Genomic DNA, 52500 nt, shown 5'->3' with positions numbered 1-52500 from the left:
ACTGCGCACCCCAGGGAGCTGAATGACTTCAGACCAGTGGCCCTTACTTCACATCTAATGAAGACTCTGGAGCAGATTATACTCAACCACCTTCGACCGACCCTGCAGTTTGCCTACAAAACTGGCATTGGTGTAGAGGACGCAGTTACACAGATCCCTCTCACACCTCGACACCTCTGGGAACACTGTGAGGGTCATGTTCTTCGACTTCTCCAGTGCTTTCAACACGCTACAACCATCACTACTTGGAAAGAAGCTGGAGGTAGCTGGAATTGACCGTCACCTCACCGCGTGGACGATTGATTACCTCTCCAACAGACCACAGTACGTGAGGCTTCAGGACTGTGTGTCAAACAGTGATGGCATAGTTACCTTTAAAAAGTAACTAAGTTACTTTATTGATTACTTGATTTTAAAAGTGACTAAGTTAGATTACAAGTTACTTTATTAGTTACATTCAGCAGCTGCCGTAACGCAACTGGAGTTGCGTCGGCGATTGAAGCGGAATAAGAAACAAGAAAGACGCGGAAAACGGCGTCCTCTGTTCACAAGTGTAAGAAAGATAAATAAAATAACATTTTTAGAGACAAATAAATAACAAAAAGACGATAAATATCCTAAATGTTGGTGAGTGGGGTTTGTAATGAGTCTGTAACTATGGTGATATTATGTCATCACGTCCCCACGTGTAGTATGTAGCGGTGTTACGTGCATACTGCACACGTCTGTACTGGAAGTATGTACTTCTTTACCGGCCGAGTAGTGCACACTTCCTCCAATCTAGTGCTCACTCTGTAAGTACGCGATTCCGGACGCAGCTCGTGATTTAATTGTCACATAGGCCAGACGTCACTCCCCGAGTTGCAAGAATAATAACGCACAGTAACTTGGATAAGTAACTTTAATCTGATTACTGGATTGGAAATAGTAACTCGTTAGGTTACTTGTTACTGAAAAATGTGGTCAGATTAGAGTAACACGTTACTAAGTAACACGTTACTGACATCAGTGGTGTCCAACATAGTGGTTAGCAGTACAGGGGCACCACAAGGGACTGTCCTGTGTTCGATATAACACACAAGACTGTTTCCTGCTAAAGTTCTCGGACGACACAGCCATTGTTGGATGTTTATCTGACGGAAACGAACCGGAATACAGGAGGATCATCAAGGACTTTGTTACCTGGTGTGAACTGAATGTGCTTCATATTAACACCAGTAAAACTAAAGAACTGGTGATCGACTTCAGGAAAAAGTCGCATCACACCACACCTGTGAGCATCCAGGGTTTGGACATTGAGATGGTGAAGGAGTACAAATACCTGGGTGTTCACCTCAATAATAAACTGGACTGGTCTAGCAACTCGGACGCCCTATATAGAAAGGGCCAAAGTCGCCTCCACCTTCTGAGGAGACTGAGGTCTATTGGAGTGTGCCGACCACTGCTAAGATCCTTCTATGACACTGTGGTAGCATCAGCCATCTTCTATGGACTGGTGTGCTGGGGTGGTGCAGTATCAGAGAGAGACAGAACAAGACTGAACAAGCTGATCAAGAAAGCGAGCTCTGTCCTGAACTGTCCTCTCCAACCTGTAGAGGAGGTGGGAGAAAGGAGGATGATAGCCAAGCTGTCATCCATCCTGGACATCACCACACATCCACTACATGAGTCTGTAGGAGACCTAACAAGCTCCTTCAGTACCAGACTCCTCCACCCCCTGTGTAAGAAGGAGCTACCGCAGGTCCTTTATTCCAGCAGCCATCAGAGCTTACAACAATAATAATATATCCACAAAGTTGAATCAACACCAGCTCAGACTGAAGAAGTCATTCGGATTGAGTGACGAAACGTATCTCTACAACAAACTGGTGTCCAGATGAACTGATTCAACTTTGTGGATTTGTGTACCTGGATTATTGAGCATGCATCAACAAATAATAATATATAATAATAATATCACTCATTCCTAATCTTTCATGTTGGGTGTAATAACAAGTGCAATATGTCATTTATTTACAATAAGTGCAATAACCTAATATATTTTGCATATTTTTAATGTATATATAATTTTAAGTAAATAACTACACACTGTGTGTGCAATATTTTTTACTTTTTTTTCCTGTCTTCATACTGCTGTAACAAGTTAATTTCCCTAAGGGGATCAATAAATTCTTATCTTATCTCATCTTCTCATATTTTTTATCTTATCTCATCTTTATCTTATCTCATCTTATCTCATCTCATCTTTCTTATCTCATCTTTATCTTATCTTATCTCATCTTAACCCTCAATTGCTTAGACAATGAACTGTTACAGTACTGTAAGTACTCTGAGCTCGACATTGTTGGGATGAACTGGAATGCTGACTGTGAACCAGGCCTGGTTAAGACTGAGAGTCCAGCCTGAATCTCACTACTGCACGTGTGTGTGAGTGAGTGGGCACAAATCCCTGCAGTCATAGTTAAAACCTTTAGTCTCTGTAGTGAGTATAAGTTAGTGAACCTGTTCGAAGGGGACGCTGCGCGCCAGCAGCTTGATCAGGTCTCGCGCCCGCAGGATGGCGTAGGGGTCAAAGGTCTTCTTAGTGGTGCTGACCGTCACACTGCCCTCAATCAGGTCCAGGGTGGCATTGATGAACTACACACACACACACACACACACGATCAGGATTAACAGGCAGCAGCAGATTAAAGTACTGAACTAATAATCAGAAGGTTTCTGGTTAGCCTGTGTCGGGCCCCTGAGTAAGGCCCCTAACCCTGTACTCAGCGGTGCCTGTGCGAGGTACGTACGGTATCGGCGAGGGCTCTCTGGACCAGGGGCCAGCACTCCCGCAGGTACGCCTCTCTGTATTTAGGGAAGAGGGTGGCGAAGCTGCTCTCCTCCAGCAGACCCCGGGGGTTATCGTCTTTCATAAAGAGGGGCTCCTTCCACCCCTCAGGTACCGTCAGCAGGTCCTCCTCATCTGATCATACACACACACACACACACACACACACGTTACAGAAGAGTCAGGACGGGGCAGTGTGAGACTGAGACGCTGTGTGATTAAACAGGTAACAGCTGTGTCAACAGGGTATAAAAGAGTGTGTGTGTGTGTGTGTGTGTGTGTGTGAGTGTGTAGCACAGAGAGAGCTGAACACTAGCAGCACTCTATACACACACTTGCCACCAGGTGAGGGACAGTGGGTGACCATGTCTCATACACACACACACACACCTGCCACCAGGTGAGGGACAGTGGGTGACCATGTCTCATACACACACACACACACACACACACACACACACACACACACCTGCCACCAGGTGAGGGACAGTGGGTGATTAGGTCCCATACACACACACACACACACACACACACACACACAATAACACACACACAATAACACACACACAATCACACACACACAATCACACACACACACAATCTCACACACACACACAGATCGTTATTACTACCTCGTTAATGTAAATATTATAATTTTTATTGTTATTATTTTTTGCACATGTAACTGTTCTGTATATTTTTGTTCTTATTTTTATTGTTTATATTTCTCTGTAACTTGCTTTGGCAATACGAATATCATTATTTGTCATGCCAATAAAGCTTCTTTGAGTTTGAGTTGAGTGTGTGTGTGGTGTGTGTATGAGTGAGTATATAGCAAAAGTGTATTTTGTGTGTTTGTGTGTGTGTGTGTGTGTGTGTGTGTGTGTGTGTGTGTGTGTGTGTGTGTATATATACAGTGTATCACAGAAGTGAGTACACCCCTCACATTTCTGCAGATATTTAAGTATATCTTTTCATGGGACAACACTGACAAAATGACACTTTGACACAATGAAAAGTAGTCTGTGTGCAGCTTATATAACAGTGTAAATTTATTCTTCCCTCAAAATAACTCAATATACAGCCATTAATGTCTAAACCACCGGCAACAAAAGTGAGTACACCCCTTAGTGAAAGTTGCTGAAGTGTCAATATTTTGTGTGGCCACCATTATTTCCCAGAACTGCCTTAACTCTCCTGGGCATGGAGTTTACCAGAGCTTCACAGGTTGCCACTGGAATGCTTTTCCACTCCTCCATGATGACATCACGGAGCTGGCGGATATTCGAGACTTTGCGCTCCTCCACCTTCCGCTTGAGGATGCCCCAAAGATGTTCTATTGGGTTTAGGTCTGGAGACATGCTTGGCCAGTCCATCACCTTTACCCTCAGCCTCTTCAATAAAGCAGTGGTCGTCTTAGAGGTGTGTTTGGGGTCATTATCATGCTGGAACACTGCCCTGCGACCCAGATTCCGGAGGGAGGGGATCATGCTCTGCTTCAGTATTTCACAGTACATATTGGAGTTCATGTGTCCCTCAATGAAATGTAACTCCCCAACACCTGCTGCACTCATGCAGCCCCAGACCATGGCATTCCCACCACCATGCTTGACTGTAGGCATGACACACTTATCTTTGTACTCCTCACCTGATTGCCGCCACACATGCTTGAGACCATCTGAACCAAACAAATTAATCTTGGTCTCATCAGACCATAGGACATGGTTCCAGTAATCCATGTCCTTTGTTGACATGTCTTCAGCAAACTGTTTGAGGGCTTTCTTGTGTAGAGACTTCAGAAGAGGCTTCCTTCTGGGGTGACAGCCATGCAGACCAATTTGATGTAGTGTGCGGCGTATGGTCTGAGCACTGACAGGCTGACCCCCCACCTTTTCAATCTCTGCAGCAATGCTGACAGCACTCCTGCGCCTATCTTTCAAAGACAGCAGTTGGATGTGACGCTGAGCACGTGCACTCAGCTTCTTTGGACGACCAACGCGAGGTCTGTTCTGAGTGGACCCTGCTCTTTTAAAACGCTGGATGATCTTGGCCACTGTGCTGCAGCTCAGTTTCAGGGTGTTGGCAATCTTCTTGTAGCCTTGGCCATCTTCATGTAGCGCAACAATTCGTCTTTTAAGATCCTCAGAGAGTTCTTTGCCATGAGGTGCCATGTTGGAACTTTCAGTGACCAGTATGAGAGAGTGTGAGAGCTGTACTACTAAATTGAACACACCTGCTCCCTATGCACACCTGAGACCTAGTAACACTAACAAATCACATGACATTTTGGAGGGAAAATGACAAGCAGTGCTCAATTTGGACATTTAGGGGTGTAGTCTCTTAGGGGTGTACTCACTTTTGTTGCCGGTGGTTTAGACATTAATGGCTGTATATTGAGTTATTTTGAGGGAAGAATAAATTTACACTGTTATATAAGCTGCACACAGACTACTTTTCATTGTGTCAAAGTGTCATTTTGTCAGTGTTGTCCCATGAAAAGATATACTTAAATATCTGCAGAAATGTGAGGGGTGTACTCACTTCTGTGATACACTGTATATATATATATATATATATATATATATATATATATATATATATATATATATATACAGTGCTCAGCATAAATGAGTACACCCCAACAGATTGGTCAGAAAACCTTTAGTTTCCTTTCAGAATCTACATTTTCTACTGGATTCTATTCTACAAAATACTCCCACAAATGTGGGTCACTGATTGTTAAATTGCACAAACAAAAGTTATTTTCCTAAAAAATTCATTCAAGACCATGTTGCAAAAATGAGTACACCCCAATGAGTCTTAGGAGAAAAGCTAAAGTTTACACTTCAACATTCTAATTAACACGAATTTAACCACAGGTGAGTCTAATTATTCATTAAACAGGTGTCCAGCAGACAGTTCACTACAACAGGGCGTTACTTCACAAAGAAAACCCCGTCCCATTTCATACGGTCAGCAGTGGCACCACATGGCAGAGAAATGTCACACGACCTGAGATAGGAAATTATTTCTTTACACGAGAAAGCTGAAGGCTACAAGAAGATTAGCAAAGCTTTACTCATCAGTCAGAATACTGAATGCTGAAACAGATGAAGACTACTGGGACTCTATACTCTGGAGTGATGAGACCAAAATAAATGTTTTTGGAACTGATGGCTTCCAAACTGTATGGGGTCGCAAAGAAAAGTGCATGGTGCCTACAGTGAAACGTGGTGGTGGTAGTGTCCTTATGTGGGGCTGCATGAGTGCTGCTGGTGTCTGGTGGAGCTGCATTTCATCTATGGTATCATGAATTCACAGATCTACTGCTCTGTATTGAAAGAGAACATGCTACCATCACGCCGTGCCCTTGGTTGGCGTTCACTTTTCCAACATGACAATGATCCAGAACACACATGTAAGGCCACTGTTGCATTTCTGAAGAAGAACAGTGTGAAAGTGATTCAGTAGGTCTCCTGATCTGAACCCAGTCGTGTGTGTTATTGTGTGTGTGTGTGTGTGTGTGTTAGTGTGTGTGTTATTGTGTGTGTGTGTGTGTGTGTGTGTGTGTGTGTTAGTAGGTCTCCTGATCTGAACCCAGTTGAACACCTATAGGGAATTCTGCATTAGTGTGTGTATATTATTGTATATTATTGTGTGTGTGTATGTTATTGTGTGTGTGTGTGTGTGTGTGTGTGTGTGTTAGTAGGTCTCCTGATCTGAACCCAGTTAAACACCTATAGGGAATTCTGAAGAGACAGGTCGAGCATCACTCTCCATCCAGCATCCAGGATCTAAAAGAGGTCGTTCTTGAAGAATGGAAAAAGGTGGATGTTGCAATATGTCGCCAACTTGTTCATTTCATGCCTAGAAGACTTAATGCTGTCCTTAAAAATCACGGAGATCATACAGAATACTAGATGTAGTAGTTGTTGATGTGGGGTGGATTCATTTCTGCATCAGCTAATGTGAGTAAAACTGAATATTGTTTAATCTAAGTTCTATTATTAACCTTACTGTCATGTTCTGGGTTAAACACACACATGCTCTATAAAACTCTTATAAAAATGTGGAAATTGTTCCTGTGATATTGATTAAAATCTTATTTTTTAAAGGGGGTGTACTCATTCATGCTGAGCACTGTATATATAAATATATATAGTGTGTGTGTGTGTGTGTACAGTGTGTGTGTAGCTCGTGTGTATAGTGTGTGTGTGTATATATAGTGTAAGAGTGTGTATACAGTGTGACTATATACGAGTATATAGTATATAGCTTCAGTGTATAGTGTGTATACAGAGTGTGTGTGTGTGTGTGTGTGTGTGTGTGTGTGTGTGTGTGTGTGTGTGTGTGTGTGCACTCACCCTGTATGAGTAAATAATTGATTATATTAATGATTGATATAAAACTCTCACCTGTATTTTTATTCTTTTTATCTCTTTTATCCGAACCACGATCACTCACGCCTTCCATCATGGAGGCCGCCATGCTTACTGTCTACCGGACGTGACGTCAGCTGCCTCGGCAACAAAGACGACTTATTTTATTTAAAACTCTTTTAATAAAATGATTACCTTTATTGAAATGTTGTCAGTATTAACTCTGCTCCGTGAGATTAAAGAGGCTGTCATAGCGATTCAACTACTGTGATTAAACTACATTTCCCATAATGCACCTCGCCTCGTCATCTTACATTAGTACAACATATACAATAATAATAATAATAATACATTTTATTTATATAGCGCTTATCAAGATACTCAAAGACGCTTAAATATATATATATATAAAATTTTATTCATTAAAGACAGAATGCAGCTAAACTAACAGAGAGAATTACATTTTATACATTTAAATATTTATTTAGTTATTACTACTTTTATTCACTATTGGTATTATTTGTTTTATTATTATTGTTGCTTTTATTATAATTATTGTTAAAATGCAACAACAATAAAAAAATAAAAAAATTAAAAATTACATTAAAGTATAACAATAATAATAAATATATTATTAATAATAAATATAATAATAATTATTATTATTATAATTATAGTAGTAGTAGTAATAATAATAATTAATATAATAAATATAATAATAATAATAAATGTAATAATAATAATAAATGTAATAATAATAATACATGTAATAATAATAATAAATATAATAATAATATTAATAATAAATATAATAATAATAAATATAATAATAATAATAATTAATTTACTACTACTACTAATAATAATAATAATAAAAAATATAATAATTTTTATAAATATAATAATAATAAGCATAATAATAATAATAATAAAGATAATAATAATAATAATATTAATATTAATAATAAATAATATACTGTACTAATAATAATAATAAATATAATAATAATAATAAATATAATAATAATAATAATAATAATAATAAATTTAATAATAAGTAGTAGTAGTAGTAGTGCTTACCTTCATGTGAAATAAATTGAGGAGTTCTTACTTTTTTTAGTATTTTGTAATCATAATCATAATGACACCCACTGAACTGAAGCAGAAAACAGATAAATTATTTCAGTGTAATAATTATGAATTCTCACAGAATAAGGTTTTTGTGATGATGAATTAGCCTTTAGCATTAGCATTAGCGTTAGCTAACACACTGAGGCGCGGGTGTGATGGCTGTTTAAACCAGATCGTGAACGTTCATCTACATATTTGATTAAAAGTCAGATGTTTCAGCATTAACAGTTTTTATTTCATTATAAACGTCTGGAGTTATTTCTAATAGTTTTATATTCATGCAAATAAAAACAGTTGATTATCTCCTATAGAAACAATGTTAGTGAGCGCAGTGTTAGTGTATGTAAACGTTTGATCTGATATAATCACGTGTGTGGAGTGAATATAAAGAATAAATATTATTATATTTATAATGTTTTAGTATCAGGAGGTTTTATATGAGCTGATGATGAGAGAAACTAAACCAGGGCGGATCAGAACCAGAACTGACTGTAGATTTGATTCTCTCCCTCAGCTTCTGTCCTGTATTAGTTATTCATATAGATTATAATTAATATTCATTTATTAAGAGATTCAGTTAGTCAAGGACAAAACCCTCAAACCTCAAATCCCTCTTACACTGCTGCACTCAGAACTAACCAGCAATATTCAGTTATTATTATTATTATTATTATTATTATTATTATTATATTATTTATTATTATTTTTATTATTATTATATTATTATTATTATATTAATTATTATTATTATTATTATTATATTATTTATTATTATTTTTATTATTATTATATTATTATTATTATATTAATTATTATTTTTATTATTATTATTATTATTATTATATTATCATTATATTATTATTATTATTATATTCATTATTATAATTATAAATTATTATTATTATTATTATTATTATTATTATATTATTATTATTATTATTATTATATTATTGTTGTTTATTATTATTATAAATATGATTATTATATAATTATTATTCATATTATTATTATATTATTATTATCATTATTATTATCATTTTTATTATCATTATTATTATTAATTATTATTATATAAGAATTTATTATATAAAGTACATGTTGTCATATAATTAGTTAGTTGGGTTGGGTGATGTAGGAGCTGCTCTGGTATAAAAGATGCTTTGAGAAAAGATTCAGTTATTTATCAGGAGGGATGAGACTCATCATCAATCCAACAGTTTTAAAACTCTTAATGTGGAGCAGCCAATCCACCTTCTGCATGTTTCTGAGAGATGTAAGAAAAAATATAAACAGACACAGGAAGAACATGCCAAATTCCTTACAGACAGTGCAGCACTTTCATCAGCAGCTGCACCAACAACGACAACGACCTGCTTTCAGAGGAACCGGTCACCCTGCAGGGATACGGTCGTCATGGAAACCTCCAAATTCTACATCAAAGGGATGATTGAGGACACACACACACATTATTAAACCCAGCTCTGTCCATCTCTCTCTGTTTCCATAGAAACACTGCTGGACGAAACCATGGAGACGAGATGAAAGAAAGAGGAAATAATGTAAACACCTGAATCACCTGATTAAACGACCTGACCATTAGGAGGCGCCCTTCTGCACAGGGACTCAGTCCTGCTAGAACAGGAGAGGGCCTTCCCCAAACTCTTCCTGCCAAAACTATGTTTTGTACTTACAGACCTGAAGACGTTCCTGAGATCTGAGATCTGTACGGAGCTTCCGGGACTTTCTGTAATAATAATGAGTGTGGCTGGTGGGTGCAGTCAGACTAACCCTGTTTATACGGGCACAGAGAAGTCAGGAGTAAATCATCATCAGTGATGAGGAACCAGAGGATCACCATCATCATCACCTTCATCACCATCATCTCTCCTCATCCACCCTAATCCACCTCACGTCATGTGACCTGATCCAGCCACTCAGCAGGATTCGACACGGCGGTCCTGCTGTTTCTATGGTAACGGAGCATCACTGGAACGTTCACACGGCGCTTCGTTCTGACTCCGTTCAGAACGAGCTCAGTCTCCTCATCTGTGCAAAAGTTTGTGCCCCCCCCCAGGTTCTCCTGATCTTCATCATCCTGATCTTCATCCTCCTGATCTTCATCCTCCTGATCTATGTTGTATTTATAATGTATATTTATAACGTATATCTACATGTACAGTGTATCACAAAAGTGAGTACACCCCTCACATTTCTGCAAATATTTCATTATATCTTTTCATGGGACAACACTATAGACATGAAACTTGGATATAACTTAGAGTAGTCAGTGTACAGCTTGTATAGCAGTGTAGATTTACTGTCTTCTGAAAATAACTCAACACACAGCCATTAATGTCTAAATAGCTGCAACATAAGTGAGTACACCCCACAGTGAACATGTCCAAATTGTGCCCAAAGTGTCAATATTTTGTGTGACCACCATTATTATCCAGCACTGCCTTAACCCTCCTGGGCATGGAATTCACCAGAGCTGCACAGGTTGCTACTGGAATCCTCTTCCACTCCTTCATGATGACATCACGGAGCTGGTGGATGTTAGACACCTTGAACTCCTCCACCTTCCACTTGAGGATGCGCCACAGGTGCTCAATTGGGTTTAGTCCATCACCTTTACCTTCAGCTTCCTCAGCAAGGCAGTTGTCATCTTGGAGGTTGTGTTTGGGGTCGTTATCCTGTTGGAAAACTGCCATGAGGCCCAGTTTTCGAAGGGAGGGGATCATGCTCTGTTTCAGAATGTCACAGTACATGTTGGAATTCATGTTTCCCTCAATGAACTGCAGCTCCCCAGTGCCAGCAACACTCATGCAGCCCAAGACCATGATGCTACCACCACCATGCTTGACTGTAGGCAAGATACAGTTGTCTTGGTACTTCTCACCAGGGCACCGCCACACATGCTGGACACCATCTGAGCCAAACAAGTTTATCTTGGTCTCGTCAGACCACAGGGCATTCCAGTAATCCATGTTCTTGGACTGCTTGTCTTCAGCAAACTGTTTGCGGGCTTTCTTGTGCGTCAGCTTCCTTCTGGGATGACGACCATGCAGACCGAGTCGATGCAGTGTGCGGCGTATGGTCTGAGCACTGACAGGCTGACCTCCCACGTCTTCAACCTCTGCAGCAATGCTGGCAGCACTCATGTGTCTATTTTTTAAAGCCAACCTCTGGATATGACGCCGAACACGTGGACTCAACTTCTTTGGTCGACCCTGGCGAAGCCTGTTCCGAGTGGAACCTGTCCTGGAAAACCGCTATATGACCTTGGCCACCATGCTGTAGCTCAGTTTCAGGGTGTTAGCAATCTTCTTATAGCCCAGGCCATCTTTGTGGAGAGCAACAATTCTATTTCTCACATCCTCAGAGAGTTCTTTGCCATGAGGTGCCATGTTGAATATCCAGTGGCCAGTATGAGAGAATTGTACCCAAAACACCAAATTTAACAGCCCTGCTCCCCATTTACACCTGGGACCTTGACACATGACACCAGGGAGGGACAACGACACATTTGGGCACAATTTGGACATATTCACTGTGGGGTGTACTCACTTATGTTGCCAGCTATTTAGACATTAATGGCTGTGTGTTGAGTTATTTTCAGAAGACAGTAAATCTACACTGCTATACAAGCTGTACACTGACTACTCTAAGTTATATCCAAGTTTCATGTCTATAGTGTTGTCCCATAAAAAGATATAATTAAATATTTGCAGAAATGTGAGGGGTGTACTCACTTTTGTGATACACTGTATATTGTCCTCCTTTACCACAGACACGCCTCATAACACAATAGACGTACCGCTTTCTCTTCCCAGAGATGGGGACTTGAGTCTGAGTCGCACAAAAGTGGCACACACAGCGACGTCAGACTCGACTCAGACTCGTTTCAATTGACTCGGACTTGACTCGTGACTCGCAAAAAAATGACTCGTGAACAACAAGAGTCTCTAGCGTCAGCATGTGTTAACATTAGTTACGTGTGATAATTATATATGTATATAATTATTATTATTATAAATATTCTGCTCTCTAATAATAATAATTATAATAATAACGCTCCGGCCGTCTTAACCCACAACACACACAATGTGTAAATGTTCCAGCAGCTTCCGGTGTAGTGATGAAGCGTCGCTCCCTACTCCCTACACCGTCTGAAGTTCACTTCATTTGAACATTCTCGTTACCTTTGGATCAGAATCTCACTTAAAATGGTGGAATACCCTACGTAGTGCACTTCACAGGAACAACCGGGGTGAATGGAACGCTCCTACAGAATCGGTGCTGATGGTTGAAAGACGCTTTCTGAACCAATCAGAGCTTCTGATTGTAATTGTTAGTAAGAAATGCTGTTATCTGCATTTATTCGGTTTGCGTCACACAGATGACGTGGTAATGAAACGCTCGATCGGCTTTCTAACCACTTCCTGTTTTACTTCACCACCGGGAAAAGTTTGGAGGTTTTTAATTATAAGCACATTTACAAAATAACGGATTCTGTTCCTAATGGGACGCACGCTTATAAATGTAATAGCATCTGGAAGAACAGAAGCTAAGGTAAGCAGCGGTTATGATAGTTTTTGCTGTGTTTGGGATTTTGGCCGCTGTGCCGTGATTTATCGAGCGCTTTTGTTCTGTAATGAAAACAAAACGTATCAGTTGAAGCTTTTAACTGGAACCTTCTTGTTACAGAAATTACATTCATTTACACGATGAGGAGGAAAGTAAAGACACGAAGTAAAACGGCTAAATACACTCGCTAATCTGTTGTTGTTTTTATCTGAACTTACTGATTATTTCTTTATTTCTACACTACATTTATAATATATGTTTTGTGTAGATTATATTGACTCCTGACTCGACTCGGACTCGTATTTTGTGACTTGTGAACATCTCTGCTGTGATCTAAACAATAAAACGACGCTCTGATTCTTTGTGCTGGAACTTTATTTTATTTTCTCGACGTTTCAGGATGAAAAACTGAAATTAAACCAAAATAAACTGAATAACTTCACTTTCATCACCATGCACGTGTTACTTTCTCTCGTTACTCCTGGTTTGGATATACTCGATTCCCCTGTGCACTCGGGAGACCTCTGGTGGAGAAGGGCTCTGGGATTAGAACCTGCCTCCTCCCACACGCTGCAGCTTTACACTGATGAGCGACGGAGTCGTTCAGAGAGTCTCAGCACGTACGGCATGTGAAGTGGGCGTGGTCAGACTGACGTGTAAATTCAGTGAACATCAAGGTTTACACGCTGGAAGTGTCAGAGTCTCTGTTAGCATGCTAAGCTAACCTGGCCCTCGTGAACCATGATGGTGAGCGTACAGGAAGTGAATAAACAAACACAAATGAATATAAAGGAAGTCCATCGGACCGCCCACGCTGTTCCGGTATCCGTCTCCTCCTCCCTCCGTCACTCCTCAACCTGGAAACACAGAGAGAAGGGCGTGGGGTCACGATCAGGAACAATCAACAATCAAGCTAGCCCACCAGTGCAGGGCATGTCTGAGGGAGGGAGGGTGGTATGAGGTTTCTCATCATTGTTTGTGCAGCAGTGACTCCTGCTGTTGGGTTGTGGTACTGACAGGAGTGATGGTGGAGGAACCCACAGAGCGCAGCGTGATGTTCAGATTCAACAATAATCAAGTTTAAACTCACAGTTATGATTACAGTCGCTGTACTGGGTCGGGGGGGCAATTACTTTTTCACACTGAGTGAGAGAATTAAATGAAGCTTTTTAATTATAAATAAAACGATGATTTATGATCTGTGTATTTTTGTGGTTTAACACACACACACACACACACGTTTACATTAGCAACATTTATCAGACACGTTAAGCGACTTACAATCATGACTGAATTTAGTTTGAGCAATTAAAGGTTAAGGGCCTCATTCAGGGGCCCAACAGTGGCAACCTGGCAGTGATGGGGCATGAAATAGAAACCTTCTGATTACTAGTCCAGTACCTTAACCACTAAGCTACCACTGCCTTACACACACACATAAATACACACACATATACACACACACATGTACACACACACATGTACACACACACATATACACATACACAAACTTAAACACGCACACACACACTCATATGCACATACACACATACATGAATACACACACACATAAATACACGCACGCACATAAACACACACATGTACACATACACATAAATACACACATGCACATACACACAGACATACACACTCATACAAACACACACGTATATAAACACACACATAAACACACATACACAAACTTAAACACGCACACACACACTCATATGCACATACACACATACATGAATACACATACACATAAATACACACACACACGCACGCACATAAACACACACATGTACACATACACATAAATACACACACACACATGTACACACACACAGACATACACACTCATACAAACACACACGTATATAAACACGTACATAAACACACACATGTACACATACACATAAATACACACACACACATGTACACACACACAGACATACACACTCATACAAACACACACGTATATAAACACGTACATAAACACACACATATACACATACACAAACTTAAACACGCACACACACACTCATATGCACATACACACATACATGAATACACACACACATAAACACACACATGTACACATACACATAAATACACACATGCACATACACACAGACATACACACTCATACAAACACACACGTATATAAACACACACATAAACACACACACACACAGACATACACACTCATACAAACACACACGTATATAAACACACACATACACATAAACACACACACACAGACATACACACTCATACATACACACACATACATAAACACACACATAAACACACACGTACACACACAGACATACACACTCATACAAACACACACGTATATAAACACACACATACACATAAACACACACACACAGACATACACACTCATACATACACACACATACATACACACACACTAACAGACTTTATTCTAACACGGTTGATTTTATGATGAAACTCTAATGAAATTCTTTATGATTTTACTGATTATTATTATTAGAAATAATTTGATATGATTAGTTTAATTTGATTCTGTTGTAAATGATCCTCCAGGTCACACAGCAGGATGGAGGTTCCTGTTGGTTCTGGTTCCTCTCAGGGTTCCTTCCCTCTAATATTTGGGGGTTTTCCTGCCCTCGTACCTCATTGGGATTCATTTCTCCTCCACAGACATGAACGCAGGTGAGGCAGCGCTGTGATTGGTTAAATGCTGCGTTCGATCGCTCTGGAAAGTTTACTTTTCCTGGGAAACCCGGATGTTTCACTTCAAGCTTGAATTCGTATTTCTGAGATTTGAATCTGAGAGATCTGAATTTTTTTTATCTGAATTTTTAAAATCTGAAAATTGCAAGTTGTAATTTTGAAATGAAATTTTTTCAACAGCAAATTTCACCACCTCACAAGTTCAAATCACAAAAAAAGCATTGTTAAAATTCAAATTTATAAATTACGCCATTAAATATTTCAAATGTATAAAATTCTGATTGAAATATTTCAAATGTATAAAATTCAGATTGAAATATTTCAAATGTATAAAATTCAGATTGAAATATTTCAAATGTATAAAATTCAGATTCAAATACTTATGGCAGCGTTTGAGCTCCATATTTTTACAACACACGTCGTCTCAAAGCATCTTTACAGAATCCAGGACCGACAGACCAAAAACTCTGTTGAGGAGCAGAGGGCGACAGTGGCAGGAAAACCCCCCTTAAAATTACAGGAAGAACCCTGAGAGGAACCAGACTCAGCAGGAACTCCGTCCTCCTCGGGTGATGCCAATGAGAAAACACAATTTTCTTTACCATAGTACATGAAGTAATTTAGGAAGCTTTAAAACTAGAGAACATCCAGAACATCCAGAACATCCAGAACATCCACTAGTTGTGTATTGTTAGTTAAACGACTCAAATATTAATTCAAAGTTTTTAAACTCGTGTGTGATTGATGATCCTCATCATGACCAAATCCACCTCCTGCACTTCTACCTTTATACTGTATACTGCAGTAGCACATTTATACCAGAGAGGGCGACATTTCTACAGGTTCCACACTGCAGCTTTAATGAGGAGACCCCTGACTGATGATGGATGATGAAGGATGATGATGCTCCTCACCGCTGTGCTGATGCTGATGCTGGTGCTGCTCTCTCTCGGTGCAGGATGGTGATGGATGGATGATAAATGATGGATGCTGATGTTCCTCACTGCTGTGCTGGTGCTGATGCTGGTGCTGCTCTCTCTCAGTGAAGGATGGTGAAGGATGAATGCTGGATGATGATGGATGAAGGATGCTGATGTTCCTCACCGCTGTGCTGATGCTGGTGCTGGTGCTGCTCTCTCTCGGTGCAGGACGAAGGTACCAGCGTGGCGGTGGTGGTGCCCGGCTGCAGGGCTGCAGGTTTGGCTCTGTGGGCGCTGAGCAGCTGCTGCTTGTGGCGGGTGGACCGGACCGCCAGCACCGCCTGTCGGTTCTTGTACTGAACCATCTGCAGCGTGATCTCCGCGCTCCAGCACTCATCCGCTCCACACCGGAAGTCGATCTCCCGACCGTCCGCCATCACCACGGTGAAGTAGGCGTGCTTGCCCTTGCGCTCCACGCAGTCCACGGTCCGCACGCGCGAGAAGTGCAGCTCCGTGGGCCTGCGCGTGCCGGGGCGCGCGTGTTTGTGCACGAGCAGCGCGTCCTCGGTGAGCGCGCAGTGTCTGCGAGCCCAGAGCTGCAGGATTCCGTTACTGCGCTTCTCCATCCCGCCCTGCTTCAGCACCCGCACGCCCTCACCCGCCGCCTGGTCCTGACGCGGTTCCTCACGCTGCTGCTGCTGCTGATGCTGCTGCTGATGCTGATGCTGAGGCTGCATGGTGCGGGATGCAGGAGGATGCATGCGCGCTCACGCGTACACACATGCACACAGAGACACGCGGGCGCGCGCACAGACGCCTAACAAACGCACCGCTAATTAGTAAACGCGCGCTTAATTAATCAGCGACGGGAGCGCGCGCACACACACACACACACACCCGCAGCACCGGAGCCACCGCGATCCTGCAACACCGACACTCACATCAAACATCCACAAACCTCCAGCATGAGAGAGAGAGAGTGTGAGAGAGAGAGTGTGTGTGAGAGTGTGTGTGAGAGAGAGAGAGAGAGAGAGAGAGTGATGGGTGGGTGGGCTGGTGGGTGGTCCTGATTCTGAGTCTGCGCGCCTCCGCACATCAAGCAGAAATAAATAAATAAATAAAGCAGATGTTCATACTGAGGAAACATCTGTACTGCACACGCTCAGACTGTAAATAATAATAAATAAATAATAATATAATAATAATAAATAAAATAAATAATAATAATAATATAATAATAATAACAATAATAATATAATAATAATAACAATAATAATAATAATAGTAACAATAATAATAATAATACTAATAATAATACTAATATTAATAATAAATATTATAACAACAACAATAGTAATATATTATTATTATTGTAATATTTATTATTATTATAATTGGTAACCTCGCAGCGGTGAGGTTTGAGCCTGGATATTCAGCTTACTAGTCCAGTACCTTCAACACTGAGCTACCAATACCCTTATTATAGTAATATTAAAATATAATAAATCAATAATAATAATAATAATAAAAATAAAACACAGCCACTTCATCAGTCACTTTAATTATTAACATTAACATTATTAACATTAACTTTTTTAACATGACATTATTAATCACATTCCAAATGATTATTCAATCCTTTTATAAGTGCAAAACCAATTACTTTTTTTCCCCATTTTCCCCCAATTTAGTTATATTCGATTTCCCTCTACTGCTGCAGACCTCCACTCCTGACCGAGGAGGGTCATGACTAACACACGTGTGCAGCACAGACCGCTTCTTTTCACCTGCACCAGGCAGGTTCATACAGAGATCCGTATCATGCACGGAGAGTCACGCACTGATCTCCATTATCCCGTCTGTGTGCAGCACCATCGATCAGCCAGTAACCTGGGTTTAAACCACACATCTGGTTACACTTCAGCATTACATTCTCATTTATTAACAAACTTGGACCAACAGGAAGTGCTCATCCCTAAAAACACAACAAACATCACAAAGCATCAGAAATGATTAAAAGTGTGTGTGACTGAGGGAGGGATGGTCTGATAGGAATTCTCATCAGTGTAACTGAAACAGCACCCCCTGCTGCCTGGCTGGGGCTCTCTAGTGGTGGAGGAATACAGAGGGTGTAGCATGATACCCTGCTCCTGCTGAATCTTTTATGGTCTCACCAGCTCAGCCGTTGTCCTCGTCATGAGATCCGCACTAGATGTTGAGGTGAACGCTTTAGAAATACTTACCATTTGCTTCAGTTCTCTCTGAGCTGTTTGGCTACACTGTTGGATGTCCGGATATTTCTGCTAATGCTGCAGTACAGTCACTCTTTCAGTCCTAAGCGATCCCGTTTATTTTTACTGTATTGTTCGGACTGTGAGGAACTGCGTCACCCTTCACTCACTTCTCATCAGATCTCATGAGGTCTTTCACAGTTTATTAAGGACTTCCAGGCTAGTGGGGAACTGAACCATTCGTGTGTGTGATTTGGGATGCAGCAGCTGTTTAAACTTTGAAAGAATTCAGACTGATTTTTGTTTTTCCCTCATGAGACTTTAATGTGGTGACTACACTGAGCTCAATCAGACGAGGGTTTGATAAATAAATAAACATTTTATTACTCTGAACCAAACCCAAACGTTTCCAGCAGAAACCCAAGAAGTATGAGGACACAGGTGGGTAATTCGGCTTCAGGTTCTTTTAATGATAATCATGAGTGCAGGAGCAACTTGGGACTTTATATCCAGATCATTTAACCCAGTGGTTCTCAAACTGTGGTACGCGTACCACTGGTGGTACGTGAAGCAGCACGAGGTGGTACGCCAGATAATCTCGGAAAAGTAATTACATGCACCGAAAAAATAAATAATTTAATAATTATGAATTAAAAAAAATCATATGAAACAAATTGTGTAAATTACTAATAAAATCTGTTTCAAAGTTCTTATAATTCTGTTTTAATAAAATCAGTTTAATGAAAACAAATTGTATTAAAACTAATGTGTTTTTAAAAAATATTCTGGGCTACGCAGCCACCGTACTTCATTACGTCTATACTTCACGTTCGCGGTTTCAGTCTCGGAATTTCCGAAACGTTATCAGTAAAGTTATCAGTAGCTCTCTCACTTTTATCAGAGACAGATCTGCATTTGAAGCTCACTGATCTCGTTCCTGACATCACAAGGCTACTCCGCTAAACAGGCGCACTCACTGAAATGGTCAGTGGTAACTGCATATATACTAGTGATGAGTCGTTCGCGAACGATCCGATTCTATTGAACGGATCTTTGAAATGAACGAAAGGAACCGAGTCTTTTATTTCTGAGCAGTTCTTATCGGCTGTAATCCACCCATTCTGCTTCGCATCAGTAGAGGGAATTAATCATAACTCGTAATAAGAGCTGTTTATTGTCGAAATTCAAATCCGTAATCACTTTCAGTATCGCGGAGAGCAAGCGAGACACACACACACACACACACAGAGAGCTAGTAGTATAATGACAAATAATTGAGAAATAAACTATAAACTTGTTTAATTGTGTTAAATACAAGAGAGGATTTTTCTGAAACTTAATGCAATGTAACCACAGTCTGTCTCTTCTCTGTAGTTTTATTCCTTTTAAAATAAATCTTTTTTTCTCATGTAAGTGTTGTTTGAATGAGGAATACATTTAAGGCAAAGTAGCAAAATTTGATATTAATATCGGGGGTGTCTTATAGTTTACCCAGTAGCGCCTCCCGAAGAACGAAGAGCCATTTTTTTGAACGGCTCTTTAAAAGGAACCGAGCCAAAAGATCCGACTCCCTTCAAGAAGCCATAATTCCCATCACTAATATATACACACACACCTAATTAATGTGTGCCATATGTGGTTCTGAGATGAGAAACATAGGTGGTACTTGGAAGTTTTGGTTTGATAATGGGTGGTACTTGGTCTAAAAAGTTTGAGAACCCCTGATTTAACCCATAGAATAACATCCCAAAACTTTATACAGTTTTACTGCCTCATAAAAATCTTATAAAGTCCCTGCATGTATCTCAGACTGCTCACATGATGCTCCAGCACCAAAATTAGGTTGATCGAGCTATATTTATTTATTTATTAGGATTGTAACGTGATGTTTTACACTTCGGTTCCATCATGACAGGACAGGAAGTTACTGCTTACCCAAGATTCATCAGTTTAGGTTTAATATCAAACAGTCATGAACTATTTAGTGTCTCCAGTTCACCTCACTTACACGCCTCTGTACTGTGGGAGGAAACCCACACAGACACGGGGAGAACATGCAAAACTCCACACAGAAAGGGACCCGATCCTTCCACCTGTGAGGTGACCGTGCTACCCACCGGGCCATTCTTTGTTCTAGCTAAAAATATAAAAAACAAATCAGAGCATCAGAACATCTGAAGGTCTGTGGTATCTGGTACCAAAGCTCCTTTATCTTGTGTACGTCAGACCTCTCGACCTTCTGCTGTAGCTCAGTGGTTCAGGTACTGGTCCAGTAATCAGAACCACTTGAAGGGTGGCCACCGTTGGGCCCTTGAGTGAGGCCCTTAACCCGCAATTGATTAGACTGTATACTGTCACAGTACTGTAAGTTGCTTTGGATAAAGGTGTCCGCTAAATGCTGAACATTGTAGATTGTAGAGGGAAAAACATACAGAGAAGTGCAGCAGATTATCGGCTGCTCAGCTAAAATGATCGAAAGATGCAGAAGGAAGCGTGGAACTACTGTTCGAATGGATCGAAGAATAGCCAAAATGGCAAATACTCAGCCAATGATCACCTCCAGAAAGAATTAGGAAGATCTGAAGTTACCAGTAAGTACAGAAGATGATTAAGTGAAGCCGATTTACCAGCAAGAACTTCTTACAAAGTCCCGTTATTAAGATAAAGACGTTTCCTGAATGGATTAACATTGACGGTCCAAAGAGAAATGGCTCAACATTTTGTGGACTGGTGAAAGCAAAATTGTTCTTTTTGGGTCTAGTGGCCGTAGACAGTATGTCAGACGACCATCGAGCACTGAATTCAAGCCACAGTACACTGTGCAGACAGTAAAGCACGGTGGTACAAAATGATGATTATGGGATGTTTCTCATACCGTGGTGTTACACCTATTTATCACATACGAGGGATCATGGATCAGATTAAATATATCAGAATACTTGAGATCATGTTGCCCTATGTCAAAGAAGAAATGTCCTTAAAATGGGTGTTTCAACATGACAATGACCCAAAACATCTTGGTTACAGACAAACAAGACTGAGGTAATAGTGGCCAGCTCAATCCCCTGACCTCAATCCCATAGAGAACTTGTGTTCTGACGTCTGAAACATGTTTTTTTTTTAGGCAAAACCCAAAATTGCAGAAGAACTGTGGAATGTCGTCTAATCATCCTGGACTGGAATACCTGATCAGAGGTGCCAGAAGTTGGTCGACTCCATGCAACACAGATCTCAGAAACAATCGTTCTGCCACTAAATATTAGTTCAGTCATTTAAAGTAAAGTGAAACCTCAAACATTTTCAGTTTATAGATCATTTGAGTTGTTAAAGAAAAATGCTGCACTGCTGTTATTTTGAACAGCCTAATATTCATTTTTCTTAACTTTCTGTAAAGGATGAACACAAACTGGCTAAATGTTGTTAATGTTTTGATTTAGAATTGAAAGTGGAGCATTTTCAGGGCATTTGCATTTATGGAAATAAAAGTTATTATAATGATTTTGTGCTTTATTCACTTTTTTTAAATCACTGCTATTCTTTTGAACACCACGGTAAGTGTTGGACGCTCTGTGTGTTGTGCTACATTCACCTTATTACCAGGTTTCGTGTATATTGTGGTTATAAGCGGTGAGGGGGGAGGAGGAATCGCTCGAGTCTGAGAGACGCTTATATTCCTGATTTAGCTCCGTCTGATTTACACCTTTGTGGAGGCTGAAAGAAGCTTTAAGGGGAAGAAGTGACGAGTGATTTTCATGTGATGTGAAAGCACCGGCGCATCAGTGGATACGAGCTCGACCAAAAACATTTATTACTGACGGCATTAAGAAGTCGGTACGATGCTGGAGAAATGCATCAGAAGGCGACGATGTAGAAGAGTTCATGAACTTTCTCCTTTTCAGTGCGTCCGATTGCGTCACGCTTCCTCTCCACCAATGCCGATCCCCGCTCTGATCGAGGAGAACGAAGCTGACCCACGCCCCCTCCGACACGTGGGCAGCAGCCGTATGCATCTCATCACCTACACTTTGACGAGTGCAGTGCAGCTCAGCGTTGTGTACGGAGAGACACACCCTAGGAGCACCCTCTCCCCGTCTCTGTGCAGGCGCCATCAATCAGACAGCAGAGGTCGTAGTTGCACCAGTCATGAGAGAGTCCCAGGTTAATCAGCCCATGTATTCGAGATGCCAGCTCTGGTGTTCTAACCAGCGGGCCGTGGACCGGTACTGGTCCGTGGGTCATTTATTCCCGGGCCGCACATAAAGGATAAATGATCAGAGACGCTACAAAAGCAATGAAAACACTGCGCTTTTTTTAATGGGTGTTATTGCCTCCAATCACCACTAGGTGGTAGCAGCATAGTTGCAGCAAAAAAGGCTCATTTGTGAGCAGTAGTTATTCTATATTAAATCCTCCCGTCCCCGCCGGTCTGTGAAATTATATCTTATATGAAACCACCTGAGCGAAAGTTTTTTTTACATTCTTAAAGAGTAAAAAAAAAAAAGTGTAAAAACTTTTTGAAGATCCTCGGAGTTGTTCTAGATTATTTTACTAAATCTAAATGTCACCGGCACCAGGAGAAACTCCTTCTAGATCTGGTACTTGGTGAATAAATAAAGATTCTGATTAAAATCATCCACAGTTTAATCCACAGTGAATCTTCTGTTAATCAGTACCAGTCACCACACCCACCACCACTTCATAACGACCTGGTCCTGATCAAAGTTCCTCGGATGAGCAGGTGAAGGAGTAGAAACAGAGACGAACACACTGGGGAAGGTTTCATCTCTTTATTATTATTATTATTATACTGAACACACCGAGTCTGATACATTAGTGATGAGTGGAAGATTAATTCACCCTCATTCATTCATTCAGTCAGGAGGAACACACCCATACACTCACTGTGGGGGGTCTGCTACTGTAAGGGGGGGGGGGGGGGGTCCGTCAGGATTCAGCCAATCACAGAGCAGAAAGCGTCCTCAACTAGATCACTGAACAGTCTTGTTTAACAGGATTCAGCCAATCAGAGAGCAGAACCGTTCCCGTCAGTACAAGTGCTACACAACAGGAAGTTCTTAAACCGTACAGAACTCCTTCATGACGAGTATGTGGGCGGAGCCTAAATCACAGACCCATACTCAGCCAATCAGAGAAGTTTCAGTACTACAATCCTAAACTCTGCTAAGCTATCAAAAGTGCTATTCAAACTCGTCAATCAGAAATCAACCAATCACAAAACAGCAGGACTGACCACTCGGAACGTGCAGCCAATCAGGAAACGGAAACAACCAAACGCATCTCTGGAACCGTTTAGAACCTTTAACCCAAGAACACACAACCAATCAGATTAGAGAACAGGTGAGGGCGGAGTCTAAACCACCCAGCTACGAGAACGACAGGTCGTGAATTCAGCCAATCGGAGAGCGGCGTTAGTTCTGTACACAATAAGGCTACAGTTGGGGCGGAGCCAATGGTCATGAACGAACCAATTCAAGGACTAGAAGTGAGCTAGAATCGTTTCAGAGCTGCAACCTGATTGGCTGAAGTGCTACTGTAGAAAACCATGAACTGCATCGAAAGGCTAGTGTGTGGGCGGAGCCTAAAACAGCCAATCAGAGTGCTGGGTTCCATTCTGTGATCGGCTCAATCCTCAGATGTACTGTAAGCTCCGCCCCTCGGCTCTCGGATCGGTCTATGGTCGCTCTAACAGCCAATCAGGGAGCAGGAATGTTTGATGTGTGATGTTTGATCCTGACTGAAGCTGTAGAAGAGTGGAGGTGATGATGAGTCTGGAATGTTCCATCACTGAGTGGGTGAGTCTGTGGGTGGGTGAGTGAGTGAGTATTTATTTATGATGAATGAATGAACGAGTGTAAGAAAGTCAGTAAGTGTAATAACTCTACCAACAGAGAGAGAGAATAGAAAACATAAGGCTGTAAGAGCGGGAGTCTGGAGGAGGGGGGGGGGGTATACAGGTACGTCCCAGCATCCATCACTGCTGCTTACACTCTGCAGGAGGGTTCGCGTCCTTCTGTAACACACACACACACACACACACACACAGAAACGTCAGTCTGATTCAGTTCTACACACAAGACACAAACCAAAGAGAACGTCACCATCTACAGCCCCGACATCATAAACCAGATGGAAGAGAACGTCACCATCTACAGCCCCGATATCATAAACCAGATGGAAGAGAACGTCACCATCTACAGTCCTGATATCATCATCTACACCACGTCACTGCTGTTAAAGGGGGTGAATAGTTTCTCTCATCACTGTGTGGTGGAGGTTTCACTCATGACTGAGAGAACTGAAGGTTCTACTTACTATAAATAATCCTATAGGATCAGATCACATGATCAGACCCAGTACACCACAGGAGTAGATGTTCAGTGTAAGGGCGCATCCACATTAGAAGAGGCAAAACCGCTACATCAATCACCGCTATGTTCAGCGCTCCACTTCAGCAGTTTGTTTGTTTGTGTGTTTATTATAATTATAACGTGATGTTTTACACACTTTAGTTCCATTAATGACAGGACAGGTAGTTACTGCTTACCCATAATTCATCAGTTCAGGTTTAATATCAAACACAGTCATGAACAGTTCAGTGTCTAGTTCACCTCACTTACACGCCTCTGTACTGTGGGAGGAAACCGGAGCACCCGGAGGAAACCCACACAGACACGGGGAGAACATGCAAACTCCACACAGAAAGGACCCGGACCGTGGGGATCGAACCCAGGACCTTCTTGCTGTGAGCGGACTGTGCTACCCACCGAGCCACCCGGCTTGATCAGTAAACCCTCACCATAAAGTGCAGATCCAGGGTTACAGCTCCACATGTATCTGTGTTTATCTGGATTCTCCTCCCTGTTTCACTTTTAAACTTGTGTTACAGCTCCAGCTTCTGAGAAACGGTGGGAATCAGAATCAGCTTCTCCCAGAGTCTAAAACGCTTCTGGTTGAAAATAAAGCTTAACGTGGTTTAATGTAGTAAAAGAAGGAGACAGGAGCACTAAACTTCTCTTCATTATTACTGCTCATAAGTTCCTCCACTAATCACATTCCTCACTCGCCGTTTTGTTCGTACGGCCCGAGTCGCTCTTACCGCCTCGTATCAAACAGTTCGTCTCATTGGAGGAGCTTTGAAAAGGTCGGCGAACTGGTGAACAAGGGAAACGCAGCAGCAAGCTAGGCAGCACCGCCACACTCCATAGGAAACGACGGCACTAATGCAGTTCCACCATTTCAAGTCTAGTGCAGATTGTAAACGAGTGACTAGAATGAAGGACATCCAGCTAAATTCAAAGACGTCCTCGTCAATCGCGTACACGATTTAATACCCGGTTCTCATCTCATCACCACATTAGATTTATAAGGTAAGATAACAACACTATTGATCCCGAAGGAACCCGCAGCGTCACGGTACTCTACATTACACAGGTAAACATAACAGGACGTAGGTAGAACACCACACATCATCAAAAACAGCAGCAGGTGCTTCTAACCTCAAACTACGACTAGATGAACCAAACCCACACGTCACACGAGGAACCCACTCACCCAGAGTTCCAGATCAATTCTGTACCGGTGTTCCATATACCGTATACAGTCACGGCGACAGTCACACGGGGACTGATGACGTCCTAACCAGTGATGGCAGTTACCTTGAAAAAGTCATCTGATACCGATCACTCCTTCAAAAAGTATCAATTACTTTATTGATTATTTTAAAAGTAACTAAGTTAGATTACAAGTTACTTTATTAGTTTCATTCAGCAGCTGCAGACAGCACCCCCCCCCCCCCCCCCCCCCTCAACATAAACATGACAACCAGTTTTGCTAATACTGTAAGTAAGATAAGTAAAATAAATTTTTTTTAAAGACAAATAAATAACAAAAAGACGATAAATACAAAAATGTTGGTGAGTGGGGTTTGTAATGAGTCTGTAACCATGGTGATATTACGTCATCACGTCCCCACGTGTAGTACGTAGCGGTGTTACGTGCATACTGCACACGTCTGTACTGGAAGCATGTACTTCTTCACCGGCCGAGTAGTGCGCACTTCCTCCAATCTAGTGCACACTCTGTAAGTACGCGATTCCGGACGCAGCCCGTGACTCAAGGCCTCAGCGTACTTCATGCGGAGACGACGTTCGCCCGGCTTCGGCGACCGATGTGACGTAATCGCGGCTTGGCTCGCCGTGTCGCGGACGTGGAAGCTGGGCGAACCCCCGCGGACGACGACACGCCGCGACAACGCCCGTGATTGGTCGGTAAAAGAAAGAAAAAAAGAGGCGTCATGAAAACAAACACGGATTTTGAGGAGCGTCTCAACTGTGATCGTCGGCTGCGTCCGAAATCACGACTTTCATACCGAACAGTGTGCGGTTATTAATCATTATTAAGCATTTATTAAACAGTACACGAAGAGTATTCGGATAATCTGCTGCTCGGGGAGCATTTTTGTGTATGTGAACACAGCGCACTCACGTACTGAAAGAGCTTCAGTACAGGCCAAGCAGTGCGCACTACCTCTAATTTCACTATGATTAACTACGCGATGATTAACTACGCGACACACCGACGTTTTTCGGTAGTCACTACATTATAACGTCACCGCGTCACCTGCAGCTGTGGAGCAGACGCGACGGGCAAAACCAAACCGCTAGAAGTACGCCAGCTTGTAAGCTGGAAGTATGCTGAGGCCTTTAATTGTCACTAAGACCAAATAATAATAGAAAAAATACATAAGTAACTTTAATCTGATTACTGGATTGGAAATAGTAACTCGCTAGATTACTTGTTACTGAAAAAATGTGGTCAGATTAGAGTAACGCGTTACTTAGTAACTGACATCAGTGCTCCTAACTAGCATCAACATCAGGACTGCTCAATTTAGCCCTGATTAATGAACGAAGGGGCGGAGCTTCAACACACACATGGCGGTAAACATGAGTGAGAACGGTACACACACACACGGCAGCCATGTTAGTGAGGGGTGAAGAGCCGCGCGGGGCTTTAAAGCTCAGCGATCACACGCGTTACCTACCGAAATCCATTCATCACTTACACCTGAGTACAGAAACACACACACACACACACAGCCGGACTCAAGTATCGACCAATCACACTCAAGCAACTCGGGTATTATACAGGGTAAGAGAGTGTGGGGGCGGGGCTTGAGCTGGGCGTGGCTAGGGTCTGGTTCCCATACAGATGTGAGGAACCTGCTGTATCTGAGGGCTGAGATCAGCACTGCTGATTAGTATCGGAACACCACACAGCAGCCTGTAAGCTTACGATAATGTAAAGCTTGCTCGACCTGTGGACAGTGACACTCCAGCAGCTTTAAATCTCAGCTTTGACATTACCGAGATCTGTACGAGTTTAATTCAAACGGGACCATAAATCCTGACTGGAAGCACCTTCAGATACATCATTACAAACGGTCTCATGAGGAACAGGAAGTTGAGGATGAGGAGTTTGTACCTTGGGATCGTAGTCGGGATCGTTTTCTTCATCAGCTTCCTCCTCTCCCTCCTGCGTACACACACACACACACACACACACACACACACACACACACACACACACACACACAACAATCCCCGCTTCAGAATTCACCTGCACATGATGCTCCTCATTCAGCATGGTATCTGATCAGAACCCAAACTCACCTCATCATCAGCCTCCTCTCCCTCCTCGTCGTACTGAAAACAAGAACACGAGCAGAACGTCACTCCACAGAACACACACACACACACACACACACACACACACACACACACACTTCTGCTCTAATGAAACTCCAGGTGTGCTTCCAGAAAACAAAGCAGCTACTGCACAGCTTCAGCAACAGCCTGATAAGCCAAGCTGTTACTAGGGTGTTGCTATGGTATTTCAGGTGGTTACTAGAGTGTTGCTATGGTATTTCAGGTGGTTACTAGAGTGTTGCTATGGTATTTCAGGTGGTTACTAGTAGGGGTGGGTTTATAAAATCGATTTCTCGATTCGAATCGATCTTTATTTGAACGATCCGATATGGATTCATATAAACGCGAGATCGATCTTTTAAATACGCCCCTTTTTACGGTGCACACGGAAATCTGTTACCCCCTTTAATCTCGCCTGACCAGCCAGTGTTTTTTCATGTAACGAGATCTGACCTGCACATCAGTCCAGCATGGCAGAAGCTCAGGTTATGACCACTACACGACTCCTAGCACTGATTTTTGCTGGGCGACGGGTCGGTGCTGGATCCGGGAGGAACTCGGTGTTCGCTCTGCGATCAAAACTCGGCTCTCGATCGATGTGAGGAACAGCGAGGGGAAACACAGGGGCGAGGATGTAAACAGGTGGTGGAGCGCAATATAGTTTCTATCAGAATACATCAGCACACACACGAGTTTTACAGTATCTCTGACCTGATCGTTCTCTACAAAACTAAATATTTATTAACCTCCAACTCACTACAGAACAAGCCATGCTGCTCGTGTTGCCAGATCCACTCAGATTCATTTATTTCATCAGCGCACAAACTTTCATCTCTGGCTGCTTGTTGATGTGCATGTTTGGACGTGGTATCATTAAACCTTTCATCACTTCTCACGTGTGTTTTCGTGACAGAACGTAGTTTTGGAGAGCAGAGAAGCTCGCCTGTGATTCCCCCTGGTGATAGATGATGTAAAACCCCCCATCGCCCATCAGTCGTGTAGTGTGAACATTACAGTGACCCGGTGTTAATCAGAGTGTCGTGTCGTGTAAACTTGGCATAAGCTGTTCAACAGCCAGGTGTATGTTTACATTTACACTGTTGTAGCGTGTCAGACATATAAAATAATAATAAAAAATGAATGTTACTGTTTTCTGTTTTGGATTAATTATTTATGTAAACAAAATACACAAATATTTTTAATAATGAGTGTTCTTTGTACAATTATCACATTCGTTCTCTGAACATCTTTACATATTTAAACAAAACCTGTTCATGTAACTCAAATATGCCTAAATGTGTTGAATCGAAATCGAATCGATCCAGGAAATTAGTGGCGATACCCAGCCCTAGTTACTAGGGTGTTTCTAGGTAGTTGACATATTATACCAGGTGGTTACTAGAGTGTTGCTAAGTAGTTGATATATTCCAGGTGGTTACTAGAGTGTTGCTATGGTATTTCAGGTGGTTACTAGGGTGTTGCTATGGTATTTCAGGTGGTTACTAGGGTGTTGCTAGAGTGGCAGATCCACTCACATCATCATCATCGTCCTCGATAGCTTCTCCAGTGAAGTAGAGCACAGCACGAGGTACGATGTGTTCACGAATAAAGTGTCCGATCTCAAAATCAGCCGCCAGGATCGCCTCCGAGTCCTCGTCCTGCACACACACACACACACACACACACGCGCACACACACACACGCGCACACACACACACACGTGTAAGACCAGTGATTTGAGACACAGCCCTGCTCTACACTGGAACATGGTCATTTGGGACGCAGCAGAATGAAGACTTGACTCACCAGCTCACCGCTCTCTGGTACTGAAACACACACAGAGAGAGAGAACATGTTAAACTCACAAACTACACAGAAACAATATACAGACAGGAGTATATAAGCGAGCCACATCTCATTCTACTGTACACCAGCCGTAATGCTCACCGAGAGCCTCGCCACTGACCACCGGAGCACATCTGTGGGAATTTATCAGGTACTGATGGTGGACGTCAACATTCCAATTCATCTCAAATGAGTTCTGTAGTATTAAAATCCAAGCCCAAACCGACCCACGTCTGCTCCCTAAACTGTTTGACTTCAGCCTTTTCCGCCACACACAGATTATTAGGGGCGTCCATATAGTTTTGGCAGTGATGATAGATCACTATGGAACAGTGTCAGTGAGGGAGAAACCAAGGTTCTGAGGGGTTCAGAGGGATAACGGGGGGGGGTCCTGAGAGACAACAGGGGGGTTCTGAGGGGTGACAGGGGGGTTCTGAGGGGGTAATGGAGGGATTCAGAGAGGTGACGTGGGTCCTGAGAGGTTCTGTGGGGTGAAGGAGAGGTTCTTATAGTGACAAGGGGGTTCTGAGGGGCGATAGAGGGATTCTGAGGGGCAACGGGAGATTTGAGGGGTAATGGATGGGTTCTGAGGGGTTCTGAGGGGCAAGAGGGGTTCTGAGGGGCAAGAGGGGTTCTGAGGGTGACGAGGGGGTTCTGAGGGGCGACGAGGGGTTCTGAGGGGCAAGAGGGGTTCTGAGGGGCAAGAGGGGTTCTGAGGGTGACAAGGGGGTTCTGAGGGGCGATAGAGGGGTTCTGAGGGGCGATAGAGGGGTTCTGAGGGGCGATAGAGGGATTCTGAGGGGCAACGGGAGATTTGAGGGGTAATGGATGGGTTCTGAGGGGTTCTGAGGGGCAAGAGGGGTTCTGAGGGGCAAGAGGGGTTCTGAGGGTGACGAGGGGGTTCTGAGGGGCGACGAGGGGTTCTGAGGGGCAAGAGGGGTTCTGAGGGGCAAGAGGGGTTCTGAGGGTGACAAGGGGGTTCTGAGGGGCGATAGAGGGGTTCTGAGGGGCGATAGAGGGGTTCTGAGGGTGACAAGGGGGTTCTGAGGGGTGACAGGGGGGTTCTGAGGGGGTAATGGAGGGATTCAGAGAGGTGACGTGGGTCCTGAGAGGTTCTGTGGGGTGAAGGAGAGGTTCTTATAGTGACAAGGGGGTTCTGAGGGGCGATAGAGGGATTCTGAGGGGCAACGGGAGATTTGAGGGGTAATGGATGGGTTCTGAGGGGTTCTGAGGGGCAAGAGGGGTTCTGAGGGGCAAGAGGGGTTCTGAGGGTGACGAGGGGGTTCTGAGGGGCGACGAGGGGTTCTGAGGGGCAAGAGGGGTTCTGAGGGGCAAGAGGGGTTCTGAGGGTGACAAGGGGGTTCTGAGGGGCGATAGAGGGGTTCTGAGGGGCGATAGAGGGGTTCTGAGGGTGACAAGGGGGTTCTGAGGGGCGATAGAGGGGTTCTGAGGGGCAAGAGGGGTTCTGAGGGGCGATAGAGCGGTTCTGAGGGTGACGAGGGGTTCTGAGGGGCAAGAGGGGTTCTGAGGGTGACGAGGGGTTCTGAGGGGCGATAGAGAGGTTCTGAGGAGTGACGAGGGAGTTCTGAGAGGTTCTGAGGGGCGATAGAGGGGTAAGAGGGGTTCTGAGGGGCGATAGAGGGGTTCTGAGGGGCGATAGAGGGGTAAGAGGGGTTCTGAGGGGCGATAGAGGGGTTCTGAGGGGCGATAGAGGGGTAAGAGAAGTTCTGAGGGGCGATAGAGGGGTTCTGAGGGGCGATAGAGAGGTTCTGAGGAGTGACGAGGGAGTTCTGAGAGGTTCTGAGGGGCGATAGAGGGGTAAGAGGGGTTCTGAGGGGCGATAGAGAGGTTCTGAGGGGCGATAGAGAGGTTCTGAGGAGTGACGAGGGAGTTCTGAGAGGTTCTGAGGGGCGATAGAGGGGTAAGAGGGGTTCTGAGGGGCGATAGAGAGGTTCTGAGGAGTGACGAGGGAGTTCTGAGAGGTTCTGAGGGGCGATAGAGGGGTAAGAGGGGTTCTGAGGGGCGATAGAGGGGTTCTGAGAGGTTCTGAGGGGCGATAGAGGAGTTCTGAGAGGTTCTGAGGGGCGATAGAGGGGTAAGAGGGGTTCTGAGGGGCGATAGAGGGGTTCTGAGGGGCGATAGAGGGGTAAGAGGGGTTCTGAGGGGCGATAGAGAGGTTCTGAGGAGTGACGAGGGAGTTCTGAGAGGTTCTGAGGGGCGATAGAGGGGTAAGAGGGGTTCTGAGGGGTGATAGAGGGGTTCTGAGAGGTTCTGAGGGGCGATAGAGGGGTTCTGAGAGGTTCTGAGGGGTGGTGAGGATGAACGGTACCTTCAGGAGGAGAGAAGAAGTTGAAGAAGGAATCGTTTGGAACAGTTTTGGTGACCGTCCTGACGGTTCCTCTGCCCTTGTGCTTCTGCTTCTTCTTTATGGTCTTCATGGTGACGTTCTTGCCTTTGGTCCAGTCGATCGTGCACCTGCGCACACACACACACACACACACACACACGCACACACACACACACACACGGTGATGAGGCTGTACCAGGGCAGGATCAGGACCGTACCCGGTGAGGAACAGTGATGAGCGTTACCCCGTGCAGCCCATGATCTCAGGACCGTCGAATGAGAAGGGGTCCGACTCGTCCGGTTCTGATCTCATCTTGTAGGTTTTGGTGAGAACCGTGTTTGTGAAGAACTCGTTGGGCTCGAAGAGGAACTCTAACATGAAGCTCTGCACACACACACACACACTAAATCATCCAGGGTTTCAGACTTCTCATGGACTGTATAGATTAATCCCCACAATGCACTATTTCTGGAAAGGTTACGATCAGTTCTTGCTTCTGCCTGCTCCCGTCTACAGGGGGCGCCACAGAGGAATCGTTCCACATACCAGACTGGGTACAGTTTATATAGCGGACGCTCTTCCTGACCCAACTTATTTTCTATCCAGGCTTGTGACCGGCACTGATGAGTGAACCTCCTGATGTCTAACAGGTCGATCTACATTTAGAACAAGTGACTTACAGTAGTGACGGTACACAGTCTAAGTAATTGAGGGTGAAGGGTCTCACTCAAGGGCCCAACAGTGGCAACCTGGCAGTGATGGGGCTTGAACCAGCGACCTTCTGATTACTAGTCCGGTACCTTAACGCCCTTCGTGGAGAAATTTGTACCAGTGTAATTTGTTCAGCGCTCGGCTCGAGTGTGAATCTGATCTGAATCTGCATCAGTGTGGAATAAGGTGCAGATCCAGGGTTACAGCTCCACATGTATCTGTGTTTATCTGGATTCTCCTCCCTGTTTCACTTTTAAACTTGTGTTACAGCTCCAGCTTCTGAGAAATGGTGAGAATCAGAATCAGCTTCTCCCAGAGTCTAAATAAAGCTTAACGTGGTTTAATGTAGTAAAAGAAGGAGACAGGAGCACTAAACTTCTCTTCATTATTACTGATCATAAGTTCCTCCACTAATCACATTCCTCACTCGCCGTTTTGTGTGAATGCGCCGGTGCTGAAGGGAATACGGTATTCCGAGATCGAGCATCTCCAGCATTAAGAAGCGTCAGGAAACAATAAAGAAGTAAAACTAAAGTGCAGCTTTTATTGTATTTTTATTGATGTGTAACTGTTAGTAATTGTATTTCCGTGTGTTTATATTATATTTGTGTTATTTTCAGTGTTTAAGTGTCAAAAACAACCTCATTATTGTACATGAGACTAAAATATCTGCAGCTCCACGGGACCATGGACGCATTAACAGGTTCTCCAAACATCCTTATGGGGAAAAATACCTCGAAACTCAACGTCTTTAAAACTCAACACCACTCCCAGAACCGACTGAGGTCCAGTTTTAAGGTACCGCTGTATTAACTAAAGTTGTACTCGAACGCCCCCTTGTGGAGGCTTTATGTTACAGCCTGTATACTGAGAGTAATTGTATTCCTGATTAATATAGAGAGATATTTCTATAAGGTTAGGAGCAGCAGAATAGAACCCTGAGCTCCAGAGCAGGAACACCTCCTAAACACCTTCAGAAGTGGACCTGGATCAGCACTGTACTCTCTAAACGAATGGATGAGGGTGTGGAACCCACCATGGGCTGCCCTGCATCTGAGAACTTGACCTTGATGTCCTGTAGGTGCTTGAGGATGGGCTCGTCGTGGTCCTGTACAGAGGGAGGAGGAGGAGGAGGGTGTAGTTAGGGTGCAGTACCAGCAGGGGGCAGTACAGTGGAGTATATACAGTACAGTGAGTGCAGGAGGATGTACCTGCACCATCTCACTGAGCAGGTCCACGTTCTTAAACACGGTCAGCCAGAACTCTGGGATTCCTTTAGGATCCTCCTTCTCCTCGTCCTTCTTCTCCTCGTCCACCTTCGCCTTCTCCTTCAGGTCATCCTGATACACACACACACACACACGGCACGTCACACCAGGCTCTGACCCCAGCCCTCCCTCAGGCACGCCGGACTGAGCAGATCTGGAGGTGATGTACTCACTGATAGCTCCTCCTCATCAGCCTGTTTCCACTCGCACTCCTCGTCTGTGGGTTCATACGATGCTTTGATGATGTCACTGCGCTGCACACACACACACACACACACCATGTTAGCATCAGCATCTGCATCATGAACATCTGCATCCCCCCCTCCTCCTCCTCCTGGTACCTTGTCGTAGAGAGGCTGGTAGAGCGCGGCGTACTTCCTCTCCAGCTCGTGCACCTCCTCGTAGAACTTGGCCTCGATGTGAGCGCACTTCACCTGCAGGTTCTTCAGAGCGTTCACCCGCCGCTTCACCACCTGAGGTAGACTGCACACACACACGCGCACACACACACACACACACACACACAGTTACACACACCAGCTACACCACCCACCGTTCACTAACCAGAGCTGCATTCTGAGCACTGCAGCCAGGGGGCGCTGCAGTCTGATGCATTACTACATTATAAAGCCTGCTACTCCACACTTAGCTAATGTAAGGGGTCACAATTTACATACTCCAGAATTTCCAGATGTCCAGAATTGTTGCCAGTGTTTTCTCTCCTAACTAAACACAGTCGAGCAGGCTTTACACTCTCATAAGTTTGGAGACAGTAGTATAAAGCGTCTCCTCCTCCTCCTGTGTGTGTGTGTAAGACTAACAAACTACAGCTGAGCTTTACATGCTCGATTTCTCCTTTACTTTCTTCTTAAGATCATTCTGATGAGACGTAACTGTTCACAGTCAAGTGAGCTTTGCCTTCCATGAACTGGAGACGACTGGAAGAGTCGTTTAGGGCAGACTGATACTGTACTGCTGTGAGGCTGTACTGCAGTGTTGCCATACTGTTACTATAGCTTTATGGTGTTACAGCACGTTACTCCAGTGTTGGTGCGGTGGTGTTACCGTACTGTTGTGGTGCTGTATTGTTGTGGTGTTACCATGGCGTTGTTGTAGTGTTACTGCAGCGATGTGGTATTACCACTGTTACTATAGCGTTGTGGTGTTACCATTGTGTAACTATAACAATGTGGTGTTACTGTATTCTTGCGGTGCTTTATTGATGTGGTGTTACCGTGGTGTTGTTGCGGTGTTACTGTAGTTACTACAGTGTTGTGGTGTTGCCGTAGTGTTACTACAGCAATGTGGTGTTACTGTAGTTACTACAGTGTTGCAATGTTACTGTAGTTACTAGTGTTGTGGTGTTACTGTATTGTTGCGATAGCGATGTGGTGTTACTGTATTGTTGTGGTGTTACTGTAGTTGCTAGTGTTGTGGTGTTACTGTATTGTTACTACAGCATTGTGGTGTTACCGTACTATTACTAGTGTTGGTGTTACTGTACCGTTACTACAGCACTGTGGTGTTACTGTATTGTTACTACAGCATTGTGGTGTTACCGTACTATTACTAGTGTTGGTGTTACTGTACCGTTACTACAGCACTGTGGTGTTACTGTATTGTTACTACAGCATTGTGGTGTTACCGTACTATTACTAGTGTTGGTGTTACTGTACCGTTACTGCAGCACTGTGGTGTTACTGTATTGTTACTACAGCGATGTGGTGTTACTGTACCGTTACTGCAGTACTATGGTGTTACCGTACTATTACTAGTGTTGGTGTTGTGGCGCTGTAGTGTTAGTGATCTTGTGGTGCTGTATTGTCGTGGTGTTATGACAGTATTGGTGTTACTGTAATGTTACTACAGTGTTGTAGTGCTGTATTGTTGTGTTACTGTGGTGTTATGACAGTATTGGTGTTACCGCACTGTAAGTACAGTGTTGTGGCACTGTGGTGTTACCGTGGTGTCGTGGTGCTGTATTGTTGGTGTTACCGCGGTGTTACCGTACCTCTCGATGTATCCTGATGGAGAACCCACCAGTCCATCGAGTCTTTCCTGCAGTGCTGCCAGGATCTGAGGATTCTGCATCATCTGAACCGTCAACTGTCGAGCTGCGCCACACCCACACATGAACAAACACAGATCGTCTGTTAGTTACTGCAGGTGTGTGTTTTATCTGTCTAACACTGCACCATCAATAATAACAAGCTACTCCTTTTTAATATTTAGACGTTGCCTGTTCCCATCTGTTTTCTGGATCTCACCCACCACACCACAACCTACAAACAGGACAAGGCTAACACGTGCTTCCTCTACGTACACGTGTAACACATTTCACTATTTAGGATCATCATGACGCTTCACCCCAGTCGAGCAGGTTTACCTGCTGTGTTTGGATATTTTTGCTTCTGGAACCCCAATCAATACTTCTGATTGGATCAGACACAGATGTGTTTCTATGCATACACAATGTGATCCAGTAACCCGGGTTCGAGCCCCCCCCCCAGACAGGTAAAGTGAGTATGATTGGGCTCTGAACCAGGCTGGTAGCACCAGTGTGAAGGCTAACTTATAAACCTCACACCAACAAGGTCTAGATGTTTGTGGTTACAGCATCAGTAACGTCTCTGCTGATGCTAAATCCTGATTGGGTACAGACAGGTCACATGACCCACCCTCATTTGCTATTCAAATCAGCAGTGAGAACACAGAGCCACAGCGAGGGTGAGGGACTGAAACTCATGAGCTTCAGATCAGATCTACAGGGCTGGATGACTGAATAAGTGTGTGTGTGTGTGAATAAGTTTATGAACCTTTGCTGTCCTCTCCAGTTTCTTCTTCCTCCACCTCTTCAACGTCCTCCATATCGGCCTGATCCAGCTCAGTCTGCTCTTTACTGCACACACACACACACACACACACACACAGTTAATGATTTACACACAATTTAACACTCATGCTAATCAAAATCACAATGAATCATCACACCGATCATCCTGACACTGAACCATCATCATGACAGTGAATCATCATATAGGTGACACTGAATCATTTCACTGATTTATCATCATGACACCAAATTACAATGAGTCATGAAGCTGAATCATCATCATGACACTGAATCAACATTATGACACTGAATTACAATGAGTCATTTAACTGAATCATCATAAAACTGAATCACAATGAGTCACTGAATCATTACACTGATTCACCCTGATTACACCAAATCACAATGAGTCATGACACTGAATCATTTCACAGATTCATCATAAAAAAACTGAATCATCTAGGTGACACTGAATCATTTCATGGATTCATTATCATGAGTGAACCATAACACTGAATCACAATGAATCATGACACTGAACCATCATCATGGTCACAGTGAATCGTTTGACTGATTTATTATTATGACACTGAATTACAATGAGTCATTAAACTGAATCATCATCATAAAACTGAATAAAAAAAAGAGCCATGAAACTGAATCATTACACTGATTCACCACAACTACACCAAATCACAATGAGTCATGACACTATCATTCCACAGATTCATCATCATGAGACAGAATCATCATCTAGGTGACACTGAATCATTTCATGGATTCATTATCATGAGTGAACCATAACACTGAATCATAATGAATCGTGACACTGAATGTCCATACTAAATCACAACGAGTCATCACCACCCTGAATCATCAGAATCATTACGCTGAATCACAAGGGTCACAGAGTCATCATGACACTGAATCATAAAGAGTCATCACAGTGAATCATGACCATGTATGTGACAAACTTGTATAACAGTGAATCATTCTCATGTAACTGAATCAAAAAGAGCCATGGCACTGAATCACAATGAATCATGACACCATCATTTTACATACTCATCATCATGGGACTGAATCATCATCTAGGTGATACTGAATCAATTATGGGCAAGCCGTAGCCTAGTGGTTAAGGTACTGGACTAGTAATCAGAAGGTCACTGGTTCAAGCCCCACCAATGCCAGATTGCTGCTGCTGCTGTTGGGCCCTTGAGCAAGGCCCCTAACCCTCTATTGCTCAGACTGTATACTGTACCTGTAATGTAAGTCGCTTTGGATAAAGGCGTCCGCTAAATGCTGAAAACGTAAACGAATCATTTCATGGATTCATTATCATGAGTGAACCATAACACTGAATCATTACACTGATTCATCATCATGAGACTGAACGACTACACTAAATCACAGTCATCACAACCCTGAATCACCAGAATCATTACACTGAATCATAATGAGTCATCACACTGAATCATGACCAGGAGACTGAATCATCTAGGTAACACTGAATCAGTCATCATGACACTGAATCATAATGAGAGTGAATCATAATGAGTCATCACACTGACTCATTTCATGGATTTGTTAACATGACACCGAACCACAACACTGAATCTCACAATGAATCATGACACTGATTCATCATCCTGACACTGAATCATCATCCTGACACTGAATCATCATCATCATCGACACAATGAATCATTTCACTGAATCATTATTATGACACTGAATTACAATGAGTCATTAAACTGAATCATCATGACACAATCACAATGAGCCATGGCCACACACACTATCATTTCACAGATTCATCACCATGAAGCTGAATCATCATCTAGGTGACACTGAATCATTTCATAGATTCATTATCATGACACTGAACCATAACACTGAATCACAGTGCATCATAACACAATTCGGCATCCATTTCACTGAATCATTATTATGACACTGAATCACAATGAGTCATGAAGCTGAATCAATATAATGACACTATCATCATCACGACACTGAATCTATTGATGTATAGGTACAGAGTTACAGTAGAGGATTGTGGGTGAACGTACTTATCTAGATCTGCCATGATGGTTCTCTGATGTACCTGCAGAGGAACAAACACATTCAGGTCAGAATTCTATTCAATTCTATTCAGCATCATAAACACGGTTCAACAGGCTGGAGCATCATCAGAGTTTCTGCATCCACCTTAACTCCAGGCATTTCTACAGGCTAGTGATTTAAGGTGGAACATTCAGATGGAATATTGGATCAGATGATCACTGCGTGTGGAAGCTGCGAGTTCACGACAGTGTGCATGTGAGGACAGACGGCAGGTTCTCATCCGGTCAGTGCAACACTAACACTGTAGAGCAGATGAATGAGTGAATCCCACCCTGCTAACAGCTCCCTCTTGTGGAGAAACTCCTACCTGCTTCACATTTAAACTCAAAGTACATCTACAGGGTTCTGCTGGAGACGGACAGTTCGAGAGGCCATCTTAAAAACTGAGAAGACACCATTAGCCGTGTCAGAGGGAAGGAAGTCACATGACCAGCTGGACAGGAGTGCTAGAGAGAGTAGCGTGGTCCTCCAGCACACCGAGACTCGTCAGAAGAGAACCTCCACAGCCAGAGATGTAGAGAGCTCCAGAGTGCAGGAGGGAATTGAGCATATCTAAATCTGCTGTGAATCTGATGATCCTAATGAATTAGACACTGGAGTATCAGGAGCAGGTCCGAGGCATGAAGGACCATGTGGGGTCAGATTTAGAGTCTGATTACAGTGTGAATCCATCAGATAAAAGCAGATTCAGTCTGATCTCACATCCTCCAAACCAATCAGATCTCAATAAAGAGCTGCTTTATATCTGATCAATAATCAGAGCATCTGCATTCTCATCAAATAATCAATAAATACACACAAACTCCTAATATTACTGTTCATTACTAATAACATTTAATATTCATTTATAATCATACACATTATTATATTATTGATCTGTATTCTCATTACATTATTAGATTTATTATTAGTTATATATTTATTAGTGTAAATTTAGTTTTTTTTACATTTACTATGCTATAATGTATTATTAATATATGTATTAGATTTATTTTGTTATATTTATCACTATTAGTGATATTTTGAATGTAAAGACTTAAAAAAAGTAATTTTTATTATTAATCATTTTGTTTTTAATAAGTTATTTTTTAATGTGAGATATTTTAAATTTCTCACATTAATAAATAACGTTTAAATCATTTCATTTATAAGTGACATAAATCATTATTAATTACTATTTTATTATATTTATTATTAGTTATTAATGTGATTTCTTAAAGATTTTTTCCACATCCTTATTTTATTTATAATAAATGATTAATTAATTATTATTAATCATTGTTATTGTTTATGATTAGTTATTTTTTATGTGGGATATTTATTTATAAGTTATTGTCAATTTATCATTATTATTAATCATTATTTTATTACATTTATTATTAGTTATTAATATTTGTGATATCTGAAAAATATTTTCCACACATTAATAAATGATTAGAAAGTTATTTTTAATAATAATAAAAGATAATTAATTTATTATTAATTATTATATTATTATTTAGGATTTAATTCTTTTTTTAGTGAGAAATATTAAGTTTTTTTCACATTATAATGTTTAAAAGCTTTTTTATTTACACGTGATTGTTAATTTATCATATTATATTATTAATCGCTTTTATTTTATCAATATTTGTGATCATTTTAAAGCATTTTCACCTCATGAATAAATGATGTTATTTTATTTATAAGTGATTTAATTTATCATTATTTTATTATATTAATTGTTAGTTATTATATACATACATATACACACTAAATATATAAATATACACACTAAATATATAAATATATATATATATATATATGTACATACACATTATATATACACATACAGAAGGTAATGTATAGATTTAAGCAGTAATAATGATAATTTTACTTCATTTCTCTGCTTAACTGTGTAAGAAAAGCATTTATATTTACATGTATCTATACATTACACTATAAGTTCACTAGTAGACAGAAATGCATGTAAACGTTGATGATGAATGTAAATAAAGAATGATTAGTGAGTATTTGAAGGTAATAATGAAGAATAAAGGAGTGAAATGAGCTGAATGTGATGATAAAACTATTCTACTGAACCCACGTGGGATCCGAACAGAACCCGTGTGATTCTAATCTAACTCCTCACTACAGCAGCTCAGCTCCGAGACTAAACACAGATTGTGTAGAGTTAATGATGAGACAGAGATGATTAGAGCAGATGTAGTAGAATAGAGAAGAACAGAGATAGAGACAGAACACAGAACACACAGAGCTATAGCTACACAGCAGCAGCAGCCATGTTTCTGAGGCATCATGGTGGAACACTCAACAACACCAACACTCTCACACCGCGCTCTCCATCACCCTAACTCACTCTCACAGCTCACCCCAGCACTCCTCACACTCTCCACCACACACACACCACCACACTCAGCGCACTCACAGCCACATTCATCCGCCATTATCACAAACACAAACACGGAGCCGCGGTCTCTCACCAGCACTCGGGTTCGGCGGGAGCGGGTCTGCGCATGCGCTCTGACTCTCACACGGCGGGAAACAGGGGCAGGGAGAGCGCCGCGTGCGCTCATAAACGTGTCGCGTCATCACGTAGCCGGCCCGTCGCCAGGGAAACGCCACGGCCCGGGCGGGGCTGCGGTCACCATGGCAACACCAGCTCTGCTCCCTCTCCCTCTCTCTCTCTCAGTAACGGTCTGTTTCAGAGGTGAGCGAAAGTTTGTGCCCCCCGTCCGAATATTTATGATAAATTATATAAAATAACATAAATAAAGCAGAAATAATGAACTACATTTACATTAAATAACACACACATTTTTAGACGGAGCGTCCCAAACATGATAAACCCCATTCAGACCGCATAAACACGCGCAAAAGTCCGAAAGTTTGTGGACACTAGACGCCTGTTCGTGTAGCAGTCATGAAACCATTAGTTTATGGACACTCAGATTATAAACATGGTCATCAGTGTCTCCGTAGAAGTGATTTTACTCACTCAAGGCTTTATGTGTGTGTTTTTTACCTCAGAGGCTTCGGTTGTGTGTTTATTGAATATAAGGTGGATTTACACACGTGGACAAAATTGTTGGTACCCTTCCATTAAAGAAAGAAAAACCCACAATGGTTCACTGAAATAAATTGAAACTGACACAAGTAATAATAAATAAAAAATTTACTGAAAATCAACTAATGAAAATCAGACGTTGCTTTTGAATTGTGGTTCAACAGAATCATTTAAAAAAACAAACTAATGAAACTGGCCTGGACAAAAACGATGGCACCCTTAACTTAATATATTGTTGCACAACCTTTTGAGGCAATCAGGTGATTTCTGTAACTCTCAGTGAGACTTCTGCACCTGTCCACAGGTATGTTGGCTCCTTCCACAGATGATCAATAGGATTTACATCAGGACTCATAGAAGGCTCTTCAGAACAGTCCAATGTTTTGCTCTTAGCCATTCCTGGATGTTTTTAGCTGTGTGTTTTGGGTCATTATCCTGTTGGAGGACCAATGACCTGCGACTGAGACCGAGCTTTCTGACACTGGGCAGCACATTTCACTCCAGAATGCCTCGATAGTCTTGAGATTTCATTGTACCCTGCACAGATTCAAGACACCCTGTGCCAGATGCAGCAAAGCAACCCCAAAACATAACCGAGCCTCCTCCATGTTTCACAGTAGGTACTGTTAGGTTTTTCGGAACATAAAAACGTACATTTAATATGGGAAGTTTTACGGCATTTTCCAAGCTTTACGACATCCAGGCCACGTGGTCTTTTGTCCAACATGTCGCCGGCTAGGCTCTCTCCCTGACTCCTACAGAAGGGGGGGGAGGCAGAGCCCGGGGCTTGTTAGCACACTTCATTGGCTCCACCAGCAGTAAAGGAGGAGGAGCGTAGACTAGTTTAAAAAAGGACGGCGGGCTCAGAGGAGCCCTCTTTCTTACGTGGTGTGTCTAGACTGCAGGAGTAAGGAGCGCCGGCCGGCTTAGCTCTGATATATATTCACAGATTATTTTTACACTTAATAAAGTGTTTTAAAGAGTACTTTCTGGACTTCTCGACTGCTTTCTTCAGGACCTTTTTGAACCAAAAGATTCATCCTAACAGTACAATGTGTTCTTTTTTTTTTTTTGTATGCTTCATTTTTGCGTCTGTGAACATAGAGCTGATGTGACTGACTTGCCAAAAAGCTCCAGTTTGGTCTCATCTGTCCAAAGGATGTTCTCCCAGAAGCTTTGTGGCTTGTCAGTATGCATTCTGGCAAATTCCAGTTGTACTTTTTTATGATTAGCTTTCAACAGTGGTTTCCTGCTCGGTCGTCTTCCATTAAGTCCACTTCGGCCTAAACAGCGACGGATGGTGCAATCTGACACTGATGTATCTTGACCTTGGAGTTCACCTCTAATGTCTTTGGAAGTTGTTCTGCGCTCTTTGGTTACCATTCGTATCATCAATTTTCCTTTTTGTGGCCACGTCCAGGGAGGTTGGCTGCAATCTTATAGACCTTAAACTTCTGAATAATATGTGCGACTGTAGTAACAGGAACATCAAGCTGCTTGGAGATCTTATAGCCTTTACCTTTAACATGTTTGTCTATCATTTTCTTTCTAATCTCCTGAGAGAACTTTCTCCTCAGCTTTCTGTGGTCCATGTTCAGTGTGGTACACACCATGATACCAAACAGCACAGTCACTATTTTCCACCCTTTAAATAGGCAGACTGACTTATTATAAGTTTAAAGACACCTGTGATGCTAATTAAAGGACACACCTTAGTTTAACATGTCACTACGGTCACATTATTAGGAACGCTTATGGATCCTAACATTACACCAAGCTGGTGTGTCTATACCTCCGGTTTTAGGGTGGACAGACCGGTTTTCCTCCGCCTGTCCCCAGTGCAGCTCAATGCCTGGACAAACATGTATTTATTCTCCTTCGGAAGTGAACCGGACGCTTGTAGTGATCATAAATAATCCACCTGTCACAAGGAACGAGTTTTAATAACCGTCATGCCGTCGACATGCCAAAACCAAAACCAGCGTCCAGCTCTGAGTGTCGCTCAGCACCGACTCATCTAGAAGATTCAGGAAAGATGAAGTTCAGGATTTTTTTACTAAAGTATCACAAGTCGAGTCTAAATGTGGTGAGAAGAACCTTCATTACTTCATTACTGATGATGAGAAGAACCTTCATTACTGTTCTGATTTATACTGAGTTTAGTTTCATCACAATTACATCAATTACGCTTTTAATTCTGTGTTCTGTAGATACGATCCTGATAAACCAGAGTCACTGTTTATAACACATGAGAGAGAGTATGCCACCTTCATTTCATTATACCTGGTTTAATGACAGTAAAGATATTCTGATTCTGATTTTTTGGGGTCTGATGTTCCTCCTTTTTGGGGTCTGATGTTTCTCCTTTTTGGGGGTCTGATGTTTTTCTTTTTGGGGTCTGATGTTTTTCTTTTTGGGGTCTGATGTTTTTCTTTTTGAGGTCTGATGTTTTTCTTTTTGGGGGTCTGATGTTTTTCTTTTTGGGGTCTGATGTTCTTTTTGGGGTCTGATGTTTTTCTTTTTGGGGTCTGATGTTTTTCTTTTTGGGGGTCTGATGTTTTTCTTTTTGGGGTCTGATGTTTTTCTTTTTGGGGGTCTGATGTTTTTCTTTTTGGGGTCTGATGTTTTTCTTTTTGGGGTCTGATGTTTTTCTTTTTGGGGTCTGATGTTCTTTTTGGGGTCTGATGTTTTTCTTTTTGGGGTCTGATGTTTTTCTTTTTGGGGTCTGATGTTTTTCTTTTTGGGGTCTGATGTTTTTCTTTTTGGGGTCTGATGTTTTTGTTTTTGGGGGTCTGATGTTTTTCTTTTTGGGGTCTGATGTTCTTTTTGGGGTCTGATGTTTTTCTTTTTGGGGTCTGATGTTTTTGTTTTTGGGGTCTGATGTTCTTTTTGGGGTCTGATGTTTTTCTTTTTGGGGTCTGATGTTTTTCTTTTTGGGGTCTGATGTTCTTTTTGGGGTCTGATGTTTTTCTTTTTGGGGTCTGATGTTTTTCTTTTTGGGGTCTGATGTTTTTGTTTTTGGGGTCTGATGTTCTTTTTGGGGTCTGATGTTTTTCTTTTTGGGGTCTGATGTTTTTCTTTTTGGGGTCTGATGTTCTTTTTGGGGTCTGATGTTTTTCTTTTTGGGGTCTGATGTTCTTTTTGGGGTCTGATGTTTTTGTTTTTGTGGGTCTGATGTTTTTGTTTTTGGGGGTCTGATGTTCCTCCTTTTTGAGGTCTGATGTTTTTCTTTTTGAGGTCTGATGTTCTTTTTGGGGTCTGATTTTCCTCTGTTTTGGGAGTAATGGAAGTTCCACCCTACACAGCACTACTGAGTGGAATATGTTTATAATTATAAACAAACCAGTGTGTGTATGTGTGTGTGTGTGTGTGTGTGTGTCTAGATCCTGTTGATGTTGGGATTGTTATTGCCGTGTGGAGAGAAGTGATTATTACTTGAGGTTGATCTAAAGACACTTTCTCTTGAGTCACGGGGGCGTCCACATACTTTTGGTCATACTATATATCTGTGAAACGCTGAACAGTCCGAGTGTGTGTGTGTGTGTGTGTGTGTGTGTGTGTGTGTATAATGGAGTGTTAATCTGGGTTCTGAATGAAAGTGTAACTGCAGCAGGTTTCTGTGTGTAGAGAATAAATGTGCTGAATCCACACACACACACACACACACACACACACACACACACACACAGACAGACAGACAGACAGACAGACAGACAGACAGACAGACAGACAGACAGACAGATGTTATGATGGAGGACCAGTGATGACGTTTTGGTTATGGATGATGTCCAGGCTTTTACATTCACCACTGTGATCCAAACTCACCTATTAAATGTAGATTCATTTAATGGGGACTCTGGAACAGTCTGGAACAGTCATTTAAACTGGGACCCTTTCAGAGGGACTACACCTCCTGATGGGAGGTCTGGTCTGATTTATTATGGTTATGTTTGTTTCTATCCACTGTCATGCCCTTGTTTATGGGGTTATGGAAGTGGTCACCCTACACAACACTACTGAGTGCAGTGACACTGACATGGTGGTGGTGTGTTAGTGTGTGTTGTGCTGGTACGAGTGGATCAGACACAGCAGCGCTGCTGGAGTTTTTAAACACCTCACTGTCACTGCTGGACTGAGAATCGTCCACCAACCAAAAATATCCAGCCAACAGCGCCCCGTGGGCAGCGTCCTGTGACCACTGATGAAGGTCTAGAAGATGAGCGACTCAAACAGCAGCAATAGATGAGCGATCGTCTCTGACTTTACATCTACAAGGTGGACCGACTAGGTAGGAGTGTCTAATAGAGTGGACAGTGAGTGGACACGGTGTTTAAAAACTCCAGCAGCGCTGCTGTGTCTGATCCACTCATACCAGCACAACACACACTAACACACCACCACCATGTCAGTGTCACTGCAGTGCTGAGAATCATCCACCACCTAAATAATACCTGCTCTGTGGGGGTCCTGACCATTGAAGAACAGGGTGAAAGGGGGTAACAAAGCATGCAGAGAAACAGATGGACTACAGTCAGTAATTGTAGAACTACAAAGTGCTTCTATATGGTAAGTGGTGCTGATAAAATGGACAGTGAGTGTAGAAACAAGGAGGTGGTTTTAATGTTATGAAGGATCAGTGTATATCTATATATACACACACACATTACGGCCTTGATTTGAACAAAGGGTAATCCCCAACCTGTTCCTACAAAACTGGTCTCAGGAACGTTATTCCTCCTCCACCATACTTCACAGCATTCCCCCGGCATCTGATTCATTATAGGAGGTTTTACAATCTGGAGGGTGGAGAAGAACCAGCTGTTCCACTAAGTGTTGGTGAGATTGTGCTGCCTGGACCGATCAGACTCCTGGATAAGGAGCCACAATATTTTACTACTTCTTTTTTCTTGGTTCTTGTCTTAGGACCTGAGGAACGTCAGAACATTTCAGTGTTCAGGTTAAATCATGAAGAAGTGGAACCCTGGTTTTAGGGTCTGGACCCAGCTGTAGATGATGTTGAGGAACAGAAGGTCTTGATGTTCATCTCTTCATACCACTCACCGCTCTTCCTCTTCTATGAAGCTCTCACAGACTATCACAACCAGGCTGGGGAAGGTCCTTGTTTTATTCGGAACCACAGTGAAATCATGTTGTACACCAGGGGTCGGCAACCTTTTTTGTACTCGGTGCCGAATTAATAAAAAATTAATTTAAGATGAAGTATTAAGTGTGCCATGGGATTCATCAGTCATATAACACAAACTCTAGCTATGTATGTGACACCAATCAATCAGTTAATCAGTTCATTAACACAGCCCGACACCTTGATTAACCTTAACTGGCCATAGGTGGAGGTGGTGGAGGCAGTTAAGGTGGGGTAATTCATGGTTAAAGTTAATCAAGGTGTCGGGAGTGAGCATATGGTGTTAAGACGGATCCAACTAATGAGGCGCAGCCCTGAGCATTAAATACATTTTATTACTCTTACCAATCAGCGTGCCAGGCAAACGTGCTTCAAGTGCCATAGGTTGCTGACCCCTGTTGTACACTTCTCAGAGCGTCCCAATACTTTTCACCAGGCAGTGTTAGAATGTGTGTGTAAAACAGGCAGAAACACACTCACTACACACACACACACACATATAAATAATAAGGACACAAACATACAAGACACACTACACACACACACTACACACACACACTGTACATAAACACATATTGTACACACACACACACACACACTACACACACACACTGTACATAAACACATATTGTACACACACACACACACTGTACATAAACACATATTGTACACACACACACACACACTGTACATAAACACATACTGTACACACACACACACACTGTATATAAACACATACTGTACACACACACACACACTGTACATAAACACATACTGTACACACACACACACACACACACACTGTACATAAACACATACTGTACACACACACACTGTACATAAACACATACTGTACACACACACACACACACACTGTACATAAACACATACTGTACACACACACACACTGTACATAAACACATACTGTACACACACACACTGTACATAAACACATACTGTACACACACACACACACACACACACACACTGTACATAAACACATACTGTACACACACACACTGTACATAAACACATACTGTACACACACACACACACACACACACACACTGTACATAAACACATACTGTACACACACACACTGTACATAAACACATACTGTACACACACACACACACACACACACACTGTACATACACACATACTGTACACACACACACACACTGTACATAAACACATATTGTACACACACACACACACACTGTATATAAACACATACTGTACACACACACACACACACACTGTATATAAACACATATTGTACACACACACACACACACTGTATATAAACACATACTGTACACACACACACACACACACACTGTACATAAACACATACTGTACACACACACACACACACACACTGTACATAAACACATACTGTACACACACACACACACACACACACTGTATATAAACACATGTTGTACACACACACACACACACTGTATATAAACACATACTGTACACACACACACACACTGTACATAAACACATACTGTACACACACACACACACACACTGTATATAAACACATACTGTACACACACACACACACTGTACATAAACACATACTGTACACACACACACACACACACTGTACATAAACACATACTGTACACACACACACTGTACATAAACACATACTGTACACACACACACTGTACATAAACACATACTGTACACACACACACACACACACTGTACATAAACACATACTGTACACATACTGTACACACACACACTGTACATAAACACATACTGTACACACACACACACTGTACATAAACACATACTGTACACACACACACTGTACATAAACACATACTGTACACACACACACACACTGTACATAAACACATACTGTACACACACACACACACTGTATATAAACACATACTGTACACACACACACACTGTACATAAACACATACTGTACACACACACACACACTGTACATAAACACATACTGTACACACACACACACACACACACACTGTACATAAACACATACTGTACACACACACACACTGTACATAAACACATACTGTACACACACACACACACACACTGTACATAAACACATACTGTACACACACACACTGTACATAAACACATACTGTACACACACACACACACACTGTACATAAACACATACTGTACACACACACACACACTGTACATAAACACATACTGTACACACACACACACACACACACACACTGTACATAAACACATACTGTACACACACACACTGTACATAAACACATACTGTACACACACACACACACTGTACATAAACACATACTGTACACACACACACTGTACATAAACACATACTGTACACACACACACACACACTGTACATAAACACATACTGTACACATACTGTACACACACACACTGTACATAAACACATACTGTACACACACACACACTGTACATAAACACATACTGTACACACACACACTGTACATAAACACATACTGTACACACACACACACACTGTACATAAACACATACTGTACACACACACACACACTGTATATAAACACATACTGTACACACACACACTGTACATAAACACATACTGTACACACACACACACACTGTACATAAACACATACTGTACACACACACACACACACACACTGTACATAAACACATACTGTACACACACACACACTGTACATAAACACATACTGTACACACACACACACACACACACACTGTACATAAACACATACTGTACACACACACACTGTACATAAACACATACTGTACACACACACACACACTGTACATAAACACATACTGTACACACACACACACTGTACATAAACACATACTGTACACACACACACACACAGTACATAAACACATACTGTACACACACACTGTACATAAACACATACTGTACACACACACACACACACACACTGTATATAAACACATACTGTACACACACACACACACACACACTGTACATAAACACATATTGTACACACACACACACACACTGTATATAAACACATACTGTACACACACACACACACACACACACTGTACATAAACACATACTGTACACACACACACTGTACATAAACACATACTGTACACACACACACACACACACACACACTGTATATAAACACATACTGTACACACACACACACACACACACACACTGTACATAAACACATACTGTACACACACACACTGTACATAAACACATACTGTACACACACACACACACTGTACATAAACACATACTGTACACACACACACACACTGTACATAAACACATACTGTACACACACACACACACACACACACACTGTACATAAACACATACTGTACACACACACACTGTACATAAACACATACTGTACACACACACACACACACACACTGTATATAAACACATACTGTACACACACACACACACACACACTGTACATAAACACATATTGTACACACACACACACACACTGTACATAAACACATATTGTACACACACACACACACACTGTATATAAACACATTGTACACACACACACACACACTGTATATAAACACATACTGTACACACACACACACACACTGTACATAAACACATACTGTACACACACACACACACTGTACATAAACACATACTGTACACACACACACTGTACATAAACACATACTGTACACACACACACACACACACTGTACATAAACACATACTGTACACACACACACACACACTGTACATAAACACATACTGTACACACACACACACACACTGTACATAAACACATACTGTACACACACACACACACACTGTACATAAACACATATTGTACACACACACACACACACTGTACATAAACACATACTGTACACACACACACACACACACACTGTACATAAACACATACTGTACACACACACACACACACACACTGTACATAAACACATACTGTACACACACACACACACTGTACATAAACACATACTGTACACACACACACACACACACTGTACATAAACACATACTGTACACACACACACTGTACATAAACACATACTGTACACACACACACACACTGTACATAAACACATACTGTACACACACACACACTGTACATAAACACATATTGTACACACACACACACACACTGTATATAAACACATATTGTACACACACACACACACACTGTATATAAACACATACTGTACACACACACACACACACTGTATATAAACACATACTGTACACACACACACACACTGTACATAAACACATACTGTACACACACACACTGTACACACACACACACACACACTGTACATAAACACATACTGTACACACAAACACACACACACACACACTGTATATAAACACATACTGTACACACACACACACACTGTACATAAACACATACTGTACACACACACACACACACACTGTACATAAACACATACTGTACACACACACACACACACACACTGTACATAAACACATACTGTACACACACACACACTGTACATAAACACATACTGTACACACACACACACACACACTGTACATAAACACATACTGTACACACACACACACACTGTACATA

General features: G+C 42.1%; 3 protein-coding genes across 6 annotated transcripts in view; all 3 read right to left on the bottom strand.

Annotated features, from left to right (window-relative positions):
• The window catches only part of krr1 (KRR1 small subunit processome component homolog), a 31163-nt gene extending 23844 nt beyond the window's left edge, over positions 1-7319 (bottom strand). Inside the window, exons 1-3 of the mRNA XM_063007485.1 lie at positions 7246-7319; positions 2793-2965; positions 2503-2637 (exon numbers count right to left, since the gene is read on the bottom strand). Of these exons, the coding sequence (XP_062863555.1) occupies positions 2503-2637; positions 2793-2965; positions 7246-7318 (381 nt within the window). The 5' untranslated portion in view covers position 7319. The remainder of the gene's footprint in view (positions 1-2502; positions 2638-2792; positions 2966-7245) is intronic.
• A 5965-nt stretch (positions 7320-13284) lies between these two features.
• Positions 13285-17511, bottom strand: phlda1 (pleckstrin homology-like domain, family A, member 1). Its single transcript, XM_063007472.1, has 2 exons — positions 16753-17511; positions 13285-13784 (listed from the first exon to the last, which is right to left on the bottom strand). The coding sequence occupies exons 1-2, from the start codon at positions 17327-17329 to the stop codon at positions 13780-13782; spliced, it is 582 nt and encodes a 193-aa protein (XP_062863542.1). The 5' UTR covers positions 17330-17511; the 3' UTR covers positions 13285-13779.
• A 6061-nt stretch (positions 17512-23572) lies between these two features.
• On the bottom strand, positions 23573-42189 carry nap1l1 (nucleosome assembly protein 1-like 1). 4 transcript variants are annotated; one of them, XM_062997415.1, is made up of 15 exons: positions 42143-42189; positions 39605-39639; positions 37516-37598; positions 36711-36813; positions 35041-35182; positions 34873-34953; positions 34643-34771; positions 34468-34539; positions 32965-33104; positions 32702-32847; positions 30334-30353; positions 30063-30185; positions 28492-28524; positions 28304-28354; positions 23573-24830 (listed from the first exon to the last, which is right to left on the bottom strand). In XM_062997415.1, the coding sequence occupies exons 2-15, from the start codon at positions 39619-39621 to the stop codon at positions 24792-24794; spliced, it is 1179 nt and encodes a 392-aa protein (XP_062853485.1). In that variant the 5' UTR covers positions 39622-39639; positions 42143-42189; the 3' UTR covers positions 23573-24791. The 4 variants fall into 4 exon arrangements, with proteins under 4 accessions (XP_062853485.1, XP_062853477.1, XP_062853502.1 ...); XM_062997407.1 differs by lacking the exon at positions 42143-42189 and adding an exon at positions 42088-42138; XM_062997432.1 differs by lacking the exon at positions 42143-42189 and adding an exon at positions 42019-42042.
• Positions 42190-52500: the final 10311 nt, after the last annotated feature.

The sequence above is a fragment of the Trichomycterus rosablanca genome, chromosome 1 (assembly GCF_030014385.1).
Source record: "Trichomycterus rosablanca isolate fTriRos1 chromosome 1, fTriRos1.hap1, whole genome shotgun sequence".
In the NCBI taxonomy this organism is placed as follows: domain Eukaryota; kingdom Metazoa; phylum Chordata; class Actinopteri; order Siluriformes; family Trichomycteridae; genus Trichomycterus; species Trichomycterus rosablanca.
This window is presented reverse-complemented; position numbering and strand designations above follow the sequence as displayed.

Coding starts and splice junctions, on each gene's coding strand:
- phlda1 (XM_063007472.1), bottom strand. CDS start 17,329: ATGCATCCTCCTGCATCCCGCACCATGCAGCCTCAGCATCAGCATCAG.
- nap1l1 (XM_062997407.1), bottom strand. Junction 37,599..39,604: donor ATCATGGCAGATCTAGATAA/GTACGTTCACCC, acceptor GTGTGTGTGCAG/TAAAGAGCAGACTGAGCTGG. Junction 34,540..34,642: donor TGCTCAGTGAGATGGTGCAG/GTACATCCTCCT, acceptor CCCTCTGTACAG/GACCACGACGAGCCCATCCT.